Source organism: Lutra lutra, chromosome 3 (genome assembly GCF_902655055.1).
Source record: "Lutra lutra chromosome 3, mLutLut1.2, whole genome shotgun sequence".
NCBI lineage: Eukaryota > Metazoa > Chordata > Mammalia > Carnivora > Mustelidae > Lutra > Lutra lutra.
This window is the reverse complement of record NC_062280.1, coordinates 114512699-114584787: the sequence shown is the minus strand read 5'-3', so window position 1 is coordinate 114584787 and position 72089 is coordinate 114512699. Positions and strand designations below refer to the sequence as shown.

At 37.1% G+C, this 72089-nt stretch overlaps 1 long non-coding RNA gene across 1 annotated transcript; it reads left to right on the top strand.

The window, feature by feature from the left end:
* Positions 1-25170: 25170 nt before the first annotated feature.
* LOC125095702 (uncharacterized) lies at positions 25171-46844 on the top strand. The gene is made up of 3 exons (XR_007125926.1): positions 25171-25203; positions 27078-27079; positions 46781-46844. It is a non-coding gene; the product is annotated as an uncharacterized LOC125095702 (long non-coding RNA).
* Positions 46845-72089: the final 25245 nt, after the last annotated feature.

Sequence of the window (72089 nt, the reverse complement as noted above, 5' to 3'; positions counted from 1 at the left end):
AGAAAGCCAGGGAAAGGAAGACAAGAAGGTGTGTCTTCTGTCTACTTTTTATGAGCAGTGCTCTTGGCAGAAGTAGCTTCAGATCTTGAGGTGACCCTGACCACTGGGCACCAGCAACATACCTCCTTCTTTGTTCCTTCAGGCTAACAGTGGAGGCAGTTTCCTGCTTTGATAATCTCTGGTTTGCCTTGCTTATGGTTGCAAGAGTTTTAGGGCTCAGAGTGATTCTATTTTACTGTCATGGTCCTGGACTGACACACGTATATCTCTAGGCCTTGAGCACCTCTGGATTTCCTCATAAGTGGATTATAGATGGCAGGGAAATAGCAGGGTCAATGATCACGTGTACATTACTTAGGAAAGAGGGTGTGTGATCAGTGGAGGTAGATTTCAAGCCAGACAATATAGAGATGATCGAGGACAACTTTTTATAAATTTCTATTACTTTAATGACTATTGGTGAGCCTTTCAGCCATAAACAAAGACATGGAAGTGAAAGGGCATAAAGACAACCTGAAAACCTGGGTCATGTGTGATGGCTGTGTTCTGTCTCAACTTTATTAAGCTGGAAGTAGCCCCCAAGATTCTATTTCCAGAATGACTCCCAATTAGTATTAGCCTCAAGGAGCATTTTGAAGACATATTTTTATGCTCTATAGATAGGGACTGGGTGTGTAATTCATGCATGCTGTCACTGATCTGCTGGCTCACCTGGTTGACATGGGGTAGCACTGAGACCCACATGATATATCTCATTCCTAGAGGGTCTCTTTCTTCACCTTCTCCAAGGCCTACTCCAGGTACAGGGGCAACTCCTTGGTAAATGGAGCTAAGTTATCCTGCAGGTCACCTACAGCATTAAGATTTGAGGTGGTATAGGCAGACGTGTCCCAATGCTCTTCCTGATTTAGTTGTCCTTAGCCCTTGACTTTGTCTATACCCAGTCTCTTGTTTTTCTACCACTGCCTTGCCTGTCTGAGCCATAGGTGGATAGCCTCAGGCTCAATACCTGATGCAGAGGCATTAGCCTGTTCAGACTACCCCACCAGCTCTAATCCATATAAAAAATTCCAAATTCTATATCACATGTGATGTTTTTTGCTTCTCTGGTGGAAGCCACTTTGATACAGGAGAGATAATTGTTTAATTAGGCAAGAGTGAAAGATGTGTACATAGAAAAAGAGGAAATAATTGGATCTAGGCCCAGGATAGTCATGTCTACATATTCTTCCAACTGCCCAAAGATCTTCATAGTGAGGACTGTAATAACATTGACTCTTACATTTCAATTCATGCTCTGATCCAGAACACAAGTCTACTTCTCCAGAGAACTCCCTGGGAGTGTCTACTTCCAGGGATGCAGCAGCATTGGGAGGGGTTGCTATTCACAAGTGACCTACACTTAGAGCTCAGAAGATGGAATCACAATCAAAGAAGGGCTATCACAGAGTCAGAGCCTTTAACCCATAAGTTCTACTTAAGCTCAGAAATAACTTCGAGCCAAATAGGGACCTATAATTGATGAGTTCTGTCAACCAGCATATTTTCTCACTGAAAATGGGCTCCATTTGGAAAGGCTGATTTATTTGTGTTTTACGGCTTATTTTGTGGTGAAGAAAAAATCAATAAAGGCATTCATTTTTACATTTTAAATGTGCCAGGCAAAATCAGAGCATTTTCAAATGTATGCTTTATGTTCTTCATTTCCAAAGGTGAATGGATGTAAATGAATTAAGCTTTGATTTGTAAATTACCCAAGGCTTTTTCCTTCTCAAGTTCTGCTCCTTTAAGAGAAACAGCTTAGAGAGACCCTGTAAATGCACTCCCTAGAGTACTGCCTGACCACTTCAATCATTGGAACTCTGTGTTCTATAGGCTTTGGCACTCTGCCCACATTTTGCCACTGTTGGCCATATTCAGAGAACAGGACAGAGAGCTTATTACAGGACTCTACCCAAGTAGGAAGCTGGAACTTTAACATGAAGACCACATGGCTAATAGCACATTTAAGCCTGGGCAGGAGATGGTATTATGCTCATAGGCAGAACCTAGTATGTCAGGGCCAGGGGAACTCTTATCTAACTTTTACCTTAGCATACCTAAGAGATGAGGAGGTCCAACTAGGGCAGTTGAAATGGAAAGCAGAAAAGAGAAGATGAGAATTCAGAGGTCCTTCAAATTCCATATTCTCAGGACATGCATTTGAAAGTAAGGACAGATGCATCTGAGAAATCTCAGTGACTTCCTGGTGAAACTAGGTGGGTGGTATAAAAAATTAACTGTAGGCTTAATTAGAGTTACAAAGGAATTTCTCATGCAATATTTAATGTAATTATCAAAATGTCTTTATAACTTAGGTATTAGAGGAAAATTAAACTATAGGAAATAATTTATGGGACATGCAGGTGCCCATGAGATGTCCAGGTGGACAAGATACCCAAAAGAAACAGGACATTGAGGTTTACCCATTAGAAGTGCAGGTAGTCCATCAAAAACCTGATGTCAGTATTTGGATATTTGGGCTAGAGGTTTGGGCTAGAGATTATGTTAGGGGTTGTAAGTTTCTAAGTGATGTAGAAGTCATGGACATACCTGACTTCATCCAAAGAAAGGTTGCCAACAGACAAGAAATTAGTAAAACAAGAACTTTAGATTCAATGTCCCTTTGACCAAGATAAAAAAGAGAAGTTCAGAAGAAATCTGAGGAAGAATTAGTACAGAGGGACTATGAGAAGAAAAATTTCAGAAGGCAAGATTCTGAGCACATCACCTATATCTGCCTGAGTCAGAAGGCAAACCAAGTTACTGAGAGCTTCCTGACATTTTTCTGCTTTGTCTGGAGAGAGATGTGTTCCAGGCTTTGCCAAAGTAGAAAGCCAACCCCACAAGAGTGTAGGGCATGAACAATATCACAAGTTGGATATTACTGTTATATTCGTATGTTGGAAAACACAGGGATCCAACAAACAACACCTTACAATACTGAGAACTAACCATTGCCCAACCTCTGAGTGATTTCACCTATGACTAATGATGCTGAGCCAAGTATCCTCACTGGGAAACACATGGCTCACCAGCTGCAGCAAAATAAATGTCATTCTTGACACTTGGCTAAGATTTGTGGATTTGTGCATATGGCAAAACTAAGTAGATGTCTCTGCTGAGCAGGTGTTGCATTTTACATCACAAAAATGATGGCTCCAATTCTCATCAAGCCTTCATCCACCACCCCCACCCACACCACTCCATTGATACTTATACTTTTTTATTACTTACTCTGAGGTGTCCAACTCATTCACCAAAAAGAAAGAGTAGGGAATGACCAGTCATGGTACATTGTTTTCTAGGAAAAGAGTATCAAATAAAAATATTTAGGCTGAGAAAAGGAGGTTCTGATGTGTCTGTGTGCTGGGCATGCAGCTTTTCATGTATTCTATTGGTTCAGAAAACAAGACCATGAGGCCAGCATAAGATTCCCTCTCAATTACATAGGACATTTTCCATGACATCTTGGGATGGGGCCAAGAGCAGTGCATACCAATTTTTCCCTTGACTCTAGTAACAGGAAGAGATTTTGAGAGCATTGAGATAAATAAGTGAAGGGATGGGGCATACCACACAACTTGGCTGTTAATTTGACTAGATCATGCCAAATTTGAGAACTGATAAGTTATTCAAGCAGTATAGCTCTTAAAATGACAAACAAGAGATGTGGGAAATGTATAAACTTGTACATTTTTAGGAACGTGCTCAGCTCTTTAGTAGGATGAGAGAAGAAAGATTATTTGGCTCTGAAAAAAAATGTCTTAAAAGAGAATATGTTGAGCTTTTTAAAACAGGATAAGGTAAAAAGGAAGATAGGTAGAGTCCTTAGGATTGCAAAGTAATGAGCATGTGTTATCAAAGGGGCATAAGAGTAAGCTTAGCACTGGGAAAAAGTGTTGTGGAACACAAACCTGAGTAGCTCTTTCATAAGGAGAGTTAGGGGACAAATACACAGAAATGATTAGGAAGAACATGAATGCCAAGGTCAGAGAACAGAGATCTGACCCAGCAGTCAGAACACGTCCCAGGAATGACCAAGATAACCAGACTAGCATCAGCTTTCCAAAGTGACAAAAGCCAGAACATGAAAATTGAAAAGACCATTTTAATTTTAGGCCCTAAACACATCTGACAACACCTGTGTAGTAAAGATGTTTAGGAAAAAAAAAAAAAAGGAACAATATTTTCACCACTTAGGCAGAAAGAGGAAAACAGACAATCTGCAAGACTGTAAAGCTGGCTACAACCCTTCTTGCACAAGGCTGGAGGGAAGGCAGCAACAGCCACTGCGTCTTGTGCTGATTCCAGGAGGCAAAGCTATAGCTAGTTTGGCTAGCGTTAATTTGAAAGGTACTCTCAGACATACAGGAAGTCAAAATTATACTTACCCAGGTCTCTTTTTTTTTAAAGTTATCAGAAGACAAACCCCAGCTAAATAAGAGGTAAGTAAATTTAAAAAGGTAATTCTGAATCATCAGGAGAATATTGTTGCTATGTAATCCAATGGCAAAATATTATTCTTGGATTTAATATAATATTTAATATAAGAGTTGGGTTATGGACATTGGGGAGGGTATGTGCTATGGTGAGGGCTGTGAAGTGTGTAAACCTGGCGATTCACAGACCTGTTACCCTGGGGCTAATAATATGTTATATGTTAATAAAAAATTAAAAATAATAAAAATATTTAATATAAGAAAATTTTATTTAATATAAGAAGAGTTAATAACAGCATTTTGAAGCCAACATCCTACATTATATCAAAAAAGACCACAAACCAGAAAGAAATTTGGATGAATACGATTCCACTAAATATCATGTCTTACACTGAGCAACAAAAAAGTATTTGATTTTTGTACTTGATAAATATAGAATTATAATCAAAAGTATTTTTGAAAACTTGATAACAATTTTAATATATATATTATATAAATATATATAGACATATATATTCCAAATCTCAGGAGGAAATAATGACAAAAATGCCAATATTCATTTAACAAAAATACAAAACAACTGATAGAAAATCAAGCATTTTAGTTTCTACAGTGTTCACTGTAAATGAAGTTAATTCTTTGAGTTAAAAACATATTCTCAAATTGGTATGGCCAACTAAAAATCCAGCACTATTCATCTTAAGAACGATGAATAAAACAATATGAAAAAATACTAAACATAAAATTAGATTATGTTTTTATAAATATAATTTAGTGTATTAGCACTAAAACACAAAATAATAGAAGTAGTGTTAAGCTAAGGGAAGTACAGGAAATTTAATTAAAGGCAAAATATTTGAGAAACACAAAGAGTCTTTTTATAAGAAGAAGTGCAAGTCACAGAGAATTTTAACAGGCTCTAAACTTAGTGGCCCAGACAGCTTTGCATTCCATTTTCAGCACTTAGGCATCAAATCACATTATTCATCTCAGATTAATAATAATCCATACTAGCACAATCGCTTCATCACATACTTTGACCATCTTTTCCAGTGCCTACAATGAGACTGATTTTGCTCTGAGAAATGTGTGATGTTTGGGGGCCAAAATAAATTAATATCTCAGATTTGATCAACATACTGGGTGTGCCAAGTGTCCATTCTTGCTGACCCACCCTACAAAATGAAATAACATACAGAATCTGGTTTCAAATTTCCAGGCTCCATAATAGAAACTCAAGAAGGGCTTTGAAATGATAAACAAGTCAGAGATTGAAAACTAGAAGCCTGGAAGTAAAATATGCTTTCCTCACATGGCCTCCTCCCTTCCCCATCCTCCTCTTCCTCTCCCTGCCTTCTTTTTCCTCCTCTTTCTCCCCTTTACTTCATTTTCCTCCTATTTCTGCACCCTCCTCTTCCTCTCCCTCCTTTCCTTTCCCTTATCTTTCTCTCCTAATTCTTTTCCCCTCTTCTTTTTTTCTCCAACTCTTCTATTTCTCCTCCTCCTTTCCCTCCTCTCTCTTCCTCCTTTCCCTTTTTCTTCTTTAATCAAAATACGTATTTGCCAAGAAACTTCTCTATACAGTCTGAAGGAGTCATGAATGAAAGAGAGGACTGTGAGGTTTCTGTGAAATTGACAATTTTCTATACCTTAAGTGGGTTCTGGTAACACTGGTATTTTCAGTTTGTTTCTTTTTAATTTACTAATTGTATATTCACTTTTTTATATTTACATTATTCCTCCATATTAATGAAAAAAATGAAAGCAGCTTCCAAGATTAGAAAATGAGATATTTCATACCTAAATTGGAACCCTAAAGGGTGAAGGGAGTGGGAGGCATAGGCTTCTGGCTATGGAATTGAATAAATCACAGAGATGAAAGGGGATATCATCAATGATATTGTAATAGTGTTGTTCGGTGACAGATGACAGCTACATTTGTGGTGAGGATAGCATAACATAAAGAAGCTGAATCACTATATTATAGACCTGAAACGAATGTAACATCATGTGTCAAAAAAAAAAAAAAAGGAATCTCTGTTAATTCTGAATAAAATGGCAGGTTTGGTGAGCTGAGTTGGAGTTTAAGTAGATTTAACCTGTACAAGGAACATGGGCTTATTTGCTCAACTGAAGCCCAGTGCATCAAAATTATTCATTGATGTCCCATGTGACCTTTGGAGCATAAACACTGTCATACCTCTGTGGTCAGCAGAGGTCCATCTCAGTGCCACCTCCTTCCCTTCCTACTTTACACAAAATCTGTAACTACTTACTTTACTTTAAAAAGTATGCCTTAATAAACAAAAACTCTGTTTCCATGTTCAGAATAGATCTTTGACAATTTAACATATGTCCTTTGTAATTTTTATTTATATTTGTACCAACCAGATTTTTGTGTATCTTTATTCTTCTAGAGTTTGAATGTATAAAAATGCAATAGGTTTTCCAAACGCAACACCCACTATAATAAATAACCCTGGTCTGTCTCCCTAAATACAGCAAAGTTGATTCATTAGTACAGGTGGGCCCGAAGACTTCTTCTAGGCCCATTCAAAATTACTTTAAAAATAGCCTAGGAAGTGTTTTGTTTTGTTTTCTATAGTTTTTTTTTTTTATCACTATGTTCAATTAGCCAGCATATAGTACATCATTAGTTTTGATGGAGTGTTCAATGATTCATTAGTTGTGTACAACACCCAGTGCTCATCACAATATGTGCCCTCCTTAATACCCATCACCTGGTTACCCCATACCTCCACCCCATCCCTTCTGTAACCCTCAGTTTGTTTCCCAGAGTCTAGAGTCTCTCATGGTTTGACTTCCTCTCTGATTACTTCCCTTTCAGTTTTCCCTCCCTTCCCCTATGGTTCTCTGCACTATTCCTTATATTCCACATATGAGTGAAACCATATGATAACTGTCTTTATCTGCTTGATTTATTTCACTTAGCATAATCCTCTCCAATTCCATCCATGTTGAGCAAATTGTAGGTGTTTCTGTAGGTTGAATGGGCTCCAGTGAGTAGCTCTTACTTAGAGCTACTCCCATGCACTATAGTTAGATAGGACCAGAGTTGGAAGGCATCTAAAAGCTTGACTTGGTTGGCCATCCACAGTGGCTTTCCCATTCACAGGCCTGGCACCATGAAAAAATGTTCATCATCACTAGCCATTAGGGAGATTCAAATTAAAACCACATTGAGATACCACCTTACTGGTTAGAATGGCCAAAATTAGCAAGACAGGAAACAACATGTGTTGAAGAGGATGTGGAGAAAGGGGAACCCTCTTGCACTGTTGGTGGGAGTGCAGGTTGGTGCAGCCACTTTGGAGAATAGTGTGGAGATTCTTCAAGAAATTAGAGGAAATAGCTCTAAAAATAGAAATTAGGAAAAATAGCTCTAAAAATAGAGCTTCCCTATGACCCTGCAATTGCACTACTGGGTATTTACCCCAAAGATACAGATGTAGTGAAAAGAAGGGCCATCTGTACCCCAATGTTTATAGCAGCAATGGCCACGGTCACCAAACTGTGGAAAGAACCAAGATGCCCTTCAACAGATGAATGGATAAGGAAGATATGGTCCATATACACTATGGAGTATTATGCCTCCATCAGAAAGGATGAATACCCAACTTGTGTAGCAACATGGACGGGACTGGAAGAGATTACGCTGAGTGAAGTAAGTCAAGCAGAGAGAGTCAATTATCATATGGTTTCACTTATTTGTGGAGCATAACAAATAGCATGGAGGACAAGGGGAGTTAGAGAGGAGAAGGGAGTTGAGGGAAATTGGAAGGGGAGGTGAACCATGAGAGACTGTGGACTCTAAAAAACAACCTGAGGGTTTTGAAGGGGTGGGGAGTGGGAGGTTGGGGGAACCAGGTGGTGGGTATTAAGGAGGGCACGTATTGCATGGAGCACTGGGTGTGGTGCAAAAACAATGAATACTGTTATGCTGAAAAGAAAAAAAAAAAAAAGAACCTTCTTAGATATGGTGATTCTAAAAGAGTCATAAAATTTTTTCCCATTCAGTTTTTAGGAAGTTCACAAACCCAGAGGCCTGGGATGAAGGAGAAGCTAGATAGTTTAAACATCACAAGGAGTGTGGCAGATCTCCCAACCCACATTCTCTTTTGCAGTATGACCTCCCCCATCAAGGTAATGCTCCTTCATGAGGAAACGGAATTTATTTCTTGAGTCCCTTGAATCTGGGTGAGTTCTGTGACTGCTTTGACCACTAGGAAGTATTTTTAATAACACTTTATATATGTTTATAATGAATAAGGGTTTCATCGCCTTTAATCTTCATGATATAACCTCTACTTCTGACCCCTGGGCCACCTTATGGACTGACCACATTGTAAGGGAAGCAAATATCAGATGTTACACATTGCCAAAGTCCAGAAAAATGTCTCACTACAACAGCCACTCTCGCCAGGACCAGTATTGAGAGACACAGCCACAACACTGCACAGATCACCCAGTGGGTGAAGAGGGCAGAGGCAACTTGATCTACTCCTGCTAATTTTGCAGAACTTTCCTTCCAGGTTCACTGTTCAGTAGTGGTGTGTGTGCTAGTTTCCAGGCCAGCTTAACCTGTATCCATCCCTTTCTTTGAGTGCCTTTAATGATCCGACACCAGGAGGACTGGGTGGGTGCCTATGAAACCCTTTGATGATTTGGAGGAGTCTGGTAAACTTACCGGGAAGATGAAGGTGTATGACCCATTGCTCACACTGATAGCACTATTAGTCTCTGTGCTAAAAGAGACTTTGGAGCTGAATGAATAAAGCTCTTTTTGTTTAAACAATAGGCATTCAGATTAGTTACCTTCTATTTTAGCATCCTAAATGAAAGAAAAAGTAAAAACACCCTATCCAGGGGAGTTGAATAAATCTCTGAATAGGAATTTCCTAAATGACCATTACTGGAATAGTCACCAAAGGAGGGAGAAAGAAATGTATTTTAGCCAAGTTTCCCTAGCTTCCCTGATTAAATAAACACATTTCATGAATATGATTTAAAAATATGTCACGAATGGAGTAGGAAGACAACCTGCCAATGTTAAGAAATATGCATCATGTTTTTCTACAGGTGTTGGTTTAAAAACTAATTTGTCTGATATGAGAATTGTTACCCCAGTTTTTTTTTTTTTACTTTTGTAAATTTATTTTCAGCATAATAGTATTCATTGTTTTTGCACCACACCCAGTGCTCCATGCAATCCGTGCCCTCTCCAAGCCACCACCGGGTTCCCCCAACCTCCCATTCCCCGCCCCTTCAAAACCCTCAAGTTGTTTTTCAGAGTCCATAGTCTCTCATGGTTCACCTCCCCTTCCAATTTCCCTCAACTCCCTTCTCCTCTCTAACTCCCCTTGTCCTCCATGCTATTTGTTATGCTCCACAAATAAGTGAAACCATATGATAATTGACTCTCTCTGCTTGACTTATTTCACTCAGCATAATCTCTTCCAGTACCATCCATGTTGCTACACAAGTTGGGTATTCATCCTTTCTGATGGAGGCATAATACTCCATAGTGTATATGGACCACATCTTCCTTATCCATTCATCTGTTGAAGGGCATCTTGGTTCTTTCCACAGTTTGGTGACCGTGGCCATTGCTGCTATAAACATTGGGGTACAGATGGCCCTTCTTTTCACTACATCTGTATCTTTGGGGTAAATACCCAGTAGTGCAATTGCAGGGTCATAGGAAGCTCTATTTTTAATTTCTTGAGGAATCTCCACATGTTCTCCAAAGTGGCTGCATCAACTTGCATTCCCAACAACAGTGTGAGAGGGTTCCCCTTTCTCCACATCCCCTCCAACACATGTTGTTTCCTGTCTTCCTAATTTTGGCCATTCTAACTGGTGTAAGGTGGTATCTCAATGCGGTTTTAATTTGAATCTCCCTGATGGCTAGTGATGATGAACATTTTTTCATGTGTCTGATAGCCATTTGTATGTCTTCCTTGGAGAAGTGTCTGTTCATATCTTCTGCCCATTTTTTTATAGGATTGTCTGTTTTGTGTGTGTTGAGTTTCAGGAGTTCTTTATAGATTCTGGATATCAACCTTTCGTCTGTACTATCATGTGCAAATATCTTCTCCCATTCCGTGGGTTGCCTCTTTGTTTTGTTGACTGTTCCCTCTGCTGTGCAGAAGCTTTTGATCTTGATGAAGTCCCAGAAGTTCATTTTCACTTTTGTTTCCTTTGCCTTTGGAGACATATCTTGAAAGAAGTTGCTGTGGCTGATATCGAAGTGGTTACTGCCTATATTCTCCTCTAGGATTCTGATGGATTCCTGTCTCACGTTGAGGTCTTTTATCCATTTTGAGTTTATTTTTGTGTATGGTGTAAGAGAATGGTCGAGTTTCATTCTTCTACAAATAGCTGTCCAGTTTTCCCAGCACCATTTATTGAAGAGACTGTCTTTTTTCCACTGTATATTTTTTCCTATTTTGTCGAAGATTATTTGACCATAGAGTTGAAGGTCCATATCTGGGCTCTCTACTCTGTTCCACTGGTCTATGTGTCTGTTTTTATGCCAGTACCATGCTGTCTTGGTGATCACAGCTTTGCAGTAAAGCTTGAAATCAGGTAACGTGATGCCCCCAGTTTTATTTTTGTTTTTCAACATTTCCTTAGCTATTTGGGATCTCTTCTGATTCCATACAAATTTCTGGATTATTTGATCCAGCTCTTTGAAAAATACCGGTGGAATTTTGATCAGAATGGCATTAAAAGTATAGATTGCTCTAGGCAGTATAGACATTTTAACAAGGTTTATTCTTCCAATCCAAGAGCATGGAATGGTCTCCCATCTTTTTGTGTCTTCTTCAATTTCTTTCATGAGTGTTCTTTAGTTCCTCGAGTACAGATCCTTTACCTCTTTGGTTAGGTTTATTCCCAGATATCTTTTGGTTCTTGGTGCTATGTAAATGGAATTGATTCTCTAATTTCCCTTTCTGTATTTTTATTGTTAGTGTATAAGAAAGCCACTGATTTCTGTGCATTGACTTTGTATCCTGCCACATTGCTGAATTGTTGTATGAGCTCTAGTAGTTTTTGGGTGGATTCTTTTGGGTTTTCCATATAAAGAATCATGTCATCTGCGAAGAGAGAGAGTTTGACTTCTTCATTGCCAATTTGGATACCTTTTATTTCTCTTTGTTGTCTGATTGCTGTTACTAGGACTTCTAATACTACGTTTACCAAGAGTGGTGAGAGTGCGCATCTTTGTCGTGTTCCTGATCTCAATGAGAAGGCTACAAGCTTTTTCCCATTGAGGATGATATTTGCTGTGGGTCTTTCATAGATAGATTTGATGAAGTTCAGGAATGTTCCCTCTATCCCTATATTTTGAAACATTTTAATCAGGAATGGATGCTGGATTTTGACAAATGCTTCTTCTGCATCAATTGAGAAGACCACGTGGTTCTTCTTTCTTCTCTTATTAATTTGTTCTATCACATTGATTGATTTGCGAATGTTGAACCATCCTTGTAGCCCAGGAATGAATCCCACCTGGTCATGGTGGATAATCTTTTCAATGTGCTGTTGGATCCTGTTTGCTAGGATCTTGTTGAGAATCTTAGCATATTCATCGGTGATATTGGTCTGAAATGATTTTTGGTAGGGTCTTTGCCTGGTTTGGGAATCAAGGTAATGCTGGCTTCATAGAAAGAGTCTGGAAATTTTCCTTCTGCTTCATTTTTTTGAAACAGCTTCAGGAGAATAGGTGTTATTTCCTCTTTGAAAGTTTGGTAGAATTCCCCAGGGAATCCATAAGATCCTGGGCTCTTGTTTTTTGGGAGGTTTTTGATCACTGCTTCAATCTCGTTACTAGATATCAGTCTATTCAGGTTGTCAATTCCTTCCTGGTTCAATTTTGGGAGTTTATAGTTTTCCAGGAATGCATCCATTTCAGCTAGGTTGCTTAGCTTATTGGTGTATAACTGCTGATAATAACGTGTGATGATTGTTTCTACTTCCTTGGTGTTGTGATCTCTCCCTTTTCATTCATAATTTTATTAATTTGGGCTTTCTCTCTTTTCTTTTGGATTAGTGTGGCCAAAGGTTTATTGATCTTATTGATTCTTTCAAAAAACCAGCTTCTAGTTTCATTGATATGTTCTATTGTATCTCTGGTTTCTACCTCATTGATCTCTGCTCTAATCTTGATTATTTCCCTTCTTATGTGTGGAGTTGGTTTGATTTGTTGTTGATTCTCCAGTTCTTTAAGGTGTAGAGACAGCTGCTGTGTTCTGGATTTTTCATTTTTTTTGAGAGAGGCTTGGATGGCTATGTATTTCCCCCTTAGGACTGCTTTTGCTGTATCCCATAGGTTTTGGACTGAAGTGTCTCTTCATTCTCATTGGTCTCCATGAATTAAGTTCTTCTTTGATCTCCTGGTTGATCCAAGCATTCTTCAGCAAGGTCGTCTTTAGCTTCCAGGTGTTTGAGTTCCTTCTGAACTTTTCCTTGTGATTGAGCTCTAGTTTCAAAGCATTGTGATCTGAGAATGCGCAGGGAATAATCTCAGTCTTTTGGTATCGGTTGAGTCCTGATTTGTGACCCAGTATGTGGTCTATTCTAGAGAAGGTCCCATGTGCACTTGAGAAGAATGAGTATTGTGTTGTTTTAAGGTGGAATGTTCTGTATATATCTATGAGGTCCATCTGGTCCAATGTGTCATTCAATGCTCTTGTTTCTTTATTGATTTTCTGCTTTGATGATCTATTTCTGAAAGAGGCGTGTTAAGATCTCCTACTATTAATGTATTCATTTCAATATGACTCTTTATCTTGATTAACAGTTTTCTCATGTAATTGGCTGCTCCCATATTGGGGGCATAGATATTTACAATTGTTAGATCCTCTTGGTGGATAGTCCCTTTAAGAATGATGTAGTGTCCTTCTGTATCTCTGACTACAGTCTTTAGTTTAAAATCTAATTTGTCTGATATGAGAATCACTACCTCAGCTTTCTTTTGAGGCCCATTGGCATGAAAGATGCTTCTCCATCCCTTCACTTTCAGTCTGGGTGTATCTTTAGGTTCAAAATGGGTCTCTTGTAGACAACATATGGATGGGTCCTGTCATTTTATCCAATCTGCAATCCTGTGCCATTTTATGGGCACATTTAGGCCATTCACATTGAGAATGATTATTGAGAGATACGTTTTTATTGACATCGTGTTACCTATGAAGTCTCTCTTTCTGTAGATTGTCTCTATATTTCTGTTCAATGCTATTCTTAGGATTTTTCCTCTTTTATAGAACCCCCCTTTAATATTTCCTGCAGTGTCAGCTTGGTGGTTGCATAGTCTTTTAAGCCTTGCTGGTCTTGGAAACTCTTTATCTCTCCATCCATTTTGAATGTCTGTCTTGCTGGATAAAGTATTCTTGGCTGCATGTTCTTCTCATTTAGTGCCCTGAATATATCTTGCCAGCCCTTTCTGGCTTGTCATGTCTCTGTGGACAGGTCTGACGTTATTCTGATGGGCTTTCCTCTGTAAGTATGGAGCCTCTTTGTCCTAGCGGCTTTCAAGAGATTATATCTACAATTATGATTCCTCAATTTGACTATCAGATGTCTTGATGTTTTTCTGGCATCTATAATCTTGGGTGGAGACCGTTCGGCCTCTAGTATATGAATGCTGGTTCCATTCATGAGATTGGGAAAATTTTCATCAAGAACTTGTTCCACTTTATCTTCTAGGCTTCTTTATTTCTCCTCCCCTTCAGGGATCTGAATAATTCTGACATTGGAACATTTCATGGCATCATTTATTTCCCTGATTCTGTTTTTATGGCTTCTAAGCTGTTTGTTCCAGGCTTCCTCCTGATCCTTTCTCTCTATCTGTTTGTCCTCCAGATCACTAATTCTATCTTCTCTCTCAGTTACCCTAGCTTTGAGAGTATTTAGATTAGATTGGAACTCATTGAGAGCATTGTGAACCTCATCCTTAGTAGCTTTCAGCTCTGCCCTAACATTGTCAACATCAACTCTGGTCACTTTCAGTTCAGCCCTAATCAATTCTGTTTGGTCATCCATGGCTTTCTCCAACTTAGCTATTGCCTGGATAATTGTTAGCCTGAATTCTCCTTCTGACATATTGTCTATGTTGATAGCCCTTAGCTCTGTTGCAGAAGGCCCATCCTCTATATTTTCTTCTGTTGGGCATTCCTCCTCCTAGTCATTTTGGTGAGAGATGGCTGAACGGATGTAGCTGGATGTATCGACCATGGTGCAGTCAAGGTGCACCCTGGAACGTTTCTGAGCAATCAGGATTCCCCACCCAAATGAGAGAAAAAAATAAAAAAGAGAGAGAGAGAGACAGGAAAGAAATGGAAGATGAAAGAGAAGATTCAGCCCAAATGGGCTCCAAGGTAAGATTTATGAAGTATACAAACTAAAACAGACAAACAAGAAGACTGGTAAAATTATATGTCAAGAGAAAAAAAAATTATATATATATAATTTGCATATATATATGTATATATGCAAATAAAGGAAGAACCTCGTCAAAAAGAACCCAAAGTGTAAGATTTATATACTATCAGGACAAACACAAAAACACAGAAACACTGGTGGAAGAAAAAGATGGGAGAGTGGTTATAAAATCTCAGTGTGGGCGAGGAAGGTTGTTTTGATTCTTCCTGGATGTATCTTGTTATCTTTGTTAAAGGACTCAACTTTCCTAAGATAAAGGGGGATTAAAAATTGGTTTACGTAAAGGGGTAGCACTGATTGGGGAAAGGGGATTACCTTGAATTTTAACTGTATATGAATATTAGAAAATAAAAGTAAAAAAGGAATAAACTAGACTAAACTAAACTAAATTAAAAAAAAAGAAATTTAAAAAATAGAAATGCAAAAGAAAAACGCATGTGTATGTATCAAAAAGTTCAGGTTAGAAGGTTATTATGGAATTTGATGTACTGGACATCTCACTGTGATGGTAAATAAGCTAAAAAATTATCTATATAAAAAAAATGAGCCAGAATAGTGGGAATGAATTAAAAATAAAAGTTGTCCTATGAAGTAGTGGTGGTTGTTTCTTGTGGTCTTTTTTAATTTTTTTTTTTCTTTCCTGGTTGGTTTTCTGGGGGAGGGACCTGCCACGTGGGTTTTCAGTCAATGTAGTTTTCTGAATTAAGTCCTCCCGCCCCCCTCAAGGGGGTGGTCTCTGAGGAAACTGTTTTTTTCAGGCTTTTGTTCTCTGTAGGTTTTTATGTTTGTTCACTTTTTTTTTTTCTCTCTCGCCTTGACCGCTTTTGATGGTTTTTGTAGGTTTAGAGGAAAGCAAACTGCACCCTGACCTCCCTCTCAGAGAGGAGCCTCAGTCTGGCTGCAGATCCCAAATAAATTTCCCCTTGGCCGCTGGCAGAGCAGGTTCCGAGTCGTGGTCCCTGGGGACGCAGGATTTTTTTCTTGTACCCAAAACCACGGCAGTGGCGACTGTCTGGGCAGCTCCAGTCTGCCAGAGAGGTTCCAAGAAGTGATCGCACACTGAGATTTTCCCGCTGGCCCGAGCTGGGAGTGTCTGGTCTTCCCTGGTCCGGGTCCGAGAGCACCAGGCTGGCACCTGTGCGCACCTCTCTCAGGGGAGGGCGTGGGGCGCGACTTGGACTCTGATAGCAGGGCACAGCACTCGTGTGGGGACTGCAAAAAGGCTGTGCTTCTGCCGGCTGGTGAGGCCCCCAGCCCCTCAAGGGAGCCAGACCCCACAAACTCTCAGGCGTGCTGGTGGGTCAGGGACCAAGACCTGGTTTCTCCACCGCACTCTCTCTGGCTCTGCACCAGGGGTGGCTGTCCTGGGTCTGGGGAGTTAAGCCCCTGTCCCTAGCCGCCCCGATTCCCACAGTCCCCCCCCCCCCAATTGCGATCCTTTGCTCTTTTTGAGTGCTTTCTACCAGACTCCAAGTTAATGCTGGTCCCCAGACGCAGAGCACTCTCTTATTGGGATATTACTTTCCAATGCATTGCCTCTGGTGGCTCCCTCCCCCTTTTGCTTATCTTCCGATATCAGTCCAACATTCCCACTCTGTTTTACCTGCCCACTGGTGTCTTCTGCTCCTGTAGAGATCCTGACGTGTATAATTCTGATCTCCGTCTGATTTCATGGGTGATCAGAGTTCTTTGGAAGGTAATCTGTTACCCCAGCTTTCTTTTGAGGTTAGTTGGCATGTTAATGCGTTCTCCATCCCCTCACATTTAACCTGGAGTTGTCTTTAGGTTCAAAATGAGTCTCTTGTAGATAGCATATAGATAGGTCCTGCTTTTTTACCCAATATGAGACCCTGTGTCTTTTGATGGGGAGCATTCAGCCCATTCATGTAGAGTAACTATTGAAGATATGAATTCATTGCCATTGTATTGCCTATAAACTCCCTACTTCTGTAAATTGTCTCTGTTAATTTCTGGTTTATGTAACTTTCAGGGTTTCTCTTCACTACAAAATCCCCCTTAATATTTCTTGCAGATCTAGTTTGGTGGTCACATATTCTTTCTATTTTGGCTTGTCATGGAAGCTCTTCATCTCCCTATCTGTTCTGAATAACAGCCTTGCTGGATAAAGTATTATTGGCTGCATGTTCTTCTCATTTAGCACACTGAATATGTCTTGCCAGCCCTTTATGGCTTACCAGTGTATAGGTTTAATGCTATTCTGATGTTCCTCCCTCCCTATGTAAGAAAAATCTTCCCCCAAGTTGCTCTCAAGATAGTTTCCTTGGCTCTAAGATTTGCAAGCTTCACTATTATATGTTGGGGTGTTGATCTATATTGATTTTGGTAGGGATCCTCTCTGCCTTTTGGATATGAATTCTTGTTTCCTTCCCCCAGATTAAGGAAGTTCTCAGCTATGATTTTCTCAAATATGTCTTCTAGTCTTCTCCCTCCACACCCTTAGTGATCCCAATAATTCTGACATTGGAAGGTTTCATGATGTCATTGATCTAAGTCTACTCTCATGGGTTACTGGCTGCCTATACCTGTCTTCTTCAGCGTAAGGATGCTGAGGAAGACAATTATATCAGCTTCTTTCTATCAGCTTATCTTCTAGACCACTGATTTATTCTTCTTCCTCATTTACCCTGGCTGTTAGATTAAGCAATATAGACTGCATCTCATTCATAATATTTTTGTTATGTTCAGTTAGCCAACATATAGTAACATTTTTAAGTTCAGCCTGACAAGATCTCATTTCTGCCTTAGAGATTCCATATTGTCACTAATGCTTTTCTCAAGCCTAGCTATTGACTTTATGATTCCTACACTGAAGTCTATCTCTGATATCTTGCTTTTAATCCATAGCCATTAGGTCTGTGAAACTCCTAGCCATTCTGTTGAGGGATGGTTGACAGAGTCCAAAATACCAACTGCAACCCAAGCAAAATGCACCTTAGAAAAAAATCTGAGGTGGTCAAAAGCCACCAAAGATATGCCACCAAACCCAGGATGATCCAAAACAAAAAAAGGAAAGAAAGAAAAAAAAAAGAGGGGAGGTGGGGAAAGAAATTATAATCTCTCAGGCTGGAAAAAGGAAAAAGAAGGGTGATCTGACTGTTTCTGCTTGACTTTTTGTCTCTGTGTTAGAAGATGCTATATCCTCAAATTGCAAAGAAGTCAAAATAAACATGAAAATGTCTATGCTGCCCAGAGCAATCTATACTTTCAATGCACTCTCTACCAAAATACAATCAGCATTTTTCACAGAGCAGGAATAAGCAATCCTAAAATTTGTAGGGAACTAGAAAAGACACCAAATGACCACAGAATTGCTCAAAAAGAAAATCAAAGATGGGGGCATCACAATTACGTACTTCAAGCTATATTACAAAGCTGTGATAATCAAGACAGCATGGTATTGGCACACACACAAAACATAGATCAATGTAGCTGAATAGAGAGCTCAGAAATTAACCTTCAACTCTATGGTAAACTAATCTTCAACAAAGCAGGAAAGAATATCCAATGAGAAAAAAGATAATCTCTTAAATGAATGGTGCTGGGAATATTGGACAGGCACATGCAGAAGAATGAAACTGGACCATTCTCTTACACCATACACAAAGATAAACTCAAAATGGATGAGAGACCTCAATGTGAGACAGGAATCCATCAAAACCTTAGAAGAGAACAAAGGCAGCAACCTCTTTGACATTAGCCACAGTGACTTCTTTCAAGATATGTCTCTTAAAGGAAAGGGAAACGAAAGCAAAAATGAACTATTGGGACTCCCTCAATATAAAAAGCTTCTACCCCAAAAAGGAAAGAGTCAATAAAACTAAAAGGCAATCCATGGAATGGGAGAAGATATTTGCAAATGACATTACAGATAAAGGGCTGGTATCCAAGATCTATAAGGAACTTATTAAACTCAATACCCAGAGAAGAAAATAATCCAGTCAATAAATGGGCAGAAGACATGAGCAGAAATTTCTCCAAAGAAGACTTACAAATGGCTATCAGACACATGAAAAAATATTAAATAGCTCTAACCATCAGGGAAATACAAATCAAACCCACAATGAGATACCACTTTACACCAGTTAGAATGGCAAAAATTAACAAGACAAGGAACAACAAGTGTTGGTGAGGATGTGGAAAAGGGGGATCCCTCTTACACTGTTGGTGGAAATGCAAGCTGGTACAGCCACTCTGGAAAACAGTATGGAGGTTCCTCAAGACGTTAAAAGTACTGGCCCTGCAACCCAACAATTGCACTGTTAAGTATTCACCCCAAAGATACAGACATAGTGAAAAGAAGGGACATATGCTTCCTGATGTTCATAGAAGTAATAGCTAAAACAGCCAAACTGTGGAAGGAGTTGAGATATCTTTCAACAGATGAATGGATAAAGATTATGTGGTTCATATATACAATGGAATATTACTTAGCCATTTGAAAGAATGAATACCCACCATGTGCATCAACATGGATGGAACTGGACTATACTGTGCTAAGTGAAATAAGTCAAGGAGAGAAAGACAATTATCACATGGTACCATTCGTATGTGGAATTTAAGAGGACCACAGGGGAAAGGAAGGAAAACTGAATGGGAAGAAATCAGAGAGGGGGAAAAACCATGAGAGATTCTGGACTCCAGGAACCAAACTGAGGGTTACATAATTGATGGGGGATGGGGTAACTAGGTGATGAGTACTAAGGAGGGCATGCATGGTGATGGGTGTTACACAACTATTGAATCATTGAACACTATATCAAAAAAAAAACTATAAAGAGAGAGAGAAAGAAAAGAAATATGAATCATGCATCACACAAAAACATATTTTATATAATAAATTCTCAGTTTGCTTTGAAAATCTATAGAAATAAGGTAATATATGTAATTTTTTACATCTGAGTGTTAATCCTAGATGAAAAGAAATGTAATGTGGTAGGGAAACATAATTTTGAGAGACTGCATTATGCCAGGTACTGGGCTATACACTTACAACCATATTTTTCTAAAGAATTTTTAACGTATTTCTGTCAATAACACTTATCCATCTATAAAATAATGATAATTTGTATTATTGTTATTAATCTATAGATGTAGAAATTGAGTCAAGTATTTTAAATAAAAATTCCTAAGGACACATACCTAGTACAGGTCCATTCAAGACTGAAATTTGGGTTTGTCTTTAGGGCAATATTAAAAAGTACAAGAATGGCAAATGTAAAAATATATTTGGGCTTCTGCTTCTATTTTCTCACACTAGTCAATTAGTAAACTGGAAACGGATGAGAAAATATTTTTAGTTGTTGAACAGACAACACAAAAATGGGATCACTAAGACAAGGGGAAATGACATTTATAATTTTCCACTTTTATGCATAGAAACACATTGTAATAGCATAGAGAAGACATCCTAAGCAGAATACTGGGGTCTTACTGACTGAGGAAATAAGAAATGGAATTGTGAAGCTGGGGTAGCTAACAATTATATGGGAAAGTAATGGACAACAATCCTTGTAGTTTGTTGTTGAATAAACACCAAGCTAACACATGGATTGGATAAGGCCAGGCAAAGAACTGCCATGGTGATAAAAGCTGAATAGTTCCTAGAATACATACACTGCTGAAAGAATTCAAATTCTAAAGCACCAAAGTGAAGTTGCTTTGAAAAACATTCTGGAATCCAGAAAGTCCAACTTTAGCAGTCAGAATAAATTCTAGCTATAATAGAACCAATGTTAGACCTGACCCAACAAAACTTTAAAACATGCCTCAACAAGTTTGTTGTGGAACAAACTGATACTCAAATAAACAGTTAGGAAAAAAAATGGCAGATTAAAGTAAAATTTTTTTTATATTTTTTTAAGATTTTATTTATTTGCCAGAGAAAGAGTGTGAGTGAGACAGAGCACAAGCAGAAGGAGTGCCAGGCAGAGGGAGAAGCAGTTTCTCTCCAAGCAGAAACCCAATGTGGAACTCAATCCCAGGACCCTGGGGTAATGACTTGAGCCAAAAACAGATGCTTAACTGACTGAGCCACCCAGGAGTCAATCAAAAAACTTGCAACAACAAAAAGTCAGATGCTCACCAATATAACAATACCAATGTTTAGTATCCAACAACAACAACAAAAATTACTAGACATAGAAAGAAGCAGGAAAATCTTATTCATAACCAGCAGAAAATCAGTGAACAGAAATGGACTCAAAACTGGCAGAGATAATGGAATTGAAGACATACATTATAAATACACTGAACTATTTAAAGTAAGACAAAACTGTGAGGAAAGAAACGGAAAATATTTTTTAATCAAATGAAACTCCCAGAAATAATAAAAGTATACAATATATAAAGTGAAAAAATTACCAAATGGGTTAACACAAGACTAGGCACTGCATAAGAAAAGAGCAGAAAACTATTAAAAAGCTGTAATCATCAAGACAGTATAGTACTGGCACAAAAACAGACACATAGATCGATGGAACAGAATAGAGAGCCCAGAAATAGACCCTCAGCTCTATGGACAATTAATCTTTGATGAAGCAGAAAAGAATGTCCAATGGAAAAAAGATAGTCTCTTCAACAAATGGTGTTGGGAAAATTGGACAGCCACATGCAGAAAAATGAAATTGGATATTTTCTTACACCACACACAAAAATAGACTTGAAAATGGATGAAGGACCTCAATGTGAGAAAGGAATCCATTAAAATCCTTGAGGAGAACACAGGCAGCAACCTCTTCAACCTCAGCCACAGCAACTTCTTCCTAGAAACATCACCAAAGACAAGGGAAACAAGGGTAAAAATGAACTATTGGGACTTCATCAAGATCAAAAGCTTTTACACAGCAAAGAAAATAGTAAACAAAACCAAAAGACAACTGACAGAATGGGAGAAGATATTCACAAATGGCATATCAGATAAAGGGCTAGTATCCAAAATCTATAAAGAACTTATCAAACTCAACACCCAAAGAACAAATAATCCAATCAAGAAATGGACAGAGGAGATGAACAGACATTTCTGCAAAGATATCCAGATGGCCAACAGACACATGAGAAAGTGCTCAATATCATTTGGCATCAGGGGAATACAAATCAAAACCACAATGAGGTATCACCTCACACTAGTCAGAATGGTTAAAATTAACAAGTCAGGAAAAGAGAGGTGTTGGCAAGGATGCAGAGAAAGGGGAACCCTCCTACACTGTTAGTGGGAATGCAAGCTGGTGCAGCCACTCTGGAAAACAGCATGGAGGTTCCTCAAAAAGCTGAAAATAGAGCTACCTTATGACTCAGCAATCACACTACTGGATATTTACCCTAAAGATACAAAGGTAGTGATCCAAAGGGGGACGTGCACCTGAATGTGTATAGCAGCAATGTCCACAATAGCCAAACTATGGAAAGAACCTAGATGTCCACCAACAGACGAATGGATAAAGAACATGTGATATATTTACACACACACACACACACACACACACACACACACACACACACACACTATGAATACTACACGGTCCTCAAAAGAAATGAAATTTCTTACTAAGTGAAATAAGCCATTTATCATATGATCATATGATCTCTCTGATATGAGGAATTTGAAAGGTAGGGCAGGGGGTTTGGGGGTAGGGAAGGAAAAAAAATGAAACAAGATGGGATCTGGAGGAAAACAAACCATAAGAGACTCAATGTCACAAAACAAACTGAGAGTTGCTGGGGGGAAGGAGGGGTAGGGAGAGGGTGGTTGGGTTATGGATATTGGGAAGGGTATGTGCTATGGTGAGTTCTGTGAAATATGTAAGCTTGATGATTCAGAGACCTGTATCCCTGGGGCAAAGAGTACATTATATGTTAATAAAAATAATAAAGTATAAAAAAAGAGCAGAAAATATTCAAATGAATAGAAATAATCCAACTGAAGCCCACAGAGGGAAAATAATCTTAAAAACAAACAAAGAATCAGTGACTCTGGGACAATTTCAAGTAGTCCAACAATGTGTAATTAGAGCTCCAGAGGAAGTAAGTGAAGAAAAAAAAATGCCTCAACTAATAAAAGACAAAAAGTTTCCAATTATGATGCAAACTATAAACCCACAAATCAAAGATTAATGAAATTCAAGTAAGATAAACATAAAGAAGACTACACAAAAAGGATATCATAATTCAATTGCTGAAAAAACAGTATTAAGTAGAAAGTCTTAAATCATCCTAGAGAAAAAATGGACATTACGTATATGGGGACAAAACAGAAATAATGAAAGCCTTCTCTCAAATAAACAGTGCAACCAGAGAACAATATAATTATATGTTTATTGTTAATAAACAAGTCACTAATATAGATACAAAGGAATAGTAAAACATATTCAGTCCAAAACAAGAAGGAAGAGAGAACAGAACAAAAAGCAGATACAGAAAACAAATACCAAGATAATATTGATAGTATTTAATGTAAATTATTGTACCCCAATGTTCATAGCACCAATGGCCACTATTGCCCAACTGTGAAAACAGCCAAAATGCCCTTCAACAGACAAATGGATATAGAAGATTTTATATATATATATATATATATATATATATATATATATATATATATATATATATAATGGAATATCACACCTCCATCAGAAAAGATGAATACCCAACTTTTATCAACATGATTGGGACTGGAGGATATTATGCTGAGTGAAATAAGTCAAGCAGAGAAAATCAATTATCATATGATTTCACTTCCTTGTGGCACATAAGGAATAACATGGAGGACATTACAAGAAGGAAAGGAAAGTGAATTGGGGGAAATCAGAGGGGAAGATGAATGATAAGAGACTGTGGACTCTGACAAACAAACAGGGTTTTGGACGAGAGGGGGTGGGGGGATGGCTGAGCCTCATGATGAGTATTAAGAAGGGCATGAATTACATGGAACACTGGGTGTGGTGTATAAACAATGAATCTTGGAAGACTGAAAAAATCAAATTAAATTTAAAAAGAAATATCACAATAAATGTAGGAGATTATTAGACAGTGTAATAGGAAAAGAGAAACTATATTCTATATATTTTACTTTAAATATAGTGTATAGAATAATAAAAGAATTGAGCCAGATATTGTAGGCGAAGACTAATGATAAGGGACTATGGAGGACCAATAATATTAATGTCAGACAAAGAAGACTTCTGAATAAGGAATATTACCAGAGAAAAAGAGGAAGATTTTAGAAAATAAAGTGGCCAGTTCATCAAGAAGACATAACAACTTATAATATATAGACATCAAATGGCAAATAAACACATGAAGCAAAACCTGATACAAGTTTTAGAACACATAGAACATGATAGCAGGACATAAATAACATTACATTTTCAGGAATTAGTAGGCAGAAAATAAGAAAGGAGATAAGAAACTTGAGCATCAGTGCCCACCGAACTGGTCTACTTGTCATTTATAGAATATGCTTCAAACAACAGAAGAATAAATATTTTTTTAGAGAATAACTAAATTTGTATAGGAAATATTCATTGAGCTAGAACATATCCTGAGAATAAAATAAGTCTCATACAAATTAAAAAAGAAAATCACAGAAGCAATTCTCTGACCATAACAAAATTAAATTGAAGTCAAATACAGAAATATATATGTAAAATTGTCAAATATTTGGAAATTAAATGCCATATTTCTTTTTTATTGAGGGTGGCTTATTTCTTATTTTATTATTTTTTTATTATGTTCTGTTAGTGACCACATAGTACATCATTAGTTTTTGATGTAGTGTTCCATAATTCATTATTTGTGTGTAACACCCAGTGCACCATGCAATCCATGTCCTCCCTAATACCCATCATCAAGCTCACCCATCCCCCTAAGCCCCTTCCTTCTAAAACCCTCAGTTTGTGTCCCAGAGTCCATAGTCTCTCAAGGTTCATCTCCCACTCTGATTTCTCCCTATTCATTTTCCCCTTCTCTCCGAATGTCCTCCATGTTATTCCTTATGTTCCACAAATAAGTGAAACAATACAATAATTGACATTCTCTGCTCGACTTATTTCACTTAGCATAATCTCCAGTCCCATCTCTGTTGATGCAAAATTTGGGTATTCATCCATTTTGATGGCTGAGTAATATTCCATTGTGTATATGGACCACATCTTCTTTACCCATTTGTCTGTTGAAGGGCATCTTGGCTCCTTCCACAGTTTTGCTATTGTGGACATTTCTTCAATGAACATTGGGGTATGTATGGCCCTCCTCTTCACCACATCTGTATTTTTGAAGTAAATACCCAGTGTTTACCTGCAATTGCTGGGTTATAGGGTAGCTCTATTTTTAATTTTTTGAGGAATCTCCATACTGTTTTCCAAAGTGACTGCACCAACTTGCATTCTGACTAACAGTGTAAGAGGGTTCCCATTTCTCCACATCCTCTCCAACATTTGTTGTTTTCTGCCTTGTCTATTTTTGTCTGGTGTAAGGTGGTATCTCAATGTGGTTTTGATTTTAATTTCCCTGGTGGCTAATGATGATGAACATTTTTTCATGTGTCTGCCAGCCATTTGTGTGTCTTCTTTGGAGAAGTGTCTGTTCATGTCTTTTGCCAATTTTTTGAGTTGATTATTTGTTTTTTGGGTGTTGAGTTTAAGAAATTCTTTATAAATCTTGGATATCAGCCCTTTGTACTGTCATTTGTGAATATCTTCTCCCATTCTTTTGGTTGCCTCTTTGTTTTGTTGACTGTTTCCTTTGCTGTGCAGAAGTTTTTTCTCTTGATGAAGTCCCAAAAATTCATTTTTGCTTTTACTGCCCTTGCCTTTGGAGACATATCTTGAAAGAAGTTGCTGTGGCTGATGTCAAAGAGGTTATTGCCTAAGTTCTCCTTTAGAATTCTGATGGATTCCTGCCTCACGTTGAGGTCCAGGATCTGTTCCTGATTAAAACTCTTCAAAGCATAGGGATAGAAGGAACATTCCTCAACTTCACAAAATCTATCTATGAAAAACACACAGCGAATATCATTCTCAATGGGGAAAAGCTGAAAGCATTTCAGGAACATGACAAGGATGCCCACCCTTACCACTGTTGTTCAACATAGTACTGGAAGTCCTAGAAACAGCAATCAGACAACAGAAAGAAATAAAATATATGCAAATTGGCAAAGAACAAGTCAAACTCTCTCTCTTTGCAGATGACATGGTACTCTCTGTGGAAACCCCAAAAGACTCCATCCTCAAATTACTAAAACTCAAACAGCAATTCAGTAATGTGGCAGGATACAAATCCAATGCACAGAAATCAGTTGCTTTCTTATACAGGCACAATATAACTGTAGAGAAAGAAATTAGGGAATCAATTCCATTTACAATAGCACCAAGGAACATTAAGATACCTGGGAATAAACCTAGCCAAAGTGGTAAAATGTTTATACTCTAGGAATGACAGAAAACTCATGAAAGAAACTGAAGAAGACACAAAAAGAAGGAAAAACTTTCCTTGTTCATGAATCAGAAAAATAAACATTGTTAAAATGTGTAAGGAGCCCAGAGCAATGTATATGTTCAATGCCATCCTGATCAAAGTAACAATGACATTTTTCAAAGTGCTAGAACAAAGAATCCTAAAATTTGTATGGAACAAAATAAGACCCCAAATTGTCAAGGAAATGTTGAAAAAGAAAAAAAACTAGATGCATCACGTTGCCTAATTTCAAACTATATTACAATGCTTTGATCACCAGGACAGCATGGTAGTGGAACAAAAAAGCAGACACATAGACCAATGGAACAGAATAGAGAGCCTAGGTATGGATTTTCAACTCTATGGTCAACCAATCTTCAACAAATAAGGAAAAAAATATCAAGTGAAAAAAGTCTTTTCATAAATGGGGCTGGGGAAATTGGACAGCTATGTACAGAAGAATGAAACTCAACCAGGGTTATGGAGGGGTGGGGGCTGGGAGGCTGGATGAGCTTGGTTGTGGGTATTGTGGATGGCATGTATTGCATGGAGCACTGGGTGTGGTGCACAAACAATGGATTCTGGAACACTGAAAACAAATTTAAAAAACAAATAAAAATTGAAAAGAAAAAAAAAGGAACAGATGCTGCATTTTGTCAGATGTTTTTTCTGCCTCAATTGAGCGTACCATGTGGTTCTTCTCTCATCTCCTATTGATTTGTTCTATCATATTGATTGATTTATGAGTGTTGAACCACCCTTGCATCCCAGAGATAAATCCCACCTGGTCCTGGTGGATACTCTTTTAAATGTACTGTTGGATCCTATTAGCTTGGATCTTGTTGAGAATCAGGGCATCCATATTAATCAGGGATATTTGGTCTGAAATTTTCTTTTTTGGTGGGGGTCTTTGCCTGGTTTGGGGATCAGGGTAATTCTGTCTTCAAAGAAAGTGTCTGGAAGTTTTCCTTCTGTTTCAATTTTTTGAAGCAGCTCCAGGAGAATAGGTATTATTTCTTCTTTGAATGTTTGGTAGCAGTTTCCAGGGCATCTGTCAGGTCCTGGCCTTTTTTTTTAGCGGGGGGGGGGGGGGGGGTTGATCACTGCGTCAATCACATTACTAGATATTGGTCTATTAGGGTTGTCAGTTTCTTCCTTTTTCAGTCTTGGAAGTTGACAGGTTTCCAGGAATACATCCATTTATTCTAGGTTGCTTAACTTATTAGCATATAACCATTGATAATAATATCTTATGATTGTTTCTATTTCCTTGATGTTAGTCATGATCTCTCCCCTTTCATTCATAACTGTATTAATTTGGGTCCTATCTCTTTTCTTTTGGATTAGTTTGGCCAGTGGTTTATCAATCTTATTGATTCTTTTAAAGAACCAGCTTCTAGTTTCATTGATGTGTTCTACTGTATCTCTAGTGTCTAACTCATTGATCTCGGCTCTAATTTTGATTATTTCCCTTCATTTGGGGGGGCTTGGCTTAATTTGTTGTTGATTTTCCAATTCCTTAATGTGTAAAGAGAGCTAGTGTATTCTGAAATTTTCAATTTTTTTTGAGTGAGGCTTGGACTGCTATGTATTTCCCTCTCAGGACCACTTTTGCTGTATCTCATAGGTTTTAGACTGATGTGTCCTCATCCTCATTGGTTTCCATGAATTGTTTAAGTTTTTCTTTGATTTCCTGGTTGATCCAAACATTCTTGAACAGGATGGTCTTTAACTTCCAGGTGTTTGGATTCTTTCCAAACTTTTACTTGTGGTTGAGTTCCAGTTTCAAAGCATTGTGGTATAAGAATATGCAGGGAATAATCTCAATGTTTTGGTTTCAGTTGAGCCCTGATTTATGACCCAGTATGTGGCTTATTCTGGAGAAAATTTAATGTGTGCTCAAGAAGAATGAGGATTCTATTTTTTTAGGGTGGAATGTTCTGTATATATCTAGGAGGTCCATTTGGTCCAATGTGTCATTCTAAGCTCTTGTTTATTGATTTTCTGCTTGGATGATCTGTCTATTACTGAGAGTGGCATGTTATGATCCCCTACAATTAATGTACTTATATCAATATGATTCCTTATTTTGATTAACTATTAGTTTATGTAGTTGGCGGTTCCCATATTGGGGACATAAATATTTACAATTGTTAGATCTTCTTGGTGGATAGACCCTTTAAGAATGATGAAATTGTCCTTCTGCATCTCTTACTACAGTATTTAGCTTAAAATCTTATTTATCTGATATAAAAATTGTTATTCCAGCTTTCTTTTGAGGCCTGTTGGCATGAACGATGCTTCTCCATCCCTTCACTTTCAGTCTGGATGTATTTTTAGGTTCCAAATGTGTCTCTTGTAGACAGCATATAGACAGTTCTATCATTTTATCCAGTCTGAAATCCTGTGCAATTTTATGGGAGTATTTAGACTCTTCATTTTTAGAGTGATTATTGAAAGATAAGTTTCTAATGACATCATGTTGCCTGTGAAGTCCTTATTTCTATAGATTGTCTCTGTAAAGTTCTGCCCCATGTCTCTCTTGGGTTATCTCTACTTTTATAGAACCCCCCTTAATATTTCTTGTAGTGCCGGCTTAGTGGTTGCCTACTCTTTCAAACCTTGCTGGTCTTGGAAGCTCTTTATCTCTCCATCCATTTTGAATGTCAGCCTTGCTGGATAAAGTATTTGTGGCTACATGTTCTTCTCATTTAGTGCCCTGAATATGTTCTGCCAGACCTTTCTGGCTTGCCAGATTTCTGTGGAGAGGTATGATGTTATTCTGATGGTCCTTCCTCTCTATACAAAGAATCTCTTCCCCCTAGCTGCCATTAATACCTTCTGTCTGAAATTATGATTTGTGAATTTCACAATTAAGTGTCTGGATGTCTTTCTAGACTCGTTGAACTTGGGAGTGTCCTTTATGCCACTAGGACATGAACACTTGTTCCATTCCTCAGATTGGGGAAATTTTCATCCAGAATTTGTTCAACTATATCTTCTAGTCTTCTGTCTTCTCCACCCCCTCAGAGATCCCAATAATTCTAACATTGGGATATTTGGTGTCATTTATTTTCCTAATTCTGTTTTCATGACTTCTAAGCTGTTTGTTCCAGGCCTCCTCTTGATCTTTCTTTTCTATTAGTTTGTCTTCTAGATCACAAATTCTATGTTCTGCCTCCATTATCCTAGATGTTAGAGTGTTTAGATTAGATTGGATCTCATTGATAGCATTTTTAACTTCTGTCAGATTGGCTCTCACTTCCACCCTTAGAGATTCTATGTTGTCACTAATGGTCTTCTCCAACCTAACCATTTCCTGGATAATTGTTACCCTAAATTCCTTTTCCAACAGACTGTTTATGTCCATATCCAATAGTTCTGTGGCAGAGGGTACAGTCTCTGAATTTTCCATCTGTTGGCTGTTCCTCCTCCTAGTCATTTTGGTGAGAGGTGGTTGAGGAAATGTATAGCTGAATACATCAATGATGATCCAGGTAAGGTGCACCCTGGAAAGTTTTGGAGCAATTGGAAGTCACCACCAAAAAGAAAGAAAAAAGAAAACAAATAACGAGAGAGAAATAGAAAACCCAGCCAAAATGAGCCCCCAAAATGAGATTTGTAAGGTACATAAACAAAAACAAACAAAAATACTGACAAAAATAAATGACAAGAAAAGAAAAATCCAGCCAAAATGAACTCCAAGAAAAAGATTTATATAATACCAGAACAAAATCAAATACACAGAAATGCTGACAGAAGAATAAGATGGGAAGGTGATTATAAATCCTCAATGTGGCTGAAGAGGGTTATTTTGTTTCTTCCTCAGTGTATCTTGTTATTTTTGTTAAAGGACTCAACTTTCCAGAGATACAGGGAATATATAGGGGTAGTATTGAATAGGGGAAATGGATTACTTTGAAGCCTATATATATATATATATATATATATATATATATATATATATATATATTAAAGAAAGGAAAACGAAAAACACAGGTGTACATATGAAAAAAAAGTTCAAGTTAAAAGTTATTATGGAATATGCTGTATTAAACCTCTAGTTGTAATGTTAAGTAGGTAAAAAAATTAAAAGAACATGAATCATGAGAATGAATTATAAAAATAAAGAAAGAAAAGTTGTATCTATAAAATATACAAGTAAGGGGCAATACCAGAAGCTTAATATATTGTTTTCCCTGATCTTGGGGTTTAACAGTTTCATGGGGCACCTGTGGTGGTTGTCCTCTTGTGCTTTTGGCTTGTCTTCTGGAGAGGGGCCTGCCATGTGGTTTTCCCATCAATATTTGGGTTGAGTCACCCTGGGATGAAGGGGTTGGACTCTGTGGAAACCAGTTTTTCAGGTTTTTGTTCTCTGGAAGTTATTGTTCTTTGGTGGGTTTTGTGGCTTTTCAGAGGGTCAGAGCAAAGAAATAATCTGTCTGCACCCAGAACTCTGCCTCAGAGAGAAGCCTCAAACTGTTCCCTTTGGGTGGCCCAGAAGACACAGACTCCCCCTCTGCAAACTCCGCTGAACAGTGCAACCTTCCACAGATGGTGCGCATCCCCAGCCACTGTCTCAGTGGTCACCTGAGGATCCCACTTGTCTCTGCAGCCCCGTGCTACTAAAACCATGAGTCATATTGGTCCAAGGAGCCTGCTTCTGGTGGCTTCCTTTGCTGGGACTGCTGTCTGGAGTCCAGGCCATTCTGAGTGGACTCAGATACCCTGGCCATGTAGGTTGTGGAAGGCTGCAGGCTGAAGGACCATGACAGGAGTTCACTCGGGGTTCTCTCAGGCATGGGTGGGAGTGCACCAAGCCTGAGCTGTGGTTCAAACAGCAGAAAGCTGTGGGCTCAGAGACTATGGACTAGAGGACCCACTGGACTCTCTGGCATGGTGGTCGCTGGCGATAACTGTCCAGGTACCACTGGCTTAGGCCCATGCCTGTGACCGCCTGATTCCACCAGTTGCCTCTTAAGGTCTTTTGGTCTTTTAGAGTGCTTTTAACCAGACTCCAAGTTAATGCTGGTCCTCAAACACAGGACACTTTTATATTAGGGTATTACTTTCCAATGTGTCACTTCTGGTGCTCCTTCCCCCTTCTGTTTATCCTCCGATATCAGTCCAAGAATTCTGACTCTGTTTTACCTCTCCACTGAGTTCTTCTGCCACCATACACATCAGAAGTGTATCATCTTACATCTCAGGCTGATTTCATGGGTGTTCAGAGTGTTCTGGTAGATATTTAGCTCACTTAAGGGGACCAGCTGAAATAGGGTCTCCAACTTCTCCACCATCTTGCCTCTCCTCCTAAAAAATACTTCTGCTCTATTTTCCAATTTATTAAGGTAGAAGTTGATTGTTGTCTCTATATAACTTTCTATCATTTCTCACATAGACATTTAAGTACAAACATTTCCCACTGAGTCCTGTCTGACCTGAATTTTAATTTTAATACATTGTGTTTTCATTTGCATTCAGTTCAAAATGTCTTTTAATTCTCCCTTGTAACTCATTCTTTGTTCCTTGCATTTTTAGAAATACAGGAAATAGTGATCAAAAACCTGCCCCCCCAAAAAAACAAAGATTTTGAGAGCCTTATGAATTTCCTGGGGTATTCTACCAAATATTCAAAGAAGAAATAACACTTATTCTCCTAAAGCTGTTTCAAAAAATAGAAATGGAAGGAAAACTTCAAGGCTCTTCCTAGGAGGCCAGCATTACCTTGATCCCAAAACCAGGCAAAGATCCCATCAAAAAAGAGAATTTCAGATGAATATCCCTGATGAACATGGATGCCAAGATTCTCAATAATATACTAGGTAATAGGATCCAATAGTACATTAAAATGATTATCCATAATGACCAGGTGGGATTTATCCCTGGGAAGCAAGGGTGGTTCAACATTTGCAAATCAGTCAATGTGATAGAACAAATCAATAGGAGATGAGAGAAGAACCACATGGTCCTCTCAATTGATGCAGAAAAAATATTTGACAAAATGCAGCATTCTTCCCTGATTAAAACTCTTCACAGTGTAGGAATAGAGGAAACATTCCTCAATATCATAAAATCCATCTACAAAAATCTCACAGTGAATGTCATTCTCAATGGGGAAAAGCTGAGAGCCTTTCCACTGAGCTCAGAAGCACGACTAGGATGCCCAATCTCACCATTGTTATCCAAAATAATACTAGAAGTCCTAGCAACAGCGATGAGACAACAAAAAGAAAAAAAAATGTATTCAAATTGGCAAAGAAAAAGTGAAACTCTCTCTTCACAGATGAAAAAATGAAGATAGAGCTACCCTATGACCCTGCAATTGCACTAATGTGTGTTTAACCCAAAGATACAGATGTAGTTAAAATAAGGGCCATATGTACCCAATGTTCATATTATCAATGGCCACAATAGCCAAACTGTGGAAATAGAAAAAGTGCCTTTCATCAAACAGAATGGATAAAGAAGATATGGGCCATATATGCAATGGAATATTTCTCAGCCATCAGAAAGAATGAATACCAAACTTTTGTATCAACATGTATGGGACTGGAGGAGATGAAATAAGTTGAGTGAAATAAGTCAAACAGAGAGAGGCAATTGTCATAGGGTTTCACTTCCTTGTGGAGCATAAGGAATAATATGGAGAACATTAGGAGACGGAAAGGAGAAGTGAATTGGGGAAAATCATTGGGGGAGATGAACAATGAGAGGCTATGGACTCTGAAAAACAAACAGAGGGTTTTGGAGGGGAGGAGGGGGAGGAGATAGGTGAGCCCGGTGGTAAGTATTAAAGAGGGCACATGTTGTGTGGAGCACTGGCTGTAGTGCATAAACAACGAATCTTGGAATACTGAAAAATAAAATGAAGTTATAAAAAAAATAAAATTTACTCCACTGTATATTTTTTCCTGCTTTGTCAAAGATTAGTTGACCATAAAGTTAAGCATCCATATCTGGGCTCTCTACTCTGTTCCACTGATGCATGTGTCTGTTTTTGTGCCAGTACCATGCTGTCTTACTGATCACAGCTTTTTAGTAAAGCTTGAGATCAGGCAATGTGATGCCCCCAGTTTTATTTTTATTTTTCAACATTTCCTTAGCAATTCGGGGTCTCTTCTGATTCCATACAAATTTTAGAATTGTTTGCTCCAGCTCTTTGAAAAATGCTGGTGGAATTTTGATCAGAATGGCATTGAAAGTATAGATTGCTCTAGGCAGTATAGACATTTTAACAATGTTTATTCTTCCAAACCATGAACGTGGAATGGTCTTCCATCTTTTTGTGTCTTTGATTTCTTTCATGAGTGTTCTGTAGTTCCCTGAGTACAGATCCTTTACCTCTTTGGTTAGGTTTATTCCCAGGTTATCTTGGTCCTTGGTGCTATAGTAAATGGAATCGATTCTCTAATTTCCCTTTCTGTATTTTCATTCTTATTGTATAAGAAAGCAACTGATTTCTGTACATTGATTATGTATCCTGCCACATTACTGAATTGCTGTATGAGATCAAGTAGTTTGGGGGTAGAGTCTCTTGGGTTTTCCATATAAAGTATCATGTCATCTGTGAAAAGAGAGAGTTCTTCATTCTTCACTTCTTCTTCACTTCTTCATTGCCAATTTGAATACCTTTTATTTCTCTTTGTTGTCTTACTGCTGTTGCTAGGACTTCAAATACTATGTTAAACAAGAGTGGTGAGAGTGGGCATCCTTGTCATGTTCCTGATCTCACTGGGAAGGCTGTCAGCTTTTCCCTATTGAGAATCATATTCACTGTGGGTTTTTCATAGATAGATTTTATGAACTTGAGGAATGTTCCCTCAATCCCCATACTTTGAAGCATTTTAATCAATAACAGATGCTGGATTTTGTCAAATGCTTTTTCTGCATCAATTGATAGGACCATGTGGTTCTTCTATCTTCCCATATTGATTTGTTCTATCACACTGATTGATTTGTAAATGTTGAACCACCCTTGCAACCCATGGATAAATCCCACCTGGTCAATGTGGATAATCTTTTTAATGTATTGTTGGATCCTATTGGCTAGGATCTTGTTGAGTATCTTAGCATCCATATTCATCAAGGATATTCGCCTGAAATTCTCCTTTTTGGTGGGGTCTTTGCATGGTTTGGATGAATGGATAAAGATGATGTGGCCCATATATACTATGGAGTATTATGAGTCCATAAGAAAGAACGAATACCCAACTTTTGTATCAGCATGGACGGGACTGGAAGAGATTATACTGAGTGAAATAAGTCAAGCAGAGAGTCAATTATCATATGGTTTCGCTTATTTGTGGAACATAAGGAATAACATGGAGGACATGGGGAGATGGAGAGAAGTGAGTTGGGGGAAATTGGAGGGGGAGATGAACCATGAGAGACTGTGGACTCTGAGAAACAAACTGAGGGTTTGGGAGGGGATGAGGGATGAGAGGTTGGGTGAGCCTGGTGGTGCATATTGTGGAGGGCACTTATTGCATGAAGGACTGGGTATGGTACATAAACAATGAATTCTGGAACACTGAAAACAAATTAAAAACATAAGTTAAAAAATAAATAAATAAAATAAAAATATAAAGTAATTTAGAAAAATACCAAATGAAACATGAATAAAGAAAAGGAAATAATAAAAACAATAGCAGAAATTAGAAAATAAATGATTGTAAAAATCAATGATGCTAAGAAGTGTTTCCTTTAAAATTAAATAAAATTGATTCTGATATCTAGATTTATCAAGGAAACATGAAAGAATAGCTAAAAATATTTTTAAAAGAATAAAGTAGAAGGTATTGGTCTACCCAATTTCAGCACTTACATAGTTTTTGAAGTTGATTCTGTGTGGTATTGAAGGAGAGATATATACAAGGTCAGTGAAATATGATAAAGAATGCAAATATGTCCATTTTTTTCAAATATGAAAGGGAATACAATGAAGGAAAGAGAATCATTTCAACCCAAGGTTCTGGGGCAATTTGATATCCATTGGTAAAATCCAAGGGGAAAAAAATAAAACTAGACCTAATTATTACACCTACACAAAAATTAACTGAAATTAGATCATAGACATAAAATATTAAACTATTTAATATAAAGGAAAAAATAGGAAAAAATCATTAAGATCTAATATTAAGGAAGGGATTCTTTGAATTGGCAATGAAAGTGTGGTACATAAAAGGAGATAAAATTCACCAAATAAAAAGTTTTACCCCAAGTTGTAATTTAAATTCCAGCTAGTTAATATACAGTGCAATATTAGTTTCAGGTGTAAATAATACCTGGTGCTCATCACAAGTGCCCTTCTTAATGTCCTTTCCATTTTAAACCCAACCCTAGCCGTCCTTCCCACAGGTAACCATCAGTTTGTTCTCTATAGTTAGATATTTTTTTTCTTGGTTTGCTTTCTTTTTCTTTCTCACCCCCCACCAAGTTCATCTGTTCTGTTTCTTAAATTTCACGTGGGTGAAATCATATGGAATTTGTCTTTCTCTGAATGACTTTTTTTTAAGATTTTATTTATTTATTTGACAGAGAGAGAGATCACAAGTAGGCAGAGAGGCAGGCAGAGAGAGAGGGGGAAGCAGGCTTCCCACTGAGCAGAGAGCCCAATTCGGGGCTTGATCCCAGGACTCTGAGATCATGACCTGAGCCGAAGGCAGAGGTTTAACCCACTGAGCCACTGAGGCGCCCCTCTGAATGACTTATTTTGCTTAGCATGATGATCTCTAGTTTCATTCACTCATTGCAAGTACTAAGATTTTATTCTTTTCTATGGCTGAATAATATTCCATTGTATAGATAATATTGATAGATGGATATAGATAGATAGATGATACATAGAAAGATATCAGATCATAGATGATAGAAAGATAGATGATAGATATCTATAGATATAGATCTCTCTCTCTGTGTATGTGTGTGTGTATATATATATATATATGATATAGGTAAAAATATAAATATATAAATATAAATTTATATAAATATAAATATATAAAAATATAAATATATAGAAGATATATAAAGAAGATGGTATATCATCTTCTCTACCCATTCATCTGTCAGTGGATATTTGGGCTCTTTCCATAAATTGGCTATTTTTATTTTTGATAATGTTGCTCTAAACACTGGACTGCATGTATCTCTTCAAATCAGTATTTTTGTATTCTTGGGGTAAATACCTAATAGTGCAATTGCTGGATGATTGGATACTTCTATTTTTTTTTTTAATTTTTTAAATTAACATATAATGTACTATTTGTCTCAGGGGTACAGGTCTGTGACTCAACAGTCTTACACAATTCAAAGTACCACCATATCACATATCCACCCCAACTTCCATCACCCAGCCTTTTGATCTTGATGAAGTACCAATGGTTCATTTTTTTCCCTTGCTTCCTTTGCCTTTGGTGATGTTTCTAGGAAGAAGTTGCTGTGGCTGGGGTCAAAGAGATTGCCTGTGTTCTCCTCAAGGATTTTGATGGATTCCCATCTCACCTTGAAGTCACATTGAGTCTATTTTTGTGTGTGGTGTAATGAAGTGGTCCACTTTCATGCTTCTGCATGTGGCTTTCTAATTTTCCCAACACCATTTGTTGAAGAGATTGTCCTTTTTTCCATTGGACATTCTTTCCTGCTTTGTCAAAGGTTAGTTGACCATGGACTTGAGGGTATATTTCTGGGCTCTCTTCTGCTGCATTGATCCATGTGTGCGTTTTTGTGCCAGTACCATACTGTCTTCATGATTACAGCTTTGTAATATAGCTTGATGTCTGGAATTTTAATGGCGCCAGCTTTGGTTTTCTTTTTCAACATTCCTTTGGCTATTTGGGATGTTTTCTGGTTCCATATAAGTTTTAGGATTATTTGTTCCATTTCCTTGAAAAAGGTTGATAGTATTTTGATAGAGATTGCATTAAATGTGTAGATTGTTCTAAATAGCACAGAAATTTTCACAATATTTGTTCTTCCAATCTGTGAGCATGGAACTTAATTTAATTTTTCCATTTCTTTGTGTCGTCCTCAATTTCTTTCATGAGTACTTTATAGTTTTCTGAGTACAGATTCTTTGCCTCCTTGCTTAGATTTATTCCTCAATATCTTATTGTTTGGGGTACAATTGTAAATAGGATCAACTCCTTAATTTCTCTTTCTTCTGTCTTGTTGTTAGTTTATAGAAAAGCAACTGACTTCTGTACATTGATTGTATATCCTGACAATTTACTGAATTCCTGTATGAGTTCTAACAGTTTTGGAGTGGAGTCTTTTGGGTTATCCACATAAAGTATCTTATCATTTGCAAAGAGTGGGAGTTTGACTTCTCCTTCACTGATTCAGATGCCCTTTATTTCCTTTTGTTGTCTGATCACTGAGGCTAGGACTTCTGGTGCTATGTTGAATAGCAGTAGTGATACGGACATCCCTGCCATGTTCCTGACCTTAGGGGAAAGACTCTTAATTTTTTTCCCTCATTGAGAATGATATTTGCTGTGGATTTTTGAGAGATGGCTTAGATAATATTGAGGTATGTACCCTCCATCTCTACCTGTGAAGAGTTCTGATCAAGAAAGGATGTTGTACTTTGTCAAATGCTTTTTCTGAATTTACTGAGAGTATCATATGGTTCTTGTTCTTTCTTTTTTTTAACACATTGTATCACATTGATTGATTTGTGGATGTTGAACCAATCTTGCAGCCCAGGAATAAATCCCCCCTGGTAATGGTGAGTAATCCTTTTAATGTACTGCTGGATCCTATTGGCTAGTATTTTGGTGAGAATTTTTGCATCCATGTTCATCAGGGATATTGGTCTGTATTTCTCCTTTTAGATGGAGTCTATGTCTGGTTTTGGGATAAAGGTAATGCTGACCTCATAAAATGAGTTTGGAAGTTATCCTTACATTTCTATTTTTTTGAATAGTTTTGAAAGAATAGGTATTAATTCTTCTTTAAATGTTTGGTAAAATTCCCCTGGGAAGCCCTCTGGCCCTGGGCTCTTGTTTTTTGGAAGATATTTTTTATGACTTCTTAAGTTTCCTTACTGGTTATGGGTTTGTTCAGGTTTTCTATTTCTTCCTGGTTCAGTTTATAAGTCTCTAGGAATGTATCTGTTTCTTCCAAATTGTCAAATTTGCTGGTGTATAGTTGCTCATAATATGTTCTTATACTTTTTTGTATTTCTTTGGTATTGGCTCTGATCCTCCCTCTCTCATTCATGATTTTATCAGTTTGGGTCCTTTCTCTTTTCCTTTTGATAAATATGGCCAGGGGTTTATCAATTTTATTTATTCTTTTAAAAAACATCTCATTATTTCTTTGATCTGTTCTACTGCTCCTTTAGTTTCTTTATTGATTTCTGCTTTATTGATTTCTTTATTGATTTCTGCTCTTATCTTTATTATTTCTCTTCTCCAACTGGGTTTAGGTTTTACTTGTTCTTCTCTCTCCTGTTCCTTTAGATGTAGGGTTAGGTTGTGTACTTGAGACCTTTCTTGTTTCTTGAGAAAGGCTTGTATTGCTATCTACTTTCCTCTTAGGTCCACCTTTGCTGCATCCCAAAGATTTGAAGGGTTGTGTTTTCATTCTTCTTTCCATGATTTTTTTTTAATTCTTTAATTTCCTGGTTGACCCATTCATTCTTTAGTAGGACGCTCCTACTAAATGGAACTAAGTTAGGTTCCATTTATTTGAGTTCTTTCCAACTTTCCTCATGTGACTGAGTTCTAGTTTCAAAACATAGTGGTCTGAAAATATACAGGGAATAATCCCAATCTTTTGGTACTGATTGAGACCTTATTTGTGTCCCAGGATGTGATCTATTCTGGAGAATGTTCCAAGTTCACTAGAAAAGACTGTGATTTCTGTTGCTTTAGGATGGAATGTTCTGAATATATTTGTGATGTCCATTTGGTCCTGTGTGTCATTTAAAGCCTTTATTTCCTTGCTGATCTTTTGCTTAGATTATCTGTCCATTTCAATGAGGGGGGGTGTTAAAGTTCCCTATTATTATTGTGTTATTGTCAATGTGTTTCTTTGATTTTGTTATTATTTGGTTTATATAATTGGCTGCTCCGATGTTAGGGGCATAAATATATAAAATTGTTAGATCTTCTTGTTGGATAGACCCTTTAAGTATGATATTGTGTTCTTCCTCATCTCTTATTATAGTCTTTGGCTTAAAATCTAGTTTATATCAGAGAAAATCTAATTTCTCTGATATAAGAATTGCCACCCCAGCATTCTTTTGATATCCAAAACAATTTACATGGTAAATTGTTTCCACCCCCTCACTTGAAATCTAGAGGTGTCTTAGGGTCTAAAATGAGTCTTTTCCAGAAAGCATATTGATGGGTCTTATTATTATTATTTTTTATCTATTCTGATACCCTGTGTCTCTTGATTTACATTCAGGGTAGCTACTGACAGATATGAATTGAGTGCCACTGTGTTGCCTGTAAGGTGACTGTTCCTGTACATTATCTCTGTTCCTTTCTGGTCTATGTTACTTTTAGGCTGCCTCTTTGCTTAGAGGATGCCTTTCAATATTTCCTGTAGGGCTGCTGTGGTGTTTATAAATCCTTTTAGATTTGTTTGCCTTGGAAGCTTTTTATTTCTCCTATTTTCAATGACAATCTAGCTGGATATAGTATTCTTGGCTGTGTATTTTTCTTGTTTTGTGCTCTGCATATATCATGTCAGTCCTTCCTGGTCTACCAGGTCTCTGTGGATAGGTCTGCTGCCAATCTAATATTTGTACCATTGTATTACCAGACCTCTTGACCTGAGCTGCTTTTAGGATTTTCTCTTTGTCTCTAAGGCTTGTAAATTTTATTATTAGAAGATGGGGTGGTGACCTATTTTTACTGATTTTGAGGGGGTTTCTCTGTGCCTTCTGGATTTTGACAGTTGTTTTCTTCCCCCAATTAGAGAAGTTTTCTGCTATAGTTTGCTCCAGTATACCTTTTGCCCCCTTCTTCTTCTTCTTCTCCTCCTTCTTCTTCTTCTTCTTCTTCTTCTTCTTCTTCTTCTTCTTCTTCTTCTTCTTCTTCTTCTTCTTCTTCTTCTTCTCCTTCTTCTCCTTCTTCTTCTTCTTCTTCTTCTTCTTCTTCTTCTTCTTCTTCTTCTTCTTCTTCTTCTTCTTCTTTCTTCTTCTTCTTCTTCTTCTTCTTCTAGGATCCCAATTATTCTAATATTTTTTGTCTTGTGATATCACTTATCTCTTGAATTCTTTCCTCATGATCCAGTAATTATTAATCTTTTTCTCAGCTTCTTTATTCTCCATCATTTGGTCTTCTATATCACTAATTCTCTCTTCTGCCTCATTTATCCTAGCAGTAAAAGCCTCCATTTTTTTTTATTGCAGCTCATTAATAGCTTTTTTTTATTTCAGGTTGGTTAGATTTTATTTTCTTTTATTTCTCCAGAAAGGGATTCTCTAGTATCTTCTATGCTTTTTTCAATCCCACCTAGTATCTTTACAATTGTCATTCTGAATTCTAGTTCCAGCATCTTATTAATGTCTATATTGATTAGATACATAGCAGTCAGTACTTCCTCTTGTCCTTTTTTTTTTCTTTATAAGTTTTTCTGCCTTGCCATTTTGTCCAGAGAAGAATAAATGAATGAGAGAACAGATGGCTAAAAGGGTAACCCCAGAAAAATATACACTAAACAAATCAGAAGAGATTTGTTTAGTGAATTTGTTTACTGAAACTGGGAAGAAAAGAAAGGAAGAAGAAACAATGACCCAGCTGGTGAAAAGAACAGAACCACACACTTGATTTGGGGTGTATTTTGGTCCATTAGGGAAGACTGCCTCCCAATATTTTAATGAAAGAAAAACTTATATATACAAAAATAAGGATAAATACAATGAAGGGATGAATATGACGGGTAAAGCTGAAAACTTAAAAAGATTTTTAAAAAGGAATTGATAAATTAACAAGTTGGTTGAAAAAAGAAAGAAAAAATTAGGGAAAAGAAAGGAGAGAGTGTGATCAGGCGGGAGACTAGAACAAAGCCATATATAAGATTTAGGGCATATTTTGGTCTATTAGAAGAAACTGTATCTCAACATTTTAAGGAAAGAAAAACATATGTATGCAAAAAAATAATTTGAATACAATGAAGGGATAGAATATGACTATAAAAATGAAAATTTAAAATGATTTTAAAATAACGTATTGTTAAGCTAAAGTGTTGGTTAAAATAGGAAAGAGGAAAAATTTTTTAAAAATAGAAAAAGAAAAAATAAAGAAAATTTAAAAAATTAGACAGACTAAGAAATTCTGGGGGAAAATAATATGAACTCTATGTGTTGTATTCACCTAACACTGAAGATTTGCAGTTCTCATTGATAAGTAAACTTGAACTGGATGGATGTTCTTGCTGCTTCTGGGGGAGGGGACTGTTGCAGTGATTCTCAAATGTCTATGCCAGAGGTGGAATGGCACCACCTTGCTGGGGACCAGGCTAAGTAATCTGCTTGGTTTTGTTCTTGGTATTTTTTGTTCCTTGAAAGCTTTCTGTAGGACAAGAATGAAAATGGCAGCTTCCTAGTCTCCAGCCCACAAGCAGCTGAGAGCTCATGACCCTCCTCTTCGGTGAGCCCTCAGAGAAAAGCAGTCAATCACTCCTGTCTCCCTGGTCTCCAGCTATGCTCCAAGCTCACCTGGCCTGTGACCAAGTGTTTCTATCTCTGGCACATGGTCCATTTGGAGTCTCCAAACCCAGCAGATTCCTGCAGCATACTCCTAAACTGCTCCTCCAGGTAGAGAAGGGGATGTGTTCTCCAAATCTGTCACTTGTGAGGTCTTTGCTCGAAGAGTAGTGGCCCAACTGTGCTGGGGATCATTGTTTATGACAACCCAGAGCTGAAAGCCCCCTCCTTGGCTGTCTTTGCAGCCAGCTTCCCTGCTCTGATACTAGGAGCTCTACCACACTCAAGCACCCCTGGTCTTTCTGTGAACCCAAGGATCCTGACACCACACTGTCCCACTGAGGGCTCCACAAACCCCTGCTTAGCCACATCCTTCAGTGGGGCAGACTTTTAAAAGTTCTGATTTCATGCTCTACAGCTCTGTCACTTGTTGGGAGCCAGCTAATGGGGGCTCCCTCCCTCTCACATTATAGCTTCCCATATATTGCATCAGATTCACTTCTCTGCACGTCCTACCTTCCAGAATGTGGTCACTTTTCTATTCACAGAATTACTGCTACTCTTTTCCTCAATCTCCTGTTGAGTTTGTAGGTGTTCAGAATGGTTTGATAACTATCTAGCTGAATTCCTGGGACCAGAAGAAATTTAGGTCTCCTACTCCTCCATCATCTTGCTCCTCCTCTCTGGGTACTTCTATTTTTAACTTTTTGAGCAATCTTCATACTGTTTTCCAGAGTGGCTGCACCAGTTTGCCTTCACAACAGCAGTGCGAGAAGGTTACCCTTTCTCTGAATCTTCACCAACAGTTGTTGTTACCATGTTGTTAATTTTAGTCATTCTGACTGGTAAGAGGTGACATCTCACTATAGTTTTGATTTGTATTTTTCATATTTCAATATGAGTGATATTGAACATCTTTTTATGTAGCTTCATCTGTGTTTCATGTGTTTTTTGAGTGTTACGTTGTATGAGTTCTTTATATTTTGGATACTAATTCTTTATCAGATATGTCATCTGCAAATATCATCTACCATTCTGTGGTTGCTTTTTAGTTTTGTCAATTGTTTCTGTTGCTGTGCAGAAGCTCTTTACCTTGATAAAGTGCCAATAGTTCATTTTTGCCTTTGTTTCCCTTGGCTTTGGAGATCTGTCTAGCAAAAAGTTGCTGCAGCTGGGTCAAAGAGGTTACTATCTGTGTTCTCCATTAGGATTTTGATGATTTCCTGTCTCACGTTTAGGTCTTTCATCCATTTTCAATTTATTTTTGTGTATGGTGTAATAAGTGCTCCAGGTTCATTCTTTTGCATGTTGCTGTCTGGTTTTCCTAACAACATGTGTTGAAGAGACTGTCTTTTTTCCATTGGATATTCTCCCTGCTTTGTTGAAGACTAACTGAGTCGTGTGTTTATTTCTGGGTTTTCTATTCTGTTCCATTGATCTATGTGTGTATATATTTTAAAGGTTTTATTTATTTGAAAGAGAGAGAGCACAAGCAGAGGGAGGGGCTGGAGGAAGGAGTAGGCTCTCTGCTCAGCTCTGATGTAGTGCTCCATCCCAGGAACTTGAGATCATGACCTGAGCCAAAGTCAGACACTTAACCAACTGAGTAACCCAGGTGCCCCTATGTGTCTGTTTCTGTGGCAGTACCATACTGGCTTGGATTACTACACCTTTGTAACATAACTTGAAGTCCCGAATTGTGATGCCTCCAGCTTTGCCTTCCTTTTACAAGATTGTTTTGGCTGTTCATAATCTTTCTCTAGTTCCAGACAAATTTTAGGATTGTTTATTCTCACTCTCTGAGAAATGCTGGTGGTAATTTGATAGAATTACATTAAATGTGTACATTGTTTTTAATACAACAGACATTTTAACAATCTTTGTTCTTCCAATCCAACAGCATGGAATGTTTTTCCATTTTTTTGCATCATCTTCAATTTTGTTCATAACTATTCTATAGGATCCAGAGTAGAGATCATTTACCTCTTTGGTTAGGTTTATTCCTAGGTATTTATGGGTTTTGCTGCAATTGTAAATGGTGTTGATTTCTTGATTTCTCTTTGTGCTGCATCATTATTGGTGTATAGAAATGTAGCAATTTCTGTATACTGATTTTGTGTCCTGCAATTTAGTTAATTTTTGTATCAGTTCTAGTAATTTTAGGGTGGAGTCTATTGGGTTTTCTCCATAGAGGTCATCTTCCAATAGTGAAAGTGTGATTTCTTCTTTGCTAACTTGAATGTCTTTTCTTTCTTTTTGTTGTATGACTGCTGAGGCTAGGACTTCTAGTACTACATTAAATAACAATGAGAACGGATATCCTTGTCTTTTTCTTGATAATGGAAGAGCTCTCAGGTTTGTTTGTTTTTTTTTTCCCATATCAATTGTGGGTTTTTTGTACATGGCCTTTATTGTAGTGGGGTATGTTCTCTCTAACCTTAACTTTATTGATGGTTATCATGAATAAACATTATATTTTTTCAAGTGCTTTTTCTGCATCTATTGAAAGGATCATGTGGTTCTTATCCTTTCTTTTATTAATATGGTGTATCATGTTGATTGCTTTGTGATTGCAACCCAGGAATAAATCCCGCTTGATCATGGTGAATGATTCTTTTAGTGTACTCTTGGACCTGATTTGCTATCATTTTGATAAGCATTTTTGCATCTATGTTCATTAGGGGAATTGAACTGCAGTTCTTTTCAATGGTCTTTGTCTGTTTTTGGAATCAACTCTTTAAATGTTTGGTAGAATTCCCTGTGAAACCATCTGGCTCTAGACTTCTATTTTTTAGGAGATTTTTGATTACTGACTCAATTTCTTTGCTGATTATCAGGCTGTTAAAGTTTTCTATTTATTTCTGTTCTAGTTTTGATAGATAATATGTTTCTAGGAATTTATGCATGTCTTCCAGATTATTCTATTTGTTGACATATATTCTCTTATAATTATTTGTATTTCTGTGGTGTCGGATATAATCTTTCCTCTTTCATTCATGATTTTATTTATTTGGGTCCATTCTCTTTTCTTTTTGAGAAGTCTGGCTTAATTTTTTAAGTCTTTATGAATTTTTTCAAAGAAAAACTCCTGGTTTCATTGATTTGTTCTACTGTTTTTTAAGTTTCTATACCATTTATTTCTGCTTTAATCTCTATTATTTCCCTTTTTCTGCTGGCTTTAGGCTTTGTTGTTTTGTTTCTCTGGGTTTTGTTTTTTGTTTTTGTTTTGGTCTTGTTTTGTTGTTTTTTTTTTTTTTCCTAGCTCCTTCAGGTGTGCCATTAAGTTGCTTGAGATTTTTCTTGCTTTTTGAGTTAGGTCTGTATTTTTATATATTTCCACCTTATGACCACTTTTAATGCATCTCCAAGGTTTTGAACTGTCATGTTTCCATGTATTTTTTTTTTTTTTTTTACATTTCTTCTTTTATTTCCTGGTTAACCCATTCATTCTTCAGTCACATGTTGTCTAACGTCCATGTATTTGTGATTTGTCCAAGTCAGTGTGTGTGTTGTGGAGGTGGTTGACTTCAAGTTTCATCTTGCTGTGGTCAGAAAATTTGCATGGTATGATTTCAATCGTTTTGTACTTGCTGAAGGCTAATGTGTGACCTCATATGTGATTATTCCAGAGAATGTCAAGTGCACTTGAAAGGAATGTGTATTCTGCTAATTTAAAAAGAAATATTCTGATTATACCTGTTAAGTCCATCCACTCCAGTGTATCATTCAACTTCATTGTTCCCTTGACTTTCTGCTTAAATTGATGTAAGTGGGGTGTTAACATCTCCTACCATTATTGTATTATTATCAATGTATTCCTTTACATATTTTATTACTCATTTTGTATATTTGGGTGTTGCCCTGTTGTTATATTTTCTTGTTGAATTGTCTCTTTATTATTATAGATTGCCCTTCTTCATCCTTTGTTGCAGTCTTTGGTTTAAAACCTAGATTGTCTCATATAAATATTGCTAACCCAGCTTTCTTTTTTAAAAATGTATTTATTACTCTATGAATTGAGACATTTGTATCTTTGAAATGACATGAAAAAAAGGTGGAAGAAACATGAATTATACAGGTTCATTTTGGGGGGTATTATTTTGTAAACATTTTATGCTATAGCTGTTTAAGAAAAAAATCCTTGTTTTGTTAACGATTCTCTCCTAGAATATGCTTGATTTTTTTAAATGTTTTATTTTATATTTTTTATTTAAATGTAATTAGCCAACATATAGTACATCATTAGTTTTTGATGTAGTGTTCAATTATTCACTAGTTGTGTAACACCAGTGCTCATCAGATCACGTGCCCTTCTTAATGTCAATCACGCAGTTACCATATCCTCCAAACCCCCTCCCTTCTGCAAAGTCAACCATCTCATGATTTGTTTCCCTCTCTGATTTCTTCCTATTTAATTTCCCCTCCCATTTCCTATGGTCCTCCGCACTATCCCTTATATTCCACATATAAGTGAAACCATATGATAATTGTCTTTCTCTGCTCGACTTATTTCACTTAGCGTAATATCTTCCAATTCCATCCATGTCAAGGCAAATGGTGGGTATTCATCCTTTCTGATGGCTGAGTAATATTCCATTGTATATATGAACCATATCTTCTTTATCCATTCATCTGTTGAAGGAAATCTCAGCTCCTTCCACATTGTGGACATTGTTGCTATGAACATTGATTATAGGTGCCCCTTCTTTTCACTACATCTGGATCTTTGGGGTAAATACCCAGGAGTGCAATTGCTGGGTTTCACAGTAGCTATATTTTTAACATCTTGAGGAACCTCCATACTGTTTTCCAGAGTGGCTGTAGCAGCTTGCATTTCCACCAAAAGTTCAAGAGTGTTTCCCTTTCTCCACATCTTCATCAACATTCGTTGCTCTCTATCTTGTCAATTATTGCCATTTTTAACTGGTGTAAGGCATTATTTCATTGTGACTTAGTTTGTATTTCCCTGATAGCAAGTGATGTGGAGCATTTTTTATGTGTCTGATAGTCATTTGTATGTCTTCTTTGTCTAGCCATTTGTATGTTTCCATTTATATGTCTGCTCATGTCTTCTGCCCATTTATTGACTGAATTATTTGCTTTTCTGTTGAGTTTAAAAAGTTCCTTATAGATCTTGGATAACAGCCCTTTATCTGTAATGTCATTTGCAAATATCTTCTCCCATTCCATGGGTTGTCTTTTAGTTTTGTTGACTGTTTCCTTTTTGGCACAGAAGCTTTTTATCTTGAGGAAATTTCAAAAGTTCATTTTTGCTTTTCTTTCCCTTGCTTTTAAAGTTCTGTCTTGTAAAAAGTTGCTGTGGCTAAAGTCAAAGAGGTTCCTTCTTTATTCTCTTCTAGAATTCTGATGGATTCCTGTCTTACATTGAGGTCTTATATCCATGTTGAGTTTATCTTTGTGTACTGTGTAAGAGAATTCTTCTGCATGTGGCTGTCCAATTTTCTTCTGCATGTGGCTGTCCAATTTTCTCAACACCATTTATTGAAGAGACTGTCTTTTTTTCCATTGCATAGTCTTTCCTGTTTTGTTGAAGATTAGTGGACCATAGAGTTGAGGGTCAATTCTGTGCTCTCTATTCTGTTTCTTTGATCTATGTGACCTAAGTGTCTATTTATGTGCAATGCCTTGATCTCTTGATGATCACAGCTTTGTAATATAGCTTGAAGTCCATAACTGTGGTGCTCCTACCTTTGTTTTTCTTTTTCAACATTCCCTTGGCAATTCGGGGTCTTTTCTTGTTCCATACAAATTTTAGGATTGCTTGTCCCAGTTCTCTGAAAAATGTTAATGGTATTCTGATTGGGATCATATTTAAAGGGTAGATTGCTCTGGGTAGCATAGACATTTTGACAATGTTGATTCTTCCAATCCATGAACATGGAATGTTTTTCCATCGTTTTGTGTCTCCCTCAGTTTCTCCCATAAGTGTTCTATAGTTTCTAGAGTAGAGATCCTTATCTCTTTGTTTAGGTTTATTCCTAAGTATCTTATGATTTTGGGTGCAAATGTAAATGGGATCAATTCCTTAATTTCTCTTTCTTCAGTCACATTATAGTGTATAGAAATACAACCGATTTCTGTGCATTGATTTGTATCCTGCCACACTGCCGAATTGCTGTATAAGTTCTAATAATTTGGGGATGGAGTCTTTTGGGGTTCCCACATAGAGTATCATGTCATCTGCAAAGAGACAGTTTGACTTCTTCTTTACCAATTTAAATACATTTTATTTCTTTTTGTTGTCTGATTGTTGAGGCTAGGACTTCTAGTATTACATCGAACAATAGAGTTGAGAGTGGACATCCCTGTCATGTTCCCAATATTAAGAGAAAAGTTCTGTCTTTCTGCATTGAGAATGATATTTGCTATGGACTTTTCATGGAAAGATTTTATGATATTGAGATATGTTCCCTCTATCCCTACACTTTGAAGAGTTTTAATCAGGAATGGATGCTGTATTTTGTTAAATGCTCTTTCTGCATCCATAGATAGGATCATATGGTTCTTGTCTTTTCTTTTATTAATGTGATCTATCACGTTGGTTGGCTTGTAAATGTTAAACCACCCTTACATCCCAGGAATAAATCCCACTTGGTTGTAGTGAATAACCCTTTAAATGTACTGTTGGATTCAATAGGCTAGTATCTTAGTGGATATTTTGGCACTCATATTCATCAGGGATATGACCAAATCTGTCTGTAATTCTCCTTTTTGATGGGGCCCTTATCTGGTTTTGGGATCAGGGTTATGTTTGCCTCATAGAACGATTTTCAAAGTTTTCCTTCCATTTCTATTTTTTGAAACAGCTTCAGTAGAATAAATATTAGCCCTTCCTTACGTGTTTGGTAGAATTTCCCTGGGAAACCATCTGGCCTTGGACTTCTGTTTTTTGAGAGTTCTTTTTATTTCTGCTTCAGTTTCCTTGCTGGTTATTGGTCCATTCAGATTTTTTACCTCTTCTTGTTTTAGTTTTGGTGGATTATAAATTTCCAGGAATGCATCCATTTCTTCCAGATTGCTTAATTTTTGGCATAGTTGCTTATAATATATTCTTACAATTGTCTGTATTTCCTTGGTGTTGATCATAATCTCTCCCATTTCATTCATGTATTTATTAATTTGATTCCTTACTCTTTCCTTTAGGATAAATTTGAGCAGAGGCTTATTGATCTTATTAATTCTTGCAAAGAACAAGCATCTAGGTTTGTTGATCTATTCTACTGTTTTTATGGTTTCTATTTCATTGATTTATGCTCCAATCTTTATTAATTCTCCTCTCCCGCTTGGTTTAGGCTTTATTTGCTATTCTTTCTCTAGGTCCTTCAGTGCATTTGGGATATTTCCCAATTTTTTGAGAGGGGCTTGAATTACTATGTACATCCCTCTCAGGACCAGACTTGCTGTTTCTCATATGTTTTGAAACAATGTGTTTTCATTTTTGTTAGTTTCCAGGAAATTCTTGAGTTCTTCTTTAATATTCTGGTTGACCCACTCATTCTTTAGCAGGTTGCTCTTTCACCTCCAAGTGTTTGAATTACTTCCAAATATTTTTGTGTGATTGAGTTTCAGTTTCAAAGCATTGTGGTCTAAAAACATACAGGGAATAATCTCAGTCTTCTGGTATTGGTTGAGAACTGATCTATGATCTAGTATGTGATCTATGGAGAAAGTTCAGTGTGCATTCAAGAAGAATGAGTTTCCTTTTAGGGTGGTATGTTCTGTATGTATCTGTGAAGTCCTTCTGGTCCAATGTGTCATTCAATGCTCTTGTTTCTTGGTTTGTCTTCTGCTTAGGTGATCTGTCCATTGCTATAAGCAGGATGTTGAGGTACCCTACTATTAATGTATTATTATCAATATGTTTCTTTATTTTGGTTATTAATTGGTTTATATAATTGGCTGCTCCCATGTTTGGAGCAGAGGTATTTACACTTGTTATATCTTCTTGTTTTATAGACTCTTTAAGTATGGTATAGTGTGCATCTACATCCCTCTTTGATTTAAAATATAATTTGTCTTATATGAGAACTGCTACCCCAGCTTTCTTTCGAGGTCCATTATTGTGGTAAATTCTTCTAAAACCCCTCACTTCTAGCGTGGATGTGTCCTTGGGTCTAAAATGAGTCTCTCACAGAGAGTATATTGATGAATCTTGGTTTTCTCATTCAATCTAATACCCTGTGTCTATTGGTTGGAGCATTTAACCCATTTACATATAGAGTAACTATTGAAAGATATGCATTTAGTGCCATTGTATTGTCTGAAAAGTCCATTTTTCTCTAGATTGTCTCCGTTACTTTCTGGTTTATGTTATTCTTGGGTCTCTCTTCATTTACAGTATCCTCCTTAATATTCTTGAAGGGCTGGCTTGGTGGTCACATATTTAAGTTTCTGTCTGTCCTGAAAACTCTTCATCTCTCCTTCTATTCTGAATGACAGCCCTGCTGGGTAAAGTATTCTTGGCTGTATGTTCTTCTTATTTAGTACCCTGAATATGTATGCCAGTCCTTCTGGTCTGCCAGGTTTCCATGGAAAGATATCATGTGATTCTGATGTTCCTTCCTCCATAAGTAAGGAACCTCCTCTCACCAGGTATTATAAGGACAGGTATTTTCTTTTTTTTCTCTTCTCTCTCTCTCTCTCTCTTTTTATTATGCTCAGTTAGCCACCATATAGTACACCATTAGTTTTTGATGTAGTGTTCAATGATTCAATAGATGCATATAACATGCAGCACTCTTCACATGTGCCCTCCTTAATACCCATCACCTGGATACCCCATCCTCCCACTCCACCCCCCACTCTGAAACCCTCAGTTTGTTTCCCAGAGTCCATAGTCTCTCATGATTTTCTCCCTCTCTGATATAAAGGATAGCATATGATATTTATCTTTCTTTGCTTGACATATTTCACTTAGCATAAATCCCTTCAAGTTCCATCCATGTCAATGCCATTGGCTTGTTTTTCCCTAATATTTGCAAGCTTCACTATTATATGTCAGGGTGTTGATGATCTATTTTTGTTGATTTTGAAAGGGGTTCCCTTGCCCTTTTGGACATGAATTCTTGTTTCCTTTCCCAGATTGGGAAAGTTCTCAGCTATGGTTTGCAAAATTATACATTCTAGCTCTCTCTCTCTCCCTCTCCTCTGGGACTCCAATAATTCTGACAGTGTTCCATTTCAAGGCATCATTAAATTCTTGAAGCCTTTGTTCATGGGCTATTAGTTGTCATTCTCTCTTTTCCTCAACTTTCTTCCTTTCCATCAGCTTTGTCCTCTAGATCACTTATTCTCTCTTCTGCCTCATTGACCCCAGCTATTAGATCATCCAATTTAGACTGCATCTCATTCATTGTATTTTTAAGTTTGCCCTGATTAGATCTCATTACTGTCTTTAGTGATTTTGTATTGTCATTTATGCTTTTTCAAGCCTAGCTATTAACTTTATAATTACTATCCTGAGTTCCATCTCTGACATCTTACACTTATCCATATTGATTAGCTCTGTGGCAGAGAATGTTGCCTCTGGTTCTTTCTTTTGTTGTGAATTCCTCCTTCTAGTCATTATGTCCAGAGAAAAATGGGTGAGTGAGTGAGCAGATATCAAAATACCAAGCAAAATGCACCCTAAACAAATCTGAAGGAGTCAGAAGTGTGGACAAAGCAGGTGATTCACTTGTTCCTGGTTGAATTTTGGTCTTTGTGTTAGAAGGCACTACATCGCAAAATTGCAAAGAAAGCCTTATGTATATAAAACCTAGATGTAAAAAAATAAAAGTTAAAAAGCAACTTAAAAACATAAGTTGGTAAATAAGAATCTAGTTAAAATGGAAAAAGGTTTAAAAAAAAAAAAGAACGAAAGAAATGGACGATTTTAGACTGAAAGATAAATGAGCCATGAGGAAATACCTAGAGCTCAATATGCTTTTTCTCCTGGTGTTGGAGTTTTACAGTCTTGTGGGATCCATACAGTTGTAATCCATCTATTCTTCCAGTCTGTATTCTGGGAGAAGGGCCTGCTGTGCTGCTTCTCAGGTGTTTTTGCCTGGGTGGAGTTGCCCCTCCCCTTTTCATAGGGATGGGCTCAATGTAAGCTGGTTATCAGTGTGGCTTTTGTTCCCTGGAGTGTTTCTGCACCTCTTCAAAGGATCAGAGCAAAAAGGGCTTGCCATGATCTCCAGTCCAGAGTCACAAGGTCATGGTCCCCCTCTTTTCAATAAACCCTCTGGGTCAAACAGTCTTCACTTCTGTGTGCACCAAACTCCACAAACTCCCATTGTTCACACCCACTAAAATCCTCCCTGGAGGAGTTCAAGGGTCCTGCCAGAACCACTGTCTTTTGTGCATTTGGAACTGTGAGCAGTCGTTGGTTTGTGCATGCACCCTGCTCCACTGTTTCCAAGTCATGGCTGGGTGTCACCTTACTGTCTTTTCCAGGACCACCACCTCCCTGAGAGCTTTTGCCTGGTTGTGGGTACAGCCAATTTCTTTCTTCCAGGGGATGGTAAATAGCTTGCACATTCCAGTCCTTTCCAGTGTGCTCAGGCAAAGAGCAGTGTCCTGGCTGGTGGGCTTATGATTTATGGCAATTGGAGCTAAGAGTCCCTCCTGAACTCACTGACCATAACCAGTTTCCCTGCCCTACTGCTTGGGCACTCTAGAAGTTCAGGCACCCCGATTCATTCTGTGTCTCCTAGGATCCTAAGACCACAAAGACCCACCTATAATTCTGCCCTTTTCATCCCCTGAGCCCCTTTCAGAAAAGGATGTCTTTCATTGGAGCAGATTTTTAAGGGTTCTGATTTTGTGCTCCAGTGTTATATCACTTTTTCATTGCCAGCTTATTGAGGATCACTCTCCCCTCCATTTACCTTCTGATATTTTCCTGCAGATTCACAACTCTGCACTTCCTACCTTGCAAAAAGCAGTCACTTTTCTGTTTGTAAAATTCTAGGTATACTTTCTTACATCTCAAGCTGATTTAGTGAATGTTCACAATGGTTTGATAGATATCCAGCTAAATTTGATGGAGTAGATGAAAAGAGGTCCCCTACTCTTCTACCATCTTGCCTTCCCTCCAACTTTCTTTTGACATCCATTAGCATGATAAATGTTTTCCATCCTCTCACTTTCAATCTGCCGGTGTCTTTAATTCAGAAAAGAGTCTCCTGTAGGCAGCATATGGATGGGTCTTTTTAATCCATTCTGACACCCTAAGTCTTTTGATTGGAGTGTTTAGTCCATTTACATTCAGATTAGTTATTGATAGATATATATTTGGTGGTATATAATTACTTGTCTTGTCATTTCTCGAGATTGTCTCTGTCTTTTCTAGTATTTGTCCCTTTTAGTCTTTCCTTTCTACTCAGAGTCCCCTGTAATATTTCTTGAAGAGCTGATTAAGTGGTCATGAACTCCTTTAGTTTTTATTTGTCTGGGAAGTGCTTTATCTCCTTCTATTCTGAATGATAGCCTTGCTGGATAGAGTATTCTTTACTACAGATATTTCCCACTCAGCAGATTGAATATATCATGCCACTTTCTTCTGGTATGCCAAGTTTCTGTTGAGAGAACTGCAGCTAGACTTATAGGTCTTCCTTTACATGTTAGGGACAACTTTTGTCTTGCTGCTTTTAGAATTTTTTCTTTATTTCTATATTTTGCAAACTTAACTACAATATGTCTTGGTGTTGGCCTGCTTTTATTGATTTTGTATTGATTTTGCTGGGAGTTCTTTGTGCTTCCTGGGTTTGGATGTCCATTTCCTTCCCGAGATGAAAGAAGTCTCCAGCTATTATTTCTTCAAATAAATTTTGTGTTTCCTGGGGCTTCTCTGATGCAAATGTTATTACATCAATAAAAACTTTGACCCATAAAAGATCTAGTAAAGAGAATAAAAGAGAAGCTACGCACTGAGGGAAAATATTTGTCAAAGGATTAGTATCTAAACCATATAAAGAACCTTCAAAAGTCAACAGACAATCCAGTTTGAAAATGGACAAAAAGCATGTCTAGTCATTTCATCAAATAGGATATAGATGGTAAATGCACATATAAAAAGATGTTCAGTATCATTAGTTGACTTGTGAAATAAAAATTAAAATCATATTGAGATAAACACTTGCCAGAATAATTAACATAAAAATAGTGTCAATACAGAATCCTAAAAAGTATTTTTTCACTTATGCATTGCTATTTGAAATATAACATGTGCTCCACTCTGGAAAACAGCTTGGCAGCTTCTTGAACAACTAATGCACAACTATTAACAATAATTGTCCACTTGAATATTTATCCCAGAGAAATCAAAACACCTTCACACAAAAGCCTGTACATGAATATTTTCATCAGCTTTATTATTAATAGCCCCAAACTAGAATGAACTCAGATGCTCTTTGAAGGGTAAATAAATAATCTGTACTGCATACATACAATGGAATACTCAGAAGTAAAAAGAACAAAATATGATACACGAAATAACTTAAACTTCCAGGGTATTAGTTTAGAGGAAAAAAGCCAATCTCGACATGTTTCATATTACATGATTCCACTTACACAAATTCTTGAATAATAAATTACACAAACAGAGAATACATTAGTGGTTCCCAGTGTTACCAAGTAAAAGGGAGCAGGAGGGAAGCGGGATTGGAGATGAAAGGACAAAGCAAGTGATATTTATGATGGTAGAGAAGTTCCATATCTTGACAGTTCTTATGTCAATATCACGATTCTAATTTTATGTGGTAGTTTTGCAAGATGCTACCATTGAGGCAAAGTGGGTAACATATACATAGGAATTACACATCTCACAAGTGCACATGAATCTACAATTATTTCAAAATTAAAAACAAGGTTCATTTAAAAAATCTGAAGGTTAGGAAAAAGATAAAATTGTGGGCCAGGGTGAAATTTTCTGTGCACAAATTGGGAAGAAAACATATTAACCAAGATGTTAGAAAATTCCCAAATGGAATGCAGATTATGATGGGTTAATCTAACTGTATTAGAAATGTAATATAATCTCACTCAAGGAGTTGGGGGTTAAGACCCAGCCTAAGTAACTTTAGAAAATTATGTTTGACTAGTTACTCTAAGTTTAGAGACAAAAAAGGGGCTAATGTTGGCACTGCTCTCTAGTTGGTAAATATGTTTCTCATACCAGTGTAGGTTAGCAACTCTGAAAATATATTATGTGTATACTACAGTAAAAAAAAAAGTCAATAAATTGTATATAGTGGAAGTCAAATATCTGTGTATTAGGAAAAAGAAGTTATAAGTAAGCAAGGGCTGGAAAGGCTAGAATGTACCTTATGGGCTTGATTATAGTCATGGGTATTAGTATAACTCATAGTAATACTAGATGTAAGTATGTATATTTATAGCATATATACATGGTGTACATAAATATTTCCTAGCTGTGTCCACTGAGACAAGCTCAAAGCAATGACACCTCAGTAACAATGGAGAATTCTCAGAACCCAGATCTTGATTTCTAAGTACCCTGTTCCAATAAAAACAAGGAAGGCTTCCTGGAGAAATGTAGAATTCTGTGTTTGAGACATAAGAAATCCAAGATAATTGGGGTAAATCGGAGGGGAAGATGAACCATGAGAGACTGTGGACTCTGAAAAACAAACTGAGGATTTTGGAGGGGAGGGAGGTGGGGGATGTGTGAGCCTGGTGGTGGGTATTAAGGAGGGCATGTATTGCATGGAGCACTGGATGTGGTGCATAAACAATGAATACTGGAACACTGAAAAAATAAAATAAAATTAAAAAATACAAAATGAGTGTGACCGCTAATGCCCCAAATTAATGATGTGCTTATAGAAAGAGGAATAGGTACTAACCTGAAAGAGTTCAAAGACCAAATATGAAACAATATTAGCAACAAAAATAAATACTATAGTACTGCATTATAATTCAAGAAGAAAATAAATACATGTGAGTCCATGCTAATTTAAGTTCATGGTTGGATATATAAATAAACTGGGAGAAGTTTATATATTCTTCCTTACAGAAAGATTCCAAGTAATACATGTATAAGGAATCAGGAAAGTAGAAAATCACCATTAGAACAGTAGTAACTGCTGTAGTGGTCTTAATTACTCCAGTGGTCTTATCACATATCTGTAAATTACTAGATATGCTTCCTTCTAAGAGGTGAAGCTCTTCTTGAGTGTGGACTGCTCTTAATTACTTATTTATAATGAAACATGGAAAGGAGAAAAGTAGTAACTTTACAGTAGGAAAAACTGACAGACAGATAACACCTTAGCCAAGTGATCAAGATTAGTATCACCAGTAATGTCATATTGGTATCAAATATCTCTTGAAGTGATAAGATGTGTAGGACACTTCACCTCTGTGCTATTCTTTCCTAAATCTATGACCTCAGGGTACATATGAGGAAATATCAGATATATACAAATTGAAACACATACTATAAAATAACTGACACTTCAAATGTGCCAAGATCACAAAAACACAAAGGAAGACTGAGAAACACCCACAGGTAGAAGACTAAAGGTATATTATCACCAAATGGAATGCCTTATCCTGAATTAGATCCTGAAACAAAAAGTATTTATATATTTACATATAAATATATATGGAATATATATGCAGTTACAAAATATAAAGAGTTTATACTTTTGTTGGTAGTTTTGAACTGATTTTTTTTGTTTTATTTTGTTTTGTTTCTGTTTTTGTTTTGTTTTATAAATTGGACTTCACCAAATAAAAACTTCTGATCTGGAAAGATAAGTTGGAAAAGGCAAACCATAGAGTGGGCGGAAATATGATTCTCAATACATAAATTTTATAAAGAACTTAATATCTAGAATATGTTGAGAATTCTTGAGCTCAATTATAAGAAGACAAAAAATAAATTCTTCCAATTTATTAAAAAATAATGTTCCATGTTTTCTTTGGAAAGACATTTTTTTCTAGATAAACATTTTTTGTTTGGAAAGGGTGTTTTATTTGTGTGGGTGTGTTTTGTTTTGATTTGTTTGTTCTGTCAAAAAACTGTTGGCAACAAAGCTGTTGCTTCTCCATTTTCTAGATTGCAATATTTCCATTGAGAAATCTGCTCTCATCTTTCACTGTACATGAAGGTGTGTGTGCTGTTTATCTCTGGTTGCTTTAATATTTTTTTCTTTATCATTTGTTTAAAGTTATTTGATTATGATGTGTTTGGGTGCCCTTTTTTCATGTTTCTTATGCTCATGTCACTAAGATTGTGAATGTATGGACTTGTAGTTTGCATTAATTTATAAATTTTAGTCATCATTTCTTCACATATTTTTCTGTCCCTGGTGACCCCCTTGGTAATGCCAGCTGTATGTGTTTGGTCTCTTGGAATATCCCTAAAATTCAGTGATAGTCTGCCCTCTCTGCTCATTTTTCTTTCTCTCTATATTTCATTTTATATTCTTTTGATTGTTATAATTCAAGTTTATTAATAATTTCCTCTGAAATATCTAATCTGCTATTAAGCAGTGTCTCTTTCACTTCCCATATCATTTTTAATCACTAGTTTGATTTTGGACTTTTTTATATATTCCATGTCTCTAACATCCAAATTTATCTCTAGTGTATATTCAATAAACTAGAATTTTTTCTAATAATTGTGCATATTTTAGTTATAACAATTGATTTAATTTTATTTTTAATGAAATATATTATTATTCCTAAGTCATTCTTTTTTCCTCTGCTATTTTGAGAATCATTTTAGATTTGCAGAAAGTGACATATATAGGAGAGAGGTCCTATAGCTATTTATCCAGTTTTCCCCAATGTTACGTAACTCCTATATCATGCATAAATTAAATTTATAATATACATTTTACATAACTGTAATATAATATCAAGACCAAAAACTTGGCATTGTTTCAATGTTATTTTGTCTTATATAGAGATTCTTATGAGCACAATAATAGTAAAGGTACAGCACAGATGAGTTCCCTGTATTGTCCTTATATAATCATACCTCCCCTATCTCTCCACCACTCCTACCCCTTAGAAACCACTAATTTGTTTTTCATCTCTATAGCATTGTAATTTTGAGAAGGGAATATTACAGTATGTGACCATTTGAGATTGACTTTTGACTCAAAACAAAAATTCTCTTGAGAGTCACTCAAGTTGTTGTATAAATCAATACTTTGATAATTCTTATTGCTGAGCAGTATTCCCTGGTATAGACTCATCAATTTTTAAAAATCATTTACCCATTGAGAGACATTCTGGTTGTTTCTAGATTGGGCTATTAAAAATAAAGGTGCAGTGACCATTTGTGTATAGGTTGTTGTGTTAGTATTTTTTTTGTCTGTCTGGGATAAATGCTCAGAGTATAACCACTGGGTTTAATGATAGTTTCATGTTCGGTTGTTTAAGAAATTACCAAAATGCTTTTCAGAATGGCAGTGCCATTTTGTATTCCTATAAGAAGTGTATGACTGATCTACTCTGTTTGAATCCTCTCCAGTGTTTGATGTTGTCAGTATTTTTTAAGTCAGTCATTCTGACAGGTATATTGAGATATCTAATTGTGATTTTAATTTGTATTTCCTCAATCACCTAACCATGTTGGACATCTTTTCATGTGTTTACTTACCATATGTATTTCCTCTTTGATGAAATGTCTCTTCATGTCTTTTTTTCCCCACTTTGTAATTGGAATTTTTTACTGTTTAGTTTTGAGAGCTCTTTATATATTCTACTTCTTTGTCAAATATATGGTTTTCAAAGATTTTCTATCAGAATTTAGTTTGTCTTTTTCATCCCCTTACCAGTCTTACACAGAGCAAAAGTTTTCAACCTTAAGTCCATTTTTTTTTCTTTTATGACTCATGCATTTGGCAACATGTTTAAGAATGCTAACTGAGTCCTAGATTTAGGATTGTTTTCCCTCCATTTTCTTCTAATGGTTTCATATTTTCACATTTTATACTTGAAAGTGTGATCTGTTTTCAGTAAATTTTTGTATTGTGTAAGATTCCTTTTGTTTTTTGCCTGTGGACTTCCAACCTTTCTCTCTGCAGTTGATTTTGTATGGTCTTTATTGATACAATCTTTATCCAGCACCATTTGTTGAAAAAACTATTCTTCTTCTACTGAATTGCTTTCACATCTATGTCAAAAATCTATTACCCATAGTTCTGTATCTACTTCTGGGTTTTCTCTTCTGTTACCCTGATGTCTATAACTATCTCCCCTCAAATACTATGCATTCTTGACTACTATATCTATATAATAAATCTTGAAATCAAATATGCTGATTTCTCCTATTTTATTCTTCTTTTTCAAAATTGTTTTATTTAGTTTATCTCCTTAGCCCTTGTAAATGCATTTTCATATACTCTTGCCTGTATCTCACAAAAAGGAAATAAACAAACAAACAAAAAACAAACGGGGCACCTGGGTGGCTCAGTTAAGTTTCTGCATTCAGGTCACATCCTAATGTTGGAGTCTTGGATCCATCCCCATGTCAGGTTCCTGCTTAGCAGGGAACCTGCTTCTTCCTCAGCTCCTCTCCCTCTTTTCCTCCCCCTACTCATGCTTGTGAACTCTCTCTGTCTCTCTCTTAAATAAATAAATAAAATATTTAAAGAAAAGAAAAAAAAGAGAAAATATTACAAGGATTTTGATAGAATTTGCATTAAATCTGCATATCAATTTTGAGAATATTGACTCAATTTCTGTTGAATCCTCCGTTCCATGAAAATAATGTATCTCTCCACTTACATAGCTCCTCTTAGATTATATATACTTTTCAATACATAAATCCTATAAATATTTGTTAGTTTTATATCTATTTTACTTTATTAGTGATTTTAAATGTTTCTATATTTTTAAGTTTTATTTTTCCATACAGTCATTGCTAGTGAATAGAAATTCAGGTTTTGTTTGTTTGTTTGTGTTTTAATCAATTACATATCCTGTGACCTTCTTCTTGAATTCACCTCAGGTTTCTTTCTTTCTTTCTTTCTTTCTTTCTTTCTTTCTTTCTTTCTTTCTTTCTTCTTTTTTTTTAGATTCTTTAAGATATCTTACATATACTACTGTGTCATCTACAAAGAAGGACAGTTTTATATCTTCCATTCTGATCTCTGCATGTTTTATCTGCTTGTCTTGTTTTATTTTGCTGTCTAGGACTTCTAATACTTGGACGAATGGGAGTGATGAATGCAGAGATCCTTACCTTCTTCCTAGTCTTATAGAAAGGCATTCAGTCTTTTGCCCTTGAGAATGATGTTAGCTGAAGGTTTTTGTAGTTGCACTTTATCAACTTGAGAATGTTTCCCTCAATTCTTATTTTTCTGTTTATTTTTTTTTTTATCAGAATAGGTGTCAAAGATGTTCTGGTAGTTTGGGGAGATGGCAGAGTAGGAAGAACCTGATCTTACCTCATTCCGCATTTACAATATAATATCATTCACATATAACACAATAAACTGGAAAATGATCCAAGACTGGCAGAACAAAATCCACAACTAAATATAGAGAAGACATTGCATCTGATAGCTTAGAAAGTCAGAAAGGTGGAGGGAGGCAGTTTATAGGAGGGAAGGAGCTCTGTATGTGAATAGAGCAAAGAAGTAGGCCTACACATCAGGAAGCTCACACAGGGAAGACTAATGCCCATAACAATTGACTTTCAAAACCAGAGGGGCTGAATGAGTTCCTAAAACAGTGGGATTTAGAAGCTGGAGATTTAAAAACAAACTGACTCAGCACTGGGCAATCCAGGAGGGTGGCAAGGCCTGTGGAAATGCAGCATAAAAGAGACAAGATAAATTTGCATATTTTGCATATATGATTGGCACAAAAATGAATAGGACAGAATAGAAAACCCAGAAATGAACCCAGAACTATATGGTCAGTTAACCTTCAACAAAGCAAGAAGAATATCCATTGGAAAAAGAAGAGTGCCTTCAACACATCATGTTAGGAAAACTGGACAGTTACTTGCAAAAGAATGAAACTGGATGACTTTCTTATACCTTACACAAAAACAGAATATAATGGAAAGTTACTCAGTCATCAAAAAAAAAAAAAAAAGAAATCTTGTGATTTGTAATAACAGGATGCAACTAGAGGGTGTTATGCTAGGTGAAATAAGTCAGTCAGAGAAAGACAAATACTATATGATTCACTCATGTGGAATTTAAGAAATAAAATAAACAAAAAGAGAGAGAGAGGGAGAGGCAATCCACAAAACTCTTTAGAAAACAAACTGGTGGTAACCAGAGGGGAGGTGGGGGGATGGGTAAATATGTGATGGGGATTAAGGAATGCTCTTGTGATGAGCACGAGGTGATGTATGGAATTGTTGACTCACTATATTGTACACCTAAGTCTAATATCACATTGTATGTTAAGTAACGAGAATGTAAATAAAAACTAAAACAAAACAAAAACACAAACCAAAAAGCAATGTATATTAAAGTTAAAGAAATAAATTATAAATTCAACTTTTTAAAAAAGATTTTATTTATTTATTTGACAGAGAGACACAGCAAGAGAGGGAACACAAGTAGTAGGAGTGGGAGAGGGAGAAGTTCTTTTAGCACTTCCCACCAGGCAGGAAGCCAAATGTAGGGCTCCATCCCAGGGCCTAGGATCATGACCTGAGTGGAAGGCAGACATTTAACAACTGAGCCACCTAAATTCAACTTTCTTAAAGTTTTAGGACTATCCACATTATCCATTGTCTCTTTCATACTGTGTATGTCCTAGTAATTTGTGCTTTTTGAGAAACTGACTTATTTTTTCTACATTTTATGTTTCAATGTAAACAATTTTTTATAGCATTTTCTCATTATTCTCTTAAAGGCTGAAGTGTTTATTATGATACCACTGTGTCATTCCTGATATTGGTAATTTAGTAATATGTGTATTCTCTCTTCCTCTTTTTCTTCTTTCTCCCTCTCTGCCCACCATCTCTTTTACAACACACACACGCACACACACACACACACACACACACACACACACACACACTCTTCTTAGAGATTTTTCAATTTTATTAATTCTCCAAATCAACTTTTTATATAATTGATTAACTTTATGTTTTTTTTTTGTTTTCAAAATTCCTGATTTTCTCTTTAATTTTGAAGGGGATTTCAGAAATTAAAAATAATTCTGGATTGACCATTTTTTCTTTTAGCACTTGGAAAACATATGAGCCACCTCCCTCTGGCCTCCATGGTTTTCTGATGAGAAACCTACACTAATTTTATATCATTAGTTCCACAGAAAGAAGAAGGAGAGGGGGAAGAGTGTGGAGCTTAAAAAAAAATACAAAGAAATAGTGGTTGCAAAATTTCCAAATTTGTCAAAAATATTAACCTATTTACTCAAAAAGATAAGTAAGGGGCACCTGGGTGGCTCAGTGGGTTAAAGCCTCTGCCTTCTGTTCAGGTCGTGGTCCCAGTGTCCTGGGATCAAGCCCCACATTGGGCTCCCTGCTCAGCAGGGGGCCTGCTTCCCCCCTCTCACTCTGCCTGCCTCTCTGCCTCCTTGTGATCTCTGTCTGTCAAATAGATGAATCTTTAAAAATTTTTGACATTTTGGCTACCGGATACTTTTGCATTCCTGTAAATATTGTTGAATTTTCTAACCACTTCCCCCACCACCACAGGATTCAGTTAAGTTGGTTAGAAATAGTTGGATTATTTTATGGCTTGTTTTTAGCTCCCACAGAATGTTGTCTACATGAAGTTTTTATCACTATTTTTTTTTAAAGATTTTATTTATTTGACAGAGAGATCACAAGCAGGCAGAGAGGCAGGCAGAGAGAGAGGAGGAAGCAGGCTCCCTGCTGAGCGGAGAGCCCGATGCGGGGCTCGATCCCAGGACTCTGAGATCATGACCTGAGCCGAAGGCAGCGGCTTAACCCACTGAGCCACCCAGGCGCCCCAGTTTTTATCACTATTAAGGCAAGAACTTTCTTAGTACTCTCACTCACACCCCATCAGTCACAAGATTTTTCTACCTGATTCTTGGGATCAAACACTGTATTAGATACTGTTTAAGTTTCAGGTGTTCTTCCCCCTGATATTTTCAATAGTTCTTCCCCAGGTCTTAGTTAGTTTCCTCAAATGCATACATTCACTGATCTTTACTCAACTGAATACTGGAAGGTAGCCTTTATGTGTTTCTTCTTTGGTACACTGCCCTGTGAACTCAAGCTGCCATACCTATTCTTTTTTTTTTTTTAAGATTTTATTTATTTATTTGACAGACAGAGATTATAAGTAGGCAGAGAGAGAGGAGGAAGCAGGCCCCCCGGCGGAGCAGAGAGCCTGATGCGGGGCTCGATTCCAGGACTCTGGGATCATGACCTGAGCCGAAGGCAGAGGCTTTAACCCACTGAGCCACCCAGGCGCCCCTGCCATACCTATTCTTGACTTTTAGTTATGTTTAATCAATCAGGGAGGCCACCAGATTGTTCTTGGTTCCCCCTTCCTGCACTGTGGCCTAAGCTTTTTCTCTAGGCAATAATCTGGGACTACCTTAGGGCTTGCACTGTTGTTATTGTATTCCCCCCATCCTATTTCTCAGGAATTATTGTCCTTCAATGCATTATTGCCTATTGTCTTGAAAGTAATTGTTCCACATATTTTCCCTGGATTTTTAAAAGATGTTTCAGGAAGGACAATAAAATCCAATCTGTTATCCTATCTTGGCAGAAGCAAGGATGAGAGGAGGATTTTTTAACCCTAGATAAAAAAAACCTCACTTAAATATTAATATAGCAATAGGTGGGGGCGCCTGGGCTGCTCAGTGGGTTGGGCCTCTACCTTCAGCTCAGGTTGTGATCTCAGGGTCCTGGGATCGAGCCCTGCATCTGGCTCTTTGCTCAGCGGGGAGCCTGCTTCCCCCTCCCCCCTGCCTGCCTCTCTGCCTGCTTGTGATCTCTCTCTCTCTGTCTGTCAAATAAATAAATAAATAAAATCTTTTAAAAAATATATAGCAACAGGTGTCAGAAATGGAGTAGTAGGTACTCATAGGAAATTCACAGATCTAGTGTGTTCCCATAGCTCTTCACACATCTGCATCCCTATTGAAATGCATATCAACACTCAAGCTGGTATATGGTAGGTCCAAAATTCTTGAGATTACAATGTTAACTTTCTGACTATGTAAAGATAAGAAGAAGAAGAAGAAAAAATCTTCAGTGTATGTGTTTCAAGTTGAGTGACTCTTTCCCAAAGAATTATAAATCATGGGCATTCAAACACAACTTGAAAATTGGGAACAAATGCAACAGGTTTTAAAGGGATCAATTTACAAGGAGATGTTTCTAAAGATGCTTCAAGACAGATACCAACACTCAAACCCACACTTCTGACTTTCCTCCAAAGACAAACAGTGAAGATAAAAAGAAAAGTAATTAGGGAAGACAGGACATGACATATAAAAATAAAAATAGATTCATTCATTCACTCATTTATCATCCATGCACTTACAAACTTACTGATGATTCATCTGTTATATTCATCTATTATGGGACAAAATTTATACTACATGTTTGGTTGAGAAAGGGAAACTTCTTTTGCTATCACTCCAACTTTTCCCACTCTGTGGTCGCCAGACCTCTCCCCACAACATTTTATCCCCACTATGTGTATACAACACTCCCCTGGTGGTCTCTGTACTACAACCATGCTGCCACCTTTCCTAAGGGAAAGGCCCACTAGAGAAGATCTAGGCCTCCTAAAATTCTAACAGCCACCTCTTATGCCTAGGACTGTGTAGTGATTTTATGACTGCTAAGCAACAAGAGGGTGAAGGAGCTTTCCTATAAATGGGAAGTGTGAGGAATCAAGTGGGGAAGACAATATAAACAGGACTCACAAAGACCAAATAATTGTTCTGCCTACAGAAAGCACTCTTTTTTCCACAAAACTTGAAAGCTACCTTTGCATAAAATCTTTCCTCCCAAAGAAATATGACTTGACTTGATTTTTCCAGATTTCTGTCTGTTCAGATTCTTATTTGAATGGGGGAGAAGGAAGCACTTTGATTTGAGAATTATGCCTCCATCAGAAAGTATGAATACCCAGCTTTTGTATCAACATGCATGAGACTGGAGGAGATTATGCTAAGTGAAATAAGTCAAGCAGAGAGAGTCAAGTATCATATGGTTTCACTTACTTGTAGAGCATAAGGAATAACACAGAGGACATTGGGAGATGGAGACGAGAAGTGATTTGGGGGAAATTGGAGGGGGATAGAAACCATGAGAGACTGTGGACTCTGAGAAGCAAACTGAGGGCTTTGGAATGGGGGTGGGTGGTTGGGTGAGCCTAGTGGTGGGCATTATGGAGGGCACGTATTGCATGGAGCTCTGGGTGTGGTGCATAAACAATGAACGCTAGAACACTGAAAAGAAATAAAATAAAATGATTTGAATAATAAATCCTAAACACAGGATTATTGTGAAAATTCAGTAAGCTAATCTATCTAAAAATCTTGGAACAAAATGAAAACCCACTATTTGCCCAGTTGAATTCTAGACAAAATGCATTCTACATTTTTTTCCTAAGGTGAAAATTTTCCAAACTTATGAGGCTTCTCTAACAAAGGAAAATAGTAATGAAACCACATGTTGTATTTCCCACTTCTTTTGGTTCTGGGGAATTGGTAGATACCATAATACACTGTCTATAGAATGCAGTCAACCAACGCACCTCTAACTTTCCAGCAAACCCTAAATCTTGGATTAAAAGGAAGAAAAATTAAAGTTGCCACCTAGCCCAGGCCAGCTGTGCCTCCTCACTGCCAGATTATTCACATGGAAAGTGAAAAATATTGCCAGGCTCCTGGGTGTTCCATCTGCCTCCAGCCCAGCACATGCCTGTGTGGAAGCTCCTGGCAGAGGCCATGATTTTCTATACCTTTCTGATGAGATGACTCTCATTTTCACTAACACCACAGCTCTAGTCCTGCAAATCTATGTGCTAAACCTTCATGTACATCTTAGCCAATGCTTTAATAATAGCAGTTTAGAAAATCCAGAAAGTTAAAAAACTAAGCCATATATTATTTGTACAAGAATGTGATTTGCCTATGTTGCTATTTGATGTTTTTAGTTACTTCTACCCATACATAAACTTCACTTTAGTTGAACTCCTAACCAGGATCCACTCATTTCCATACTCCAGTGTGAGGACAGGGGCTTCTGCCCCCACACATGAGGCAGCAAGAAAGAAGGCTCCACAGATACACTAATCAGCTTCCCACCTCTGCTCTCATTACAGACATAGCAGTTCAGGTTCTTCCACCCACATGCTATCTTGGCATGGCAGCCTTCTGTTGCATTTATCTAGTTCTGTCTTGCCAGGTTTGGACATAATGGGGTATAGCTTGGCCCAATAAAGAAAACCTACACTCTTGTTCTAGATACACCTGCGTTCAAACCCAATTTCAGCCTAAATAAATAATCTTGTCTAAACAAAATAACCTCAAATATTACTTTTTTAAAAGATTTTATTTATTTATTTGACAGACAGAGATCACAAGTAGGCAGAGAGGCAGGAAGAGAGAGGGGAGGAAGCAGGCTCCCCATGGAACAAAAAGCCTGATATAGGGCTTAATCCCAGGGCCCTGGGATCATGACCTGAGCTGAAGGCAGAGGCTTTAACCCACTGAGCCACCCAGGCACCCCTCAAATATTACATTCTTTACCAGTTAAATAGAGGTAATAATATGAATTATTAAAGATTATTTTGAAGATTAAGTAAATATGTGTCTAATGTGTACAATGTCCAATAATGTTCATTTCCCCTTCTTCTCTCCTCTGAACTAAGTATGGGAGTCACTTCCACTTTGTCTCACAACTCCAGCTATTGCTGCCCAACAGCTTGACTTTGAAGGATCCTAGGCTGCATTTTGATCCTTCAAGGAAAAATTGCACATTTGCATGGTCAAGGGGAGATGCAGGATGGCATACCTGACACTTACTCAACATTCCTACATAAAACCATTCACTGAAGGCAGAGACCAGGGTTTATTTAACTGTGCACCTTACTACTGAGCAAATTCTAGTTACTTGTGTTGGTTGAATCCTTGAATATATGAATAACATTTCAATGGATAGGTAGATGGACAGATGAGCAAATGATGGCTCAATGAATTAATTATAATGCATGCTGTTGTTTCTTCTTGCCTGCCTCTGACACTTGGACCTTTTTGGGTTTTTTGCACTGTTGGATTCTTGTCTCATAATATCACTTCATGTCATGACCCAGATTCTCCTGAGGAAACTCTTCATTGGCACCCTGGGTTGTGTCTGTCCAGGAAATGTCAGCTCAGGGCCTATTTCTAGGACCAAAGGACACTTATCAAAGATGGTATTTGGCAACAATCTTGATATGTTGATGACTAGTGGGACTGTTTCTTCTTCAACTCTACCACATTTCTGTTCCATGTAGAATTTTTAACTTCAATGATCTGCATATAAGAGGAAAATGACCAAACATTTCATTACTAAACTAAAGATATCTCCAGGCCTCAGCTGGACCGGCAGGAGAAAGTGAGTTTGGTTTAAATAACATTGGCCCAGGGGCTCCCAACTTTAATCTCAACCAAGTTGGTGGTTATCAGACCTACACGTGGGGTTTATGAAAAGGAAGTCTTCCTTAGCCCCATCTATGAAGATTCTCATTCTCAGGATCTGTATGTACAATAAGCTCCCAAGTGACTTTGGTGAATAATCAGCACCATACTTGTTCTATTCATATACCCTGGCACCAAAATACTAATTCTAGAATGGGAGAAACTTCCTCCATTTACATGGAAGTCCACAAGCAAATCCCTTGGGATAACATGAAGACCCAAAATAATTCCTGGACTTGGCCGTTCTTGGTCAGCATCTGCCTCCAGCTGGTAATTCCTGCCCACTCTTATCCACCAAGTAGTTTTGAGCCTGACGACCTTACCATGCCTTAATCTGGTCCTTACCTGTAGCCTTTAGCCTGTGCTACTCAGGGGGATAAATTGCTCATACATGAGACTCTGTATTTATATGTTAATTTTCTCTACACAAGGGAGCCAGTTTCCTGCATTTTCTTTCAATATGGATATTTCTTTTTTGATGAATTCTTTCCCTGGGGACTTACTATCTTTTCTGCTGCACACATCTCAGCCACCCACAGTGGTAGAAACACACCCACAGAGAGAATATTTTTACAAACCCTGGGGCAGTAGCCATAATAAATTACCTCCTCCTCTATCACAGTTCAATACGAGAACTATTCTCAGGACTATAATTTTTATATTCCTTTGTTAGGCTACACAGCAATAGGGCTCCACTTGGTATGTGCCTGGGGTGAAGCACATTTGGTACTAGCAATGTGTCCAGGCAAAGATCAGAAAGTCCCAGTGCTCAGAGATGTGCACACACTAAGTCCAAGAAGTAACATGGGTCAAAGTTAGGTCAGAGAATGGGGATAGTACATGGAAACTTGCAAATTTGTAGGACCTAGAAAAAACATAGCTACAGAGCTATTAGCTGCATGATTGCAGAGAGTGGGCTTCATATGATGAATGTAAATGAAGTGCTGGCATGGAGATCCATTGTGAATTGGTGATGGTGGCAAGATAAAAGTGGGGACTTGGAGCTCCCAGCATGAGACAAAACATTAAGGTGAGTTCTCTCAGCTACAAAGTGGAGTCTTTTAAATCGTGAACCTACAGAAATCATGGTAGGGGAAACCACAGCAAAGCTTGAGAAAGTGCAGGTCTAAGTGTAGGCAGGCAGGGCAAGGGGAGTAAGGGATGCGTCTCAGTCTTGGGGATGAATTTCTTGGACAAGTGTCTTAGTCCAGGAGGGACTTGAAGCCTGAAACTGGACTCAAAGTGCTGGGCAGTGTTCCACCATAGAAGTATGGTGAAGAATCTGAATACAAAACCAAGAGTGAGCCATTCCTGATTTCTCCCCTTTGGTATCAGCACATCATATCTTTGCCCATATATTTTCCTTTAACTTATTTCTGTCAGCACATAGTTGGGTTTTGAATTTTGAATTCCAATCTGTTCATCTCTGCCTTTTAATTTGGGTATGTGGACATTTCCATTTAAAGCAATTGTTGATATGTTTAAGTTTAAATCAAGCATGCTCCAATTTTTTTTTATTTGTGTTTTGTCTATTTTTATTTTTTATTGCTTTTTGATTCACTTTTCCCTATTTTTCTGCCTCCTTTTGGATTTAGTATTTTTATGATTTCATGTTATTTTGTTTGTTGAATCATCAGCTGTAATGCCTTATTTTGTTACTTTGACAGTTGCTTTAGAGATTATAGTATAAATCTTCACTGCATCACAGTCTACCATTAAGTGATATTGTAACACTTCATGCGTGGTAATCACATGAAAAGGAATGAAACTGGATCACTTTTTTTTTACACCATAAACAAAAATAAATTGAAAATGGATGAAAGACCTAAAAGTGAGATAGAAAACCATCAAAATCCTAGAGAAAAACACAGGAAATAGCTTCCTCAGTGTCTGCCATAGCAACTTCTTACTAGATATGTCTCCTGAGGCAAGGGAAACAAAAGTAAAAGTGAACTATTGGGACTACATCAAGATAAAAAATCTTTTGCATAGGGAAGGAAATAATCAACAAAACTAAAAGGCAACTTATGGAATGGGAGAATATATTTGCAAATAACATACCGGATGAAGGGTTGGTATCCAAAATCTATAAAGAACTTCTCAAAATCAACACCCAAAAAACAAATAACCCAGTTAGAAAATAGGCAGAAGACATGAATAGATATTTTCTGGAAAGAAGACATCCAGATGGCTAACAGGCACATGAAATGATGCTTAACATCACTGATCATAAGGAAAATAAAACCAAAACTACAATGATATATTATACCAGTCAGAATGGCTAAAATTAACAACACAGGAAACAACAGGTGTTGGTGAGAATGCAGAGAAAAGAGAACCCTCTTATACTGTTGGTGGAAATGCAAACTGGTGCAGCCATGCTGGAAAACAGCATGGAGGTTCCTTAAAAAGTTAAAAATAGAACTACCTTATGATCCAGAAGTTGCAAACTAGGTATTTTACCAAAGAATACAAAAACACTGATTTGAAGGGATACATGAACCACAATATTCATAGCAACATTATCTACAACAGCCAAATTATGGAAAGAGCCCAAATGTCCATCAACTGATAAATGGATAAAGAAGATGCAACATATACATACAATGGAATATTGCTCAGCCATAAAATATAATGACATCTTGCCACTTACAATAACAGAGACAGAGCTAGAGAATATTATGCTAAGTAAAGTAAGTCAGTCAGAAAAAGATAAGTACCATATGATTTGACTCACATGTGGAATTTAAGAAACAAAGCAGATGAATGTAGGGGGATAAAAAAGAAAAGCAAACTGGAAAATAGACTAATGACCATAAAGAAAAAACTGAGGGCTGCTGGAGGAGAGATAAGGGGAGGGTGGGTTAAATTACATCATGGGGATTAAGGAGGGCACTTGTGATGAGTACTGGATATTGTATGGATGTTATGAATCACTATATTGTACACCTAAAATTAATATTACATTGTATGTTAACTAACTGGAATTTAAATAAAAACTTGAAAAAGAAAAAACATTAAAGATATGTGTTCTTGATTGCATTACTCTCAATGATAAATCTGCTGCTAACCCTAGTATTTCCTCTCCGAACATAATGTGGCCCCTGCCCAGTTGCTTTTAAGGTTTCTTATTGTTGTGGTTTTCATTGTTAGTTATGACAAATCAAATTATGATGTGCCTTCATGCACTTTAGTTTTCATGTTCTTGTGGCTTATTGATCTTGGATATGTGGGTTGAAAGATTTTTTATCAAATTTGGAAAATTTTCACCTGTTCTCCTTTTGAATATTTCTATCCCCTCTTCTTCCCCAACACACATAATGTACCTTCTTTCTTTGAGTGACTCCAATTCTATGTATATTAGGGTGTTTGAAGTTGTCCCTCAGTTCACTGACACCTTTTATGATCTTAAATTTTGTTTGCTTAAATTTGCAGTTTCTAAAACTATTCCTTCATGTTCAACAATCTATTTTTTCTTCCATATTTAATGCTATTAATTTCATCCAGTCTATTTTTCACTTTAATCATTGTAGTTTTAAATTCTAGAAATTTAATTTAGGTATTTGTAATATCTTTCATGTATCTATTTAATCTCTTTACCATATGAAATATAACTATGGTAACTGCTTGGTAAACTTGTCTGTGAATTCTAATACCCATTTGCTTCTAGGACAGTTTTGCTTTCTTGGGTTTTTGGTTATTATTATAGACTTGTATTTACTTGATTGTTTTTATCCTGGATAATTTTTTTTCTCACTATTTTTTAAAATTTTTTATTTCTTTTCAGCATAACAGTATTCATTGTTTTTGTACCACACTCAGTGCTCCATGCAATCCATGCCCTCCCTTACACCCAGCACCTGGTTCCCCCAAACTCTCACCCACCACCCCTTCAAAACCCTCAGGTTGTTTTTCAGAGTCCATAGTCTCTCATGGTTCACCTCCCCTTCCAATTTCCCTCAACTCCCTTCTCCTCTCCATCTCCCCATTTCCTCCATGTTATTTGTTATGCTCCACAAATAAGTGAAACCATATGATAATTGACTCTCTCTGCTTGACGTATTTCACTCAGCATAATCTCTTCCAGTCCCATCCATGTTGCTACAAAAGTTGGGTATTCATCCTTTCCAATGGATGCATAATACTCCATAGTGTATATGGACCATATCTTCCTTAACCATTCGTCCGTTGAAGGGCATCTTGGTTCTTCCAACAGTTTGGCGACCGTGGCCATTGCTGTTATAAACATTGGGGTACAGATGGCCCTTCTTTTCACTACATCTGTATCTTTGGGGTAAATACCCAGTAGTGCAATTGCAGGGTCATAGGGAAGCTCTATTTTTAGAGCTTTT